Raw genomic sequence first — 72089 nt, 5'->3', positions numbered from 1 at the left:
GCCAGGCATGGTGGCACGTGTCTGTTGTCCTAGGTACCCAGGAGTCTGAGGCAGGAGAATTGCTTGAACCTGGCAGGCAGAGGTCACAGTGAGCTGAGATCATCCCATGCCACTGCAATCCAGGCTGGGCTACAAAGCAAGGTTCCATCCTTTAAAAAATAAATAAATAAATAAAATGGAAAAGACTAGTTTATGAAATATGTGTTAATTAATAATATTTGACTTCGAACAAATAACCTAAAGTGGTAAGTGGTTCAATGCTACAACAGTAACAACGATAAAATAACCACAGCAATCGTGCTGGGTAATAAAGTATTTACTTACAATTTTTCTAATTCTTCAAGATAAACTACACACAGTTGATATTAGTATTTCCCAGAGGAGGAAACTGAGGTCTGAGAAATCGAGTTGCTAAATAGTTTGTCTCAAGGCACATTACAAGTAAGTGCTGGTTTTTTAATATATCATAATAAATGATAGCACAACTGTGATCCTTAAAGTCCTGCTTGTGATTAGTCAACCATCTATTGTGTTTTTTTTGTCCTTTTTAAAAAAGCCACACTACCATGTTAGCATACTTAACATAAAACATGAAGAAACATCAAAAATAATTTTGTAATGTTTCATATGACCACGACAGATGAATGTTTTATGGAACAGGCAAAGACATTTTCATATCATAGACCTAGAAAGGAAGGACAAACTCTGAAGAGAAAAATAAGGCCAGGAGCGGTGGCTCATTACTGTAATTCCATAAATTTGGAAGGCTTAAGTGGGAGAATTGCTTGAAGCCAGGAGTTTGAGACCATCCTGGGCAACATAGGGACACCCTGTCTTGACAAATGAAAGTACAAATATTAGCTGGGCACTGCGGCACGTGAGTGTAGTCCTAGCGATTTTGGAGGCTGCGGTGGAAAGATTGATCAAGCCCAGGAGTTGGAGGCTGCACTGAGCTAAGATTGCACACTGAACTCCAGCTTGGGAGACAGTGTGAGAACCTGTCTCTTAAGAACAACAACAAAATAAGCTGGGGCGATGGGTAAGTTTAAAATATGCTGCCATTGGCCAACCAATCGAACTGTTGAAAACATGCTCTTACTCCCAAGCCAGACACTTTGATAATCCCTGGAGAGAAAGATGGAGCCATTTCTGGCTGTCCAATGACCTAACCCCTATCAATACATATAAGGTCAACCTGGGGATAGTCAATGTTTGGCTGAAAAAAATTACAATAGTCAAGATTTAGGAAGAAAGACACCTCTAAATGTCAAAAATATGAAAAAGAACAAATAAAGATGTGTTGATTATATACCTTACATATAGAGAGATTTACTGGGTTTTGTGTATACATACACAAAATATATTTAAAATAGGAAAAGGGCTAGAATTATACACACAAGAATATAACCATGATTTCATATTTTTCTGATGGAATTAGGCAGCTATTTACTTTCTGCTGTGGCTTTCTTGATCTTTACAGTTTCTAAAATAAACATTATTTTAAAATAAGAAACAAAAAGATACTGAAAATAAAGATATGCAAAAATTATATTACATTGTATGAGAGAATATTATATTTATCATTACTACATATATATTGAAATTTTCTATTGGCTTGCAAGAAATCATCTATGATATTTTTCCACAGTACAAAAAAAAAAGAAAAAGTGATACTATAACAGGGAATCATTTTTTCTTTTTCTACCTATAAAAACGTCTATCTGGTAACGCTAAGGATCAATAAATGCTCATTACAGAAACATTGGTTGATTATTCATAATTCTCAATAATATTGGAATGAGAAATAAAATGAATATAGTTATAACTTCATGAAAATGCATTTCTATAGACAAAATAAAAATTTCAGAACAAAACTGAACTTAGTCAGCTCTGGGGATTGGTTCCAGGACACTGACAGAGATCAAAATTTGTGCATACTCAAGTCCTGCAGAAAAGACATGTATACATGAAAAGTAGGCCCCCCCCTTCTGTGGAATTAACAAGCTGAATGTGAAAAAAACACTAAACAAATCAAATTGATCTATCAGAATAATAATCCAAATTTTAGTGTAAATTATTTAATATTTCATCTTTTCAAGTGATTTTCCGAATAATGTAAGTCCAGCATTCTCAGAGTCTGAAAAGACTTTCTGGATTACCTTGCTCTGCCTCAGTGAGGAAAGGTAGCTGCGGATGTGGAATGTGGAGCCACATCTGACCTCCCTTGTGTTAACTGGCCATAATATAACTCTCACCACATGCCTAATGCCCTTTGACAGCCTGGTCTTCATATTGTTAAGACAATGAAGTAGGCAATAATATAAAACAAAATATTTCTGAAAAACATGGCTAAGAGTCCCAATGGAACGTAACAGTTTTGCTTTATTTTGTTTTGTTTTTTAGAAAAACATTCATAATTTTCTTACTTTACACATTTTTCATTAGTTCTTTATTGGCCACATCTGAGGTTCTCAGATTCAAGCTCATGTAATGAGTATCATTCTGTGAAAAAAGTTCTAACATGTCAAAGCTAAAGGAAAAATAATTGTTGAGGTTTGTTCCATAGAAATAAATTGACTCACTTAAAAGCTTTTTCTTCTGGATTTATGTCCTTCCTACTTTGTGATATTTTTTTTAATTGTCAAATAAAAATCTGTAAATATCCAATAATCATATGATGCACAATGATAAACAATGCCATACGAAAGTGCTCAGCAAGCCTTCCATATTCGTGATTGTTTTTGAACTCAGGCAGGTGAAGTAGTAGGAGGTGCTCCTTACAATTTTTGTTTTGCAAACATTTATTTCTTCATTTAACCCACGACCACAACCTTCCTGATTCACCAAAAATTGAGTAAATAATACTTGTTTTTTTTTTGTTTGTTTTTTTTTTTTTTTTTGAGACAGTTTCGCTCTTGTTGCCCAGGCTGGAGTGCAATGGAGTGATCTTGGCTCACCACAACCTACACCTTCCAGGTTCAAGCAATTCTCCTGCCTCAGCCTCCCGAATAGCTGGGATTACAGGCATGTGCCACCATGCCCGGCTAATTTTATATTTTTAGTAGAGACAGGGTTTCTCCATGTTGGCCAGGCTGGTCTCAAACTCCTGACCTCAGGTGATCCACCCACCTCGGCCTCCCAAAGTGCTGGGATTACAGGCATAAGGCACCATGGTTGGCCAATCCTTGTTCTTATGAATCTTTTTTTTTAAAATTTTTTTAAAAGTACAAACAAAATGATGTATATCAAACATATTAGGATGGTTGCACATGGGAAGACGGAGAATAGAAATAGGGGGTGGGAATTAAAGAAAATAAATGAGAGAGGGACTTTGTATGGATCAATGATAACAACTCAATCTTCTATTTGACAAAGAAGAAGGAGAAGGAAGCGGAAGAGAAAGAAAGTGTGATAAAGGATCAGAAAGGGAGGAAAATATAAAAAATTAGAGTATGACTCCAGGTTAGACCTGTTTTGTTGTCGCTTGGTTGGTTGGTTGCTTTGTCTGTTGTATTTTTCATATGTTTCACCATGTTGGCCAGGCTGATCTCCAACTCCTAGCCTCAAGTGATCAACCTGCCTCAGCCTCCCAGAGTACCGGGACTACAGGCGTAAGCCACCATATGCAGCCCCCACATTGCTTCTGGCCTCTGTGGTAGACCTCCCAGACGGGTGGCCGGGCAGAGGCCCTCCCCACATCCCAGAAGGGGCGGCCAGGCAGAGGTGCTCCTCACTTCCCAGACGAGGCGGCTGGGCAGAGACCCTCCTCACTTCCTAGACGGGGTGGCGGCCGGGCAGAGGGGCTCCTCACTTCCCGGATGGGGCGGAGAGGCAGAGGCGCTCCTCACATCCCAGACGATGGGTGGCCGGGCAAAGGCGCTCCTCATTTCCCAGACAGGGCAGCCGGGCAGAGGCGCTCCTCACTTCCCAGACGGGGCAGCCAGGCAGAGGCACTCCTCACTTCCCAGAAGGGGCGGCCGTGCAGAAGCGCTCCTCACTTCCCAGACAGGGCGGCCGGGCAGAGGCGCTCCTCACTTCTTCCCAGAAGGGGCGGCTGGGCAGAGACGCTCCTCACTTCTTCTCAGACTGGGCGGCTGGGCAGAGGTGCTCCTCACTTCCCAGATGGGGCGGTCGGGCAGAGGCGCTCCTCACTTCCCAGACTATGGGTGGCCGGGCAGAGGTGCTCCTCACTTCCCAGACGGGGCAGCCGGGCAGAGGCACTCCTCACATCCCAGAAGGGGCGGCCAGACCGAGGCGCTCCTCACATCGCAGACGATGGGCGGTGGGGCAGAGGCGCTTCTCACTTCCGAGGTGGGGCGGCCAGGCAGAGGCACTCCTCACTTCCCAGACAGGGCGGCCAGGCATAGGCCCTCCTCACTTCCCAGACGGGGCGGCCGGGCAGAGGTGCTCCTCACTTCCCAGATGGGGCGGCTGGGCAGAGGCACTCCTCACTTCCCAGACGGGGTGGCCGGGCAGAGGCGCTCCTCACTTCCCAGATGGGGTGGCCGGGCAGAGGCGCTCCTCACTTCCCAGACTATGGGTGGCCGGGCAGAGGTGCTCCTCACTTCCCAGACGGGGCAGCCGGGCAGAGGCGCTCCTCACTTCCAAGGCGGGGTGGCCAGGCAGAGGCGCTCCTCACTTCTTCCCAGATGGGGCGGCCAGGCAGAGGCGCTCCTCACTTCTTCCCAGACGGGGCGGCTGAGCGGAGACACTCCTCACTTCTTCTCAGACGGGGCGGCCGGGCAGAGGCGCTCCTCACTTCCCAGATGGGGCGGCCGGGCAGAGGCGCTCCTCACTTCCCAGAGGATGGGCGGCTGGGCAGAGGCGCTCCTCACTTCCCAGACTATGGGTGGCCGGGCAGAGGCGCTCCTCACTTCTTCCCAGACGGGGCGGCTGGGCAGAGACGCTCCTCACTTCTTCCCAGACGGGGCGGCCGGGCAGAGGCGCTCCTCACTTCCCAGACAGGGTGGCGGCCAGGCAGAGGGGCTCCTCACTTCCCGGACAGGGTGGCCAGGCAGAGGCACTCCTCACATCCCGGACGATGGGTGGCCGGGCAGAGGCGCTCCTCATTTCCCAGACAGGGCAGCCGGGCAGAGGCGCTCCTCACTTCCCAGATGATGGGCGGCTGGGCAAAGGCGCTCCTCACGTCCCAGATGGAGCAGCCAGGCAGAGGCGCTCCTCACTTCTTCCCAGACGGGGTGGCTGAGCAGAGACCCTCCTCACTTCTTCTCAGACGGGGCGGCTGGGCAGAGGCGCTCCTCACTTCCCAGATGGGGCGGCTGGGCAGAGGCACTCCTCACTTCTTCCCAGACGGGGTGGCCGGGCAGAGGCGCTCCTCACATCCCAGATGGTGGGTGGCCGGGCAGAGGCGATCCTCACATCCCAGACGATAGTCAGCCGGGCAGAGGTGCTCCTCACTTCCCAGACGGGACAGCCGAGCAGAGGCGCTCCTCACTTCCCAGACGGGGCGGCCGGGCAGAGGCGCTCCTACTTCTTCCCAGACGGGGTGGCGGCCGGGCAGAGGGGCTCCTCACTTCCCGGACAGGGTAGCCAGGCAGAGGCGCTCCTCACTTCCCAGACGATGGGCGGCTGGGCAAAGGCGCTCCTCACTTCCCAGATGGAGCAGCCGGGCAGAGGCGCTCCTCACTTCTTCCCAGACGGGGTGGCTGAGCAGAGACCCTCCTCACTTCTTCCCAGACGGGGCAGCCGCACAGAGGCGCTCCTCACTTCGCAGACGGGGCGGCCGGGCAGAGGTGCTCCTCACTTCCCAGACGATGGTGGCTGGGCAGAGGCACTCCTCACATCCCAGGTGGGGCGGCCAGGCAGAGGGGCTTCTCACATCCCAGGCGGGGCGGCTGGGCAGAGGCGCTCCTCACTTCCCAGATGGGGTGGCGGCTTGGCAGAGGAGCTCCTCACATCCCAGACGATGGGCAGCCGGGCAGAGACATTCCTCACTTCCTAGATGGGGTAGCGGCTGGGCAGAGGAGCTCCTCATAACCCAGATGATGGGCGGCCAGGCAGAGACTCTCCCCACCTCCCAGACGGGGCGGCGGCCGGGCAGAGGCTGCAATCCCAGCACCCTGGGAGGCCAAGGCATGCGGCTGGGAGGCGGAGGCTGCAGCAAGCCAAGACCACGCCACCGCACTCCAGCCCGGGCAACACCGAGTGAGCGAGACTCCGTCTGCAGTTCCAGCACCTCGGGAGGCCGAGGCGGGCAGACAACTGGAGGTCAGGAGCTGGAGACCAGCCTGGCCTACATGGCGAAACCGCGCCTCCAGCCAAAGGAGAAAAACGAGGGAGGGGTGGTGGCGCGCGCCGGCAATCCCAGGCAGTCCGCAGGCCAGGGCAGGAGAACCACGGGAGCCGGACGCAGGAAGTCTGCAGCGAGCCAGGGAAAGAAAGAAAGAAAAGGAAGGGAGGGAGGGAGGGAGGGAGGGAGGAAGGAAGGAAGGAAGGAAGGCAGGCACTTTGTGATATTTTTAACAAAATCATTTTCTGTATGCAATACTAATATTTAAAAAGATAAGTTTGAAAAAAATAATTTGGAAAAATAAAGTTTACCATCTTTAAAAATAAAAAGTTGGCCCTCTACATACGTGGGGTTCTTTCCTTCAATACTGTATTTTATTATGTTTTCTTAAGACATGGAATTTTGCTCTTTTGCCAGGGTGGAGTGCAGTGGCTTGATCATACCTCACCACAGCCTCAAACTCCTGGGCGTAAGCAATTCTCCTTTCTCAGCTTCCTAAGTACTTGGGATTACAGTGAATAACACTGGATTTTCTACCTATCTTTGCTTGCTGATGTGAAATCTACAGATCGAAAGGGCTGACCGTATTTTTTTAAAAACACTGTGCTTTAGTAGACCTGTGCAATTCAAATCAGTGTTCTTCAAGTATGAAATGTGTATTTTAAATTCCTATAATATGCAAATGAAGAACAATAAAATACATAGCTACCACTTTTTTTAAATCTTATAAAATACTATTCTGCTAAAGCTTATGAAAGCACATAAACAGCTGCATGTGCCAATGGGATAAAAGATAGTGATTTTTATTTACATCGATAATAACTAACTGATAAACCCAGGTATACAAATATAGGCAAGACTTTCTTCACCTTAGGTCTCCTAGTAATCTGCTCACAGAAATAATATTAATATTAAATTAAAATAATCTAGTAATGTTTAGTAAGATGCCTGACAAATTATAAATATTTACCAAGTGATAACTATCAATATTCTAATTTTTAAAGCTAAACCTAGTAGGAACACAAAACATGGTGCTTATTTCAGTCTTTCTACAGTATCTGGATGCCTGCTATGAATCAAACACTCCCTGCTTTCACAGAACTTACAGTCCAAAAGGAGTGATGGGGTTGCTATTGCAATAAGAATGATTCGATCTAATTGAAAGTGTATCAACAAGCTCTGAGTAGATGAACAATGAGTCACTGAATTCAATATACCATTCTGTCACAATGTAATTAACTAATGAGAAACCATCATTACATTATGAAAGCATTAATTATTATATTCATTCATTTATCTCTTACTTTTTGTAATGTAGTTTTACTAACAGTTGGCATTTAGAACTGGCTGATCACCTCCTGTGAGCCAATTACTGTTTTGAATGTTTATACAATACAGGATTTTTAATCTTCAGAGCAATTCTGCAAGTTGGGCAGGCTAGTAGCCCCATTTCATAGATGAGATACTAAAGGATCAGGAGTTAAATAACTTACCTAAACTCACACTAGATAGTTTTAGAATGAAATGGGAGGTCTATATTGTTCTTTCAACTGCACCCTATTGACAAAGGAAAAATAGGAATAACTACAACCCCCATAATTTGGATATCAGCTCTAATCAACATTTATGAATTTAGCATCACGAACTCAGATTTTGAAATAGTATATAGTAAATGAAACACAGACTATCTGTTAGCAGCTCTCATAAACAGATGAGACGATCAAATAAAACATAATTTCAATACAATGCTATGGGTTTCTGAATCAAATTCACAATCCATTGCTACAAATACAAAAATTGATGTGGCTACACACATGTAAATGCACAAAGACACACACACACACACACACACACACACACTTCTCTTTCTCTGTATCCTATGTTAACACCCTGTATCCTTTGATACAGAGGAAAGAAGTCATACAAGAAAAGCAGGATGAAGACATGTCTCTTCCTTAGATTTCAAAGTTTTTGTTGAGAAATTCAACATTCAACTTAATTTACTTAGTGAGAAATTACTATTATTACGTGCAATGCACTGCTCAGGTGTTTCAGGAATTGTAAACATCTTATAGAGACACAGACTGGATCTTTACTATCATTTGGAGAAAATGAAACAAATATAGAAATACTCAAGGAAGAAAAAGCTGTGTGTCCTTAACAAACCATAATTCAAATGATGAGGCATTTTGTCAGGGAGAGAAAACATCATTTTTCTTTTAAAGATAGAAAATCAGCTTCATGGAATCTGCTTACATTTTCATTTTCATTGTTGACCTTTTACCCACATAAAAAAAATTGGAAAGAATTGTGAACAATAAGGAAATAATTCTCCCAATATTCCTCTGAAGATAATGCAGTGCTTATACTAACTGATTAACTCCCTTTAAGTTTTTCCTATATTTGTTGAATAAAATTAATCAACTTTAAATTCTTTCTGCTTACTTCATGTTTTGTTGTAAATGTCTTCTTATATTATATCTCTAATAATTTTTTTTCTTTTTTATGGGACGGAATCTTGCTCTGTCGTCCAGGCTGGCCACCTCCTGGGCTCAAGCGGTTCTCCTGCCTCAGTCTCCTGAGTAGCTGGGATTACAGGTGCCTGCCACAACACCTGGCTAGTTTTTTGTTTGTTTGTTTGTTTGTTTGTCTGTTTTTTTGTTTGTTTTTTAGTAGAGATGGGATTTCACCATGTTAGCCAGACTGGTTTCGAACTCCTGACCTCAGGATTTTTGTCTCACCCACCCAAATAGCTGGAATTACAGGTGTGAGTCACCACACCTGACTCTAATCACTGATTCTAATGATTATAAAATGTTCTCATTGGGGAATATCGACTTCTTTAGTAATTTCTCTTCTCTTAGGCAGGAGGTTACTTTGAAATACTTGCTATTATCATTTTAGAACTCAAGTCTTTTTCAAAGCAGTCTTTCTTTTCCAAATTTGATACTTTTTCTTAAGAAATAATTCAAGAAATGAAAATACTGTGACAAAATATGGAACTTTGTGACAGTTCTTGGACACTTTAGAAATATATAGCTATTACTTTCAAAAATATTAATATAATGCACGATATTATCAGAAATCCATGGAGAGCATATGCTTCAGTGTACCAGACAGAGCAATGGGCACAACGAAGGTGTCAATTGTTATGCTACTGTGAGCAGCAGAACAATAGCAAAAGGGTTCTATCTAATCATTTCAACATGAGAGCAAACTTTTTATTAGGATTTCTTGCTAATATCAAAATATTCAGCTAAAACAATTTTGTTTCCTGGGAAATGATATAAAATATCAGTAAGCATGATAAAATACACTATCACTATGAAATGCAATAATTACTGCGTGAGATAAACAGGGTTTCACAGAAAGATAAAGTCTTTGTTCACAAAGAGATTCTCAGATTATTTGAATGATATTTAATAAACTTAGAGTTGACCCTTGAACACCATGGTGGTTGGGGTGCCGAGATCCCATGTAGTCAGAAATCAGTGTGTAACGTTTGACTTCCTCAAAACTTAGCTGTCAATAGCCTACTGTCGACTAGAAGCCTTAATGATAATATTCACAGTTGATTAATGCATATTTTCTATGTTATATGTATACTCTATTTTTACAGTAAAGTTATCTAAAGGAAAGAAAATGTTATTAAGAAAATCAAAAGAAAAATATATTTAATATTCATTAATGGAATACTAAATCTAATTAGTGGAAGTGGATCATTATAAGAGTTTTCATCCTGATCATCTTCATGTTGAGTAATCAGAGAAGGAGGAGAAAGAGGAGGGGTTGGTCTTGCTGTCTCAGGGGTAGCAGAAGCGGAAGAAACTCCAATTATACGTGACTCACATAGCTCCAACCAGTGTTATTCAAGGGTCAACAGTATATATAGGTCAAAAGTTTTAAAACTATATTCTCTAATTTTCTAAATAAAATTAAACTACATTACATAAAAAAAATTAATAGAAAATTTCTTGGAATTTCAGGCAGGTAAATTGGGGCGGGGGGTGCTGGAAACTATATACTAGATAAACCATTGTACTATTGGATTTCCACTTAGTTCACATATGTGATTAACACACATATGATGAGAGAGGCAGTGCTTAGAGATGTAGCAGAAAAGGTAGCATAGGGTAGTTCAAGATGGGGCCTAGATGCATGGCTGAAGAATCTGTATGGATCATTTACTAATTCAAACATAAAATGAATACTATGAAGAGAAGAGATTAAAGGAAATTACATATACATTCTGAAAGAAGTAAAGATTTCCTGATGGAAAATAAAAACAAATAATATTAAAGACACTCCCAAGTACTAAGAAAGAAATTGGCTCTGTGTGAAAGAGAGAGATATCATCAGCTAAATTATTTATAAGTCATCTTGATGCTTTAAAAGTGATATCCTAAAGGATGTAACTTACGATACTTTTTTCTTCAAAATATCAAGTGCCTACTGTGTCTTAATAAGCATTCTAAGCCAATGCAGAAATGAACAAATGAGACAGATTTTCTTGCACCTAAAGAGCTAATGAGGTCGCAGGGTGAGAAACACAAGTCAGCAAGTCAAAATACAACATTGAAAAAGTGAAGCTGGCACAGTGGCTCTGGCCTGTAATATCAGCACTTCAGGATTCTGAAGCAGGAGGATCACTTGTGCTTAGCAGTTCAAGACCAGCCTCAGCAACAGAGAGCCCATCTCTAAGAAAAGAGAAACAAAATTAGCTGGGGTTGTGGCATGTTCCTGTATTCTCAGACACCGGCTTAGATGAGAGGATTGCTTGAAATTGGGAAGTCAAGGCTGCAGTGAGCTGATATGGCACCATGCTTAAGCCTGGATGACAGAGCAAGACCCGGTTTTGAAAAAAAAAAAAAATTGATAGAGAAACGCATTGTGATAAGTGCTTTAGAGAAAAACACAGCAGGAAAGGAAAATAAATAAAGTATCATAGACAAAATTGATTTTTGTTTTGTTTTGTTTTTGTTTTTGAGACAGAGTCTCGCTCTGTCACACAGGCTGGAGTGCAGTGTCGCGATCTCAGCTCACTGCAAGCTCGGCCTCCCGGGTTCACGCCATTCTCCTGCCTCAGCCTCTGGAGTTGCTGGGACTACAGGCGCCCGCCACCACGCCAGGCTATTTTTTTTATTATTATTAGTAGAGACGGGGCTTCACCGTGTTAGCCAGGATGGTCTCGATCTCCTGACCTCGTGATCCGCCCACCTCGGCCTCCCAAAGTGCTGAGATTACAGGCATGAGCCACTGCACCCCGCCCAAAATTGAATTTATAATATTATGATCAGAAAAGACCTAGTATAGAATATATTTTGGCAGACACCTAAAGGAGGCTAGAAATGAAGGCGCGTGTCTATTTCATGTATTTCAGCTTTTACCTAGCTTTTTAGGAAGTGACAACTACATTAAAAATATCTAAATGTAAACTGATTATTTCTCCACACCATATTTGCCCCCACTCTCTATTATGAAACTTCTGATATAGAGGAGAAGGAATGAGAATAGAGAAAACTGAAGCCAGATCTCAAGGTTGAGAGTAACTTACTTACGATCAGTAGAGTCTCATAATATATATAGCAATTTAAGCATGGTAGGTGAGTGTTATTCCGTGGGAAATGAATCAAAATCTTACTGGGAATACTGAAAGTAAATAGGTCAAGTGTATATGGAGACCAGAGACAAGTGCTCTGCTGCCTTTGGCCCAGAGCACAAGCAACATCTTAAAGCTTCATTACTTGTTTCTCAATATAAGAGGAGAAGGAGAATGTCTGCCTACTGACCTCAACAGCCTCCTCCTGCAACTAATATCCTTCATTCCCCTTGTCCCTGAATTCCCTTGACCCGCCCCTCCTTCATTTGATTGGCTCTGTGTACTTGTTAGAATCAGAAGATCTGGGGGAACTGTGGCTTCTGAACATGTACACTAGACTCTACCCATATCCAGCCCTGTGACCCTACAAACATGCTCAACTGAATTTTCCTCCCATAGAGGTACTCTTCCTGCTGAGTTTCTCTCCTCTGCTCCTAGAGCCAAATGGCATCTCCTGTCCTATCCCTGGATGGCTTAACCCAGGAAAATTCCTGGATCCAAGAGGAGTCAGAAAAAGGAACGGTGGCCTTGTGGGTGCTGAGATTCTCATAGAGATAAAGGGGATATCCTGAAATCTAGAGTTTCTTCCTTCCCTTTTCCCTCCCTTACAGCTTCTGCTGCTCCTGGGAGCTTTGCTCTATCTCTCATCCAGCTCAGACTGTTGCTGAGCCTGATAGTCTTTGCATAGCCAAGGTGGTTCTTGAAGAACTCTTGTCTGCACGAGGTCTGAGCTGCTTCTCCAGAATCTGCAGCACGGGTTTCCATAACTGCATGAAGATCTGGAGCCACCGGTAACTAGGCAGAGAGTGTTCTCATGTGTCTGAAATGGCATGTCACTCCTCTCCATGAGCGGTAGAATAAATGCATTCAGATGAAGCCCTGCCATCATTACTTTGTCAAGTAGAAATGCATTTCAATATATCTCAGAGCAACATGCCCTACACTACCGTGGCCCAGGGAGATCCCTGAGATGGAGCTTTGTAGACTTTCCCTCCTTTACCCATTGAGCTGGGATGAGCAATGGCAGGCATTATAGGAGGGAATCTTACATCCTGTGGTTGCTGAGAGGCCTTTGAAAGCCTTCATCTGGAGCATGAGGAGCAGGAGAAATGTCCCTTCTGGAGTGGAGGCCGACAGTGTTCTTAGATTAAATTCTTACATTACAATAAAAGTGAATCGCCTGGGCACGGTGGCTCATGACTGTAATCCCAGCACTTTACTAACCACTCTATTAAAATGCCAAAAAAAAAAAAAAATTAGCCAGCCATGGCAGTGGGCACCTGTAATCCCAGCTACTTGGGAGGCTGAGGCAGGAGAATTGCTTGAACCTGGGAGGCAGAGTTTGCAGTGAGCCGAGATCACTTCACTGCACTCCAGCCTAGGCAAGGCAATAGAGCAAGACTCCATCCAAAAAAAAAAAAACAAAAAAACTTCTGTTTTGAAAAGACTTAATCATCATCTATCTTAACACCCCCCTATGCCCCCTGAAATGCAGTCAGTTGAAAGAAAGGGGTTGGTCTTCAGAGATTTATATAAGGACACTTCAAGAGTCAAGCTCATTCTTCTCCAGAACCCACAGAGTGTCTTTGCAACTGGCCTTGGAGACTTCCAAAAGCTACCAGCACTGCATGGTGAGGCTCTGATCCCTGAACTGAATTCATCTTATTTGACAGCAGGCTTTGGTGAGAACATAGATATTTTTCTGAGGTAAGCACACGATTTCCAGAGTAGGAGCTACTATTAGGTTACAAACCAAAACAAACAAAATTTGGGGACTTTAATTTATCTGCAAAATTAGATTTTTTTAGATGAAATGATCTCATTTTCAGAGTTTTAAGAACGGCTCCATTTCTATTTTAAAATTATTCTCAACATAATCTGTAGGTTTACAAGCTCCATTTACTTAACCTATTTACAAATTAACATTTTCGTCATCTGTCTTGCTACATGTTCCTCAAATTAAGGTTATGATTAATTTTTTACTTAATGTATTTCTAAGTTATTTGTATAGATTGTAAGCGTTTTGCAACAGTTTCCAAATATCTAGTAGTTTTTTAATCTCTGTGGGTTCTATAAATGGCTTATGGGTGTTGTAATTTATGTGTATAAATGTGTTACATTCTACCGTACTAGTGGTAATGTGCCTGTGTTACAATGTATGGCTATATATAGGTAGAGAGTGTATTGGATGATTCGGGCAAACATTTTTTTTCTAAAAAATGGTAAAAGTCTCTTCACAAACTTCAGTCTGTCAAAGAAAGCAAGAAATGAGTATTTCTGCAGAAAAGTCTCACTGGCAATCATGCAGAAATGTCAGAAATAGAGGGATCATATATTTATACAGTGTAGAAACCAGGATTTAGGTTGTTCATTTCTTTGTTTCTTTGTTTGCTTTAGACAGGGCCACCCAGGCTGCAGTGCAGTGGTGGAAATAAGACTCACTATTGCCTCTACTTCTCACTTCAAGCAATCCTTCAGCCTCATCTCCCAAAGTAGCTGGGACTACAGGTATGGGCCGTCATGTTCGGCTGTTATACACACATATATATTTATAGAGATAGGCCGACCTAGACATTTTGCCATGTCGCCAGTCTAGAACTCCTGAGCTCAAAACACCCTGCCTGACTTGGCCTCCCAAAATACTGTGATTTACAGGCTTGAGCCACCTTGCCTGGCCTACGTTTATTTTTCCTCTTTTTTTTTTTTTCATAACATACATTTAAAATTCTGACTTACTGTCTAGTGCCTATTATTATTGCGTAATACTTACTCGTTTTCTGACTGCGTGAAAGAGTAATGATAATGCTTCCAAAGAGCTTAGAAAATATTTCTATCCTTTGTGTACTCTCCTACAGTTTATCAATCTTTTTGTAATTTTAATTACCTGTCTTTTAAAAATGTCATAATATTAACCAGTACATCCCCAAATTAACAGACAGTAAAGGAACAGTAAACACGCCAGAAAGTTTCTGTTGATTGAATTAACAGAGCAGCCTAGAAAAGCAATGATTGTTTGTTTTGCCTTGGAGAAGTGCCTTTACCTCGATTTGTCTGTTTTATCTTGGAGAGTAAAGGCTAGCTTTTTCTGATTTGACTCTAAGTATGAGTTCTGCTCTAACATTTTCAAGCAAGGTCCTTCTGGAAAAGTCACGATGGATGGTTGTTACAGTTAAATGAAAAAGTGACAGTAGAAGAGCTTAGTTCGCTTGCCTTCTCTAAACCAATCACTGGCAATTAAGAGTGTTACTGATTCTCAGACAATTCGAGACTCAACCCTTGAGTTTACAGGTTGATGAAACCTTTGAAGCCCAAGCAATTTTGTGGACACTAACCCCTCAAAAAATACGACATTCTTCTATGCAAGAAAATAGAGTTTGGAAAGCTGGCCCTGTGTTGATTGGAGAACAGTCACGTTTTCTTACAGAGGTCGATATCTCTTAGTGCCTTGGTTTTCTATTTTTCCTATCTCTGTTGTTGCAAATCAAAGCCTATTCTTCTCTAGAAAGAAAGGATATTATTCAATTGCAACCTGATTCAAACTTTGCTTGGACCTTTGTCTCTCCAGGGTAGAAGATTAAATTCTTGTGGTTTTCTTTCCTTAGGAAAATGGACTCAGACTTCTCACATGCCTTCCAGAAGGAACTCACCTGCGTCATCTGCCTGAACTACCTGGTAGACCCTGCCACTGTCTGCTGTGGGCACAGCTTCTGTAGGCCCTGTCTCTGCCTTTCCTGGGAAGAAGCCTGAAGTCCTGACAACTGCCCTGCGTGCAGGGAACCATCACTGAACAAGGACTTCAAAACCAAAATTCTTCTGAAGAACTTAGTGACCACTGCGAGAAAAGCCAGTCTCTGGCAATTCCTGAGCTCGGAGAAACAAACACGTGGGACCACACGGAAACAAAGAAGATGTTCTCTGACATGGACAAGAGTCTGCTCTGCTTGCTGTGCGCCACCTCTCAGGAGCACGGGGCTCACAAACACTATCCCACTGAAGAGGCAGCTGAGGAACACCAGGTAAGAGATAGTTCTGCGATCACCTGAAAGCTGGAAGGTGGCAGAGTTAAAGAGATTAGAAGGACGATGAGAATCATCATGGTGATTACTCCATTCTTTACTGAGTGCCAGGTGCTGTTCTAGGTACCAATGATGAAATTTTGAATAAAATGTGCAACTCTACCTTCCTTCATGAAGCTTGGACCCAAACAGAGAGTGAACAAGTAAATGTCATTATTATTGATTCTACAGTTCAATGCTAAAGGCATTGAAAAGCCACCAAAACTACTAGCGCAAAGAAACGTATTTTGGAAATATATTCAATATTATTGGACAAACGAGTATGGGACTAGCACACTACAAAATCTGGGGGCTAGCATAGTGGGTTCTGAAGCAGGATGCTAATGCCAAGTTACAGGAAATCTTCACTTTTCAGTTCCCTAATCTGTTCTGCCTTCCGAAACCTCAAACTGAAAAATATCCATTGAGGATGAGCAGTGAAAAATTTGTTTTTCTTTCCCCTTTCTAATGTATTTATGTATTATGTCCCTTGCTTGTGTATACCACTCAGAGTGTGGAATTTATGGTGTTTCATTTTCTGTTGTTCAACCTAGTAATTCTTTTGCAGGAGAAGTTCATAAAGCAAATGAGGATTTTATGGAAAAAGATTCAAGAAAATCAGAGAAATCTAAGTGAGGAGAGAAGAACAGCCTTCCTCTGGAGGGTAAGTATGACACCAGGAGTCCTCACGACCAGCTTGAGACAGGCATGCTGAGAGCATTTATATTAGCAACTTGAGTTGAAATTTTCATATACCAGATTTTGTCATGTGTTTATTCGTAGGCTGGAAAACAACCAGACTGTTCAATATAACAATTGTGCAGGTTTTCTGTAAATGCTTTTCAGATAAATAAAAATAGATATAAATTCTGAAGGACAAGTAGATGCTTAAAATTTGTAAGTATTTCAGGCAGAGATTTCTGTATAAACGAATTATGTAATATTGATTAAATAGTATATAATTGAGGAATAAAGGCATTTAATGGTGAATATGATGTTGTCCAGGGGTAAAAAAGCAGGTGGGATCAGTAATTTAAGAAATGTGCCTGTGCTGGTGAAATCTGACATCAAAGGACCCAGATGATGCCAGCTCAAGTAGGAGAAAATGTAACACGATGAAAAGCTGAGGAGAAGGGACAACAAATGACCGGGGGAGTGAGAGAATAAATATGTCAATATTGAGAGGAGAAACACAATGGAATGGAGATTCATGTTCTCAGAATGGCAGGGCAATTCAGAGCCTGTGGCTTTTGAAGGAAGAAAGATGGGAGACAGAAAATAAGTAGTCGGTTTGAGAGGTGGGGGTTAAATTTTTTACTAAGATCCTTTCCGTGTGATGGCTTCTGATCCTGATTATAATATACTAACAGCATCTCTACTTAGAGTGATTGTTTGCACTGTGAAGTACAAATGTTTGAGACTACAAACTAATTGAATAACAAAGATTATATATATTATTGATGACAATTTAACAATCAATCATAAATTTTAGTTGTTTTCTAATGGTATTTCAGATTTAAGAGGACATATATTTAAACATTTAAATCTAAAGGGCTTTTTCGCAGGTGTTCGAGAATTAATGAATTACATAAATTTTGAAGGAAGGTCTTGCTTAACTCATCATCCTGTTTGTAAAGGGTGGAAAATAAAAGAAGGAATGAGGAGGATGAATTTGTGTGTTCTGTGAGGTGGAAGTAGACCTAAGCATTTAGCCTACAAAGCCATGTCCCTACAGAGCGATGTGGTTTTTTGGGCACAGATGATCAGGAATAAGTATAGGAAGCTGCATCCAGCTCTCCATAAAGGAGAAAAGCAACATTTAGAGAGACTGAACGAGGAATACCAAGAGATTTTTCAGCAACTGCAGAGAAGCTGGATCAACATGGATCAAGAGTAAACACTTGAAAGAAATGTATCAGGAACTAATGGAAATGTGTCATAAACCAGATGTGGAACTGCTCCAGGTAAGGACTGAAAGAAAGCTTTATGGAATTGTGCAACTAGATTTCCATAGAACGTTTTCTACCACAAGCTTCCTCCTCCAGCACATTTCATTCAAACTCTGGAAGAAAAAAATTCATGTGAAAATTCTATTTTTGTTTCCATAGGATAATACAAAGAAATTAGGGAAAAGCTAACATTTCCTTCTTCCTCCTTTTGGGAAGTCGTAGGTTTGAAATGCTCTTGATTTGAGCCACATTACCCTTCGGGGACTAGCCCTGAAAAAGACCACATTGTAGACAGCTGCAGCAATGCGCAGTCACTACTCACACCTTTCTCTCTCACTCTAATTTAGGTTCCTGAATCTATCAGAAATAGATTATGTCAATAGGTCTTACCGGTATAATAAGTGTTAGAGATGAGAATACATTTTAAAACTGTTGCAGTGATAGTATGTGGTAATTCTAAAGTTTTCAAAACCTAAAGAGCAGATCCTCAGAATAGCAACTTGTTTGTTTGTTGGTTTGTTTGTTTGTTTGAGACAGAGTCTTCTGTCATCCAGGCTGAAGTCCAGTGGCCCAATCTCAGCTCACTGCAAGTTCTGCCTCCCTGGTTCAAGCAATTCTCCTACCTCAGCCTCCCTAGTATCTGGGAATAAAGGTACGCACCACCGCACACAGCTAATTTTTTTGTATTTTTAGTAGAGATTTGTTTTTGCCATGTTGTCCGAGCTAGTCTGGAACTCCTGACTTCATCTGATCTATCCACCTTGGCCTCCCAAAGTGCTAGGATTACAGGTGTGAGCCACCTCACCCAACAGGAATAACAACTTTCTAAAGAAGTCATTTTTTTTTCTGTCTCTCTCTACAGGATTTGGGAGACATGGTGGCAAGGTATGTTATTGGCCATCAGTGCAAGCTGGAGCACAAGGCATGGTATGAAAAACATCAAGCTGTTTCCAACAAAGTGAAAACATAATTTACTAACACCACAATGTGTCATTGTGATTGTGTGGGTGTGTGTGTGTACTCATGTGTTTGTGTTGTGTGTTGAATGTTACCTATGTCTTTTATCAGACATTAACCTTTTCTTACTTTTCCAAGTAACTCAGGCGGTTATGTTTTGAAGAGTTCAATGCAGAAGTTGCTAGAATACGATTGCCTCTTTTTAGGATTCAGAGTCATAATTAGAGATCAGCTATTTGGTGGCAGATAGGGAGAGAGGCATTTATCTTTCAGTGGCAGTAGGTTAGATATGGAGTGAAGAGTTAGAAAGATACCCTAAGAGCCAGAAACCCATCCTAGGATTGTGGAGGTACATTACAATATCAGAAGTGGGTTTGAATGAAGCATTTTCTGTTGGAATCTGTTTCTTAAACACAGACATCAGAAACCTAACCAACTCAACCTACTTCCTTGCAGGAGTGAGTCCGTGCTGCTGCACATGCCGCAGCCTGTGAATCCAGAGCTCACTACAGGGCCCATCACTGGGCTGGCGGATAGGTTCAACCGCTTTCTAGGTGAGTGTCACCCTCTTGGTGGGATCCACATGCAATGCCTTCAATTCTGGTTTTCTATGGGCAGCTTTCTCAGTGTAATGATCTTTCATCTAGAAGAAAATGGCCTGTGAATAGGTATTTATATTTATAGTTTCATTGTCATCAAACAGACAAAACTAAATAAAAGATGGTGGAACCAGCCATATAACAAATTTCTTAGGAAAGTAAAACATGCAGAAGGGCCCTTTAGGATGTAGAACCATTCTTGTATGGTTCAACCGTGATACAATTTCCTGTATACAATTATTACAGGAAGTATACAGACCTGAATTAATTCAGGACATTTCAATTTCAAATTCAGTGCAGGTAATGACTGATTTGAGTGACAGTGTTTTTTTAAATACATTTCAGGTGAAGTTTCATAGCATTTATAATTTTAATCGTGTGCAATTTAATCAACTAAAGCATACACGGGTAACTTATATAACAATGCAAAAACTGAGAATCTGTGAACGATAGGAACGTGATTTGTTGGTTGATGAGGCCTTAGATAGAACTCCAGGATAGATCATGATAAACCCAGCAGGTAAAAGATGTCTGTGCCTGAATCTGGAATGAAAGTCAGATAATTCTTGCAAGGAAGCTGCACTTTTCAGAAGGCAGAGTCAGATTTTCTCTTTAAGTATGAATTGACTAGTTTAAGTGGCAGATTATAATATTTCCGGCAAAGTGATAACTTTCTTATTTGGGTTTAAGGATGGCTTCCCACCTCATCTCCTGTCCCAAGCCTCCTGCTCTGCCCTGACAGAGAAGAGACAATGAATGTTAATTTTATTGCTATGGACTTGGCTTCAGTGCAAGAGCTTCCAGTTTTTCAGTTGTTATGAATGGTCGCTAACTAGACATAGACATGACCTTCCTCCCCTTTATACTTTTGGAGTTTATAGAAATTGCGATCATTGAAGTTTAGGCGTTTACTTGTGCAGATATCCTAACACTCTTTGATTCCAACATTTTTCCAGACAGAAGTTTCTTTCTAATCTTGACCTGTGTTTTCTAGTGAGAATCTCTTTCTTATCTGAACATAAGAATTTATAAACTGCTTTTCACTGGAACATTCTCTTTTTTCCACCGTGGAAAATTCCTTCACTTGGGAAGTAACCAATTACAATATCAGGCTGTTTGAGGATGTGAGAAGTTTGAGGTTTAGACCTGAATCTTTGCATTCTGACAGATCTGGCTATTTTGCTGCATGGGGAGCCTGGGTATTCTCCTCTGGCAAACACTACTGGGAGCTGGATGTGGACAACTCTTGGGACTAGGCTCTGAGAGTCTGTAAGGACTCCTCGATAAGGAAGAATAGCACAATGGTTAAATCTAAGGACGTATTTCTTCTTTTATGTGCCTGCTGTCCTGACCTATATTTCCAGGGATAACCTGGCATACGTAGACACTATGTAAAGCTCACATCCATTAGAAGTTTATAACACTATGTTTTCATGTGACTGTTTTCTTATTCCTGCAGTGCATATTTCCTGGGATAATAAAATAACCACTTGGTACATTCCCGTTGTTTGAATTTCTGAGACAGCTACTCTTTGGTTCTGATCATCTCAACATTGCCCCAACTCCAACAAAATCTAAGTGTTTTCCTGATGGCGAGCCCTGCCATTCACCCTTGGAAGATATTACTGAGAGGTGGATGTTGGGCAGTGTTGGCACTGGGCTGTTGGATTTTGCAATGATTCTTGCCCAATGAGAAATGACATGCTGGTTAACTTCAAGAAAATTTTTCTACTTTTTTGTGTCAAGAAGGCTACCGGTGTCATCTCAAGACCTCTTCCCCACTATTATTTCAGTATCCAGAAAGACATCTAGGCCAGATTGGGGTGTTTCTAGATGATGAATGTGGCATAGTAAGCTTTGTTAATGTGGCCAAGAGTTTTCTCATCTGTAGCCTCTCTGGTTCTTTCCCTTACCCTCTTACAACTGTGCTTTGCTTTGCTTTGCTTTGCTTTCTTGGATTTGCACTCAAAGAATCAGAGATAGGTCAGTAACATGACTAAAGGTATCAGAAACACCAACTTCTGAGAATGCTAACCTACTGAATACTTGACATTCTTTATCTTTTTCTATGAAACTTTGTACCATTTTTAAAAGTGTGGAGGTATACATTTGTTTTGATTTTCATTAAACTACTCTCTCTTAGAATACTGCGCATGTCTTTTCTTTTATGCTGTATCTTTTCTTTCCCTTGATTTCCAAGCCAGCCCAGGTAAATGAATACCCGAGTGTGTTTATCCAAACTGATGGGTTAATGCAAGAGCACAGGTTTCTTCCCCCTGAACTGGAATTTTCTTTTCTCTGTTCCACATCTGCAAGTCCCATTTCATCAAGTGTAAGTTCCAACATTTCTTCAGGGAATTCTTTCTTTAGCTCCTGGACTAGATTAGGCTATTTGTTTTAAAGACTCAGAAAACCTTACACTTTTCTTTGTAAAACTCACAGTGTAATAGTAGGCATCTTTTCTGCTTCTCAGGTTACAAGAAAAGGATTGTGTTTGTACTACACACAGGTATATTCCAAGAAAGTACACAATGCTTAAAATACAACTAACATTCATTAATTGTCAGTTTGAATAAAAGAATAAATGCACAAAATAATTGATAAAAACATATGATACAACTGTTTAAAAGGCTACCAAGTTTACCCCTGTATTCCTTTTGATTTTGACTACTGAATGTAACCAAAATCAACAGGGATACTGAGAAATATTATTTAATAAAGTTATAAATTGGACTGCTTATCCAATTGATAGGCTCAGTCAATTTTCTTTAGCTCAGGAACAAACTATTGATGGACACAGATCTTAAGAGAGTGACAATGATACAGATAAAAAGGCTGAAAACCTGTAAGATTTTAGTAATTTCATGGATGGCATCCTACAGACAGTTACCTGGGAACATGTCATTACCAGAATAGAAAGTAAGACCCACTTTTTGCTTCAGAAAATACAGAATACTCAGAAGCCTCATTACATTTTAAGAAAACTGCACATTTATTTAGGTGTTTGAAGTTTTTAAAATACATGTACAGTAAAATATCCTTATTATCAGAAATACCTATATTTTTATTGTGTTAATTTTGTATGAAGACTTTCCTAAAGTATCGACTGGAAATTGGATCCAGGACTCCCCACAGATACCAAAATCCTTAGATGCTAATAATCCTCAGATGTCCTTACAAAAGATGAGGAAGTATTTTCATGTAGCCTAAGCACATCCTCTAATGTACTTTAATAATCTCTAGATTACTTAAAATACTTAATGCAATGTAAATGCTATGTAAGTAGTTGTTACACTGTATTATTTAGGGAATAATGACGAGCAAAAAAAGTCTGCACATGTTCAGTGAAAAGGTAATCATTCCATTTCTTTCCTGAAATTTTTTAATCCATGATGAGTTGAATCCATGGGTGCCGAACCCATTCATAGGGAGGTCCAACTGTATATCAAATATCATATTTCATGGTGTATTTTCTAGCATTTAATCTAATTGCTGGCAATATGGCACACAACAAACATATCAAAAGTTTCTGATATGTGTTTTTTGAATTTATTTAAAGCAATCTAGGAATGCCTACTTTAATGAGGATTGCTGAGAACAAAGTCTAAAAAAGGCCAACTCCATTTATAAAGAGTAACTCTGATCCAAAAGTTTAATGACAGATGGGTTACGTAATGGGTTATTTCAAGGATAGGAGTAATGCAAACATACAATTCTGTAGTCATTTATGTTTTAATAGCATTATACTGTTTTAACCATCCTCATCTTGTATATAATCTCATTGTATATTAGAATATTACTATTAGAGCAATAAAGAAGAATGATTAAATACGGTCAGCTTTTTGCTTTTGTTTTGTTTTGTTTTGTTTTTGACACAGGCTCTCACTCTGTCGCCCAGGTTGGAGTGTACTGGTGAGATCACGGCTCGCTGCAGCCTCGACCTCCCCAGATCAAGCAATCCTCCGACCTCAGCCTCCCAAATAGCTGGACTATAGGCTGAACTGTCATGCCTGAGTAATTTTGTTCTTGCTGTTGCTAGAGAGAGAGGGTCTCACCTGGTTGCCCAGGCTTCTCTCAAGCTCCTGGCTCAAGTCATCCTCCCACCTCAGCCTCTAACAGTGCTGGGACTATAGGCATAAGCCACGAGGCGAGGCCTAAATACAGCCAATTCAACTGAAATTTAAATTATTTGTGTTACTCTCTCTTTCATTATAAGAATAATCTGTGTCTTAAAATGTGTTCTTGAACATGAATTACTTTATGATTGCCCCTTCATAAGAATAGTTCTTAATGTTTAAGAATAATTCACAAAAATATGAAAATTCCTTCATAAACAATGACTTGAATTAATAGAAGGAATACTAGATACAGGCAGTGGATAATCAAATTTTAAGTGAATTTTCTTATTCTGTCCTACAATTGTAAGAGAAAGTGATCCTCCCACCTCAGCCTCTCAAAGTACTGGGAATTATAGGCGTGAGCCACCATGCCTGGCATAAATATGGCCAATAATTTAAACTTCAGTTGAATTGGCTGTTCTTATAAGTTTATGAGAGAAATATGTTTCTCTTGTAGTTGTGAGGACTGGATGAGATAATGCACATACAACCTCCACTGATAGGGTAGAATCTCCACCCCGAACAGCAGGTCTAGCGTTGCTATGCCCAAGTTTCCCACTGGCTGTATCTTCCATCCCTCAAGGGATAAGACAAAACACCATCCCCCTACCTACTCCAGCACAGACTTGTAGAGCGTGTGTGAGTGCTAGAGAAGCCACTGTCAACTCCTTTGCAGTGATGCAGAGATTCATGTAGGAGGACTGACAGGCCGTAAAAACTGAGAGCTTTGCTCAATGCCTCTCATTAATGATTGATTTTGAATCAGTCATGAAAAGGTACATTCCCAAGGGCATCGTCAAAAACAATGGAGACCTCGGTTAGGAACATTAAAGAGGAGCTTGGAATCTTTAGCCTGCTTTGTACCAACGAACAAACTTCTGACAGCCAGCCAGAAGTTCACCAGAGAAAACCAGGCAAAGAGAAAGCCAAGAAAAAGTGTCTTTGGATCACTAATTTCTGGAGATCTGGAAGGCTGTGTATCTGTGCCAGCCTGCACCCACTCAAGAGCAATCAAGGTATAACGTGGACAAATTTGTAAGCACTCCCCAAGCTAACCACTGATTCATCAATAAAGAGCATTTAGCCCTACTGGCTGAAGAGCTAAAGCACAAATTCTGAGTGAACACTGGGTGAACAATAAATTCTTCTGTTCCAGGGAGTGATTCCTAGAAGCTAGACCTAAAAATAAAATCACAATCGTCTCCGGTGATCTGGAAGACTGACCATGCACTGTCGTAGCAGTAACCAGAGAGAGGATCTCTGAGCTGTTAGTCCGCTGAATGTGGGACATAATTGTCAACTTCCTGATCTGTGAAAGCAGTCTCCAAACCACACACACATTAAATGGTAAAGGATAAAAATCTAACTAACTAGGAAGGCTTAGCCACAACTTTTGAAATACAGATTTAGGTAGAAATAGAGGTAAATAGATACGAATATTGCTGAGTTTCACGTTTAGCTGAATTCATAGTAAATATTTATCATTGTGAATATGTTCATCTCAGAAGCCAAAAGCATACCTACTCTCAGATGAAGGTTGTATATATATATATATATACATTTATATGTGTGTGCATGTATATAATATATATATATTTCAAAGCAGTCATTCATATATATATATTTCAATTAGTAAGCTTATTTTCCAAGCACTATTTTTCATATATTTTATATATATATATAGTCCCAGCACTTTTAGAGTCTGAGGTGGGAGGATCACTTGAGCCAGGAGTTGGAGAGAAGCCTGGGCAACAAGGTGAGACCCTGTCTCTCCAACAATGGCAACAACAAAATTACTCAGCCATGTCAGCTCAGCCTGTATCCAGCTATTTGGGGGGCTGAGGTCGGAGGACTGCTTGATCTGGGGAGGTCGACACTGCAGTGAGGCGTGATCTTACCACTGCACTCCAACCTGGGCGACAGAGTGAGAACCTGTCTCAAAAACAAAACAAAACAAAACAAAAAGCTGACTGTATTTATCCATTCTTCCTTATTGCTCTAATAGCTGAATCCTAATATACAATGAGATTGTATACAAGGTGAGGATGGTTAAAAGAGTATAATGCTATTAAAATATAAATGACTATAGAATTGTATGTCTCCATTAACCTTGTCATTGGAATACGGATCCTGTCACCTTGGTAGTCAGCATAGTACCCAGTAGGTAGTTTTTAAATATTATATCATAATGATTTATTAATGTGGAGAAGATCAATCCAAAGACAGCTCCAATGTCCTTGTCACTCAGAGGCAGCAGTGGTCAGGAGTTCTGCTGACCAGGGCTTTAGGTGCCTGTTTAAAAGGAAGACATTCTGGAAAAAATTCAGGAAACTTCAGAAAATAAACAACAACAACGACAAACACCTTTCCTTCCAAAATAAGTATTTTCTGACACTCACACCTTCAGGCTGTTGCCCCTGTTGGAAGTGAGAGAATGACTAGTTTCTGGCAGTGTGACACCATGAGCATGCTCCTAGGCTAATGGAGCAGACGGAAGAGCTCCCTCCAAGAGAGGCTCCCTGCAGCCCTCCCCTTTTTTCTTCTGAAAATGTGGATCTTTCTTTTCAAGCCACGACTTCAAGTCTTATTTTGTTCCTACTCTTAGAAACAGTCAAAAATAGCCCCATACCGGCCATTTTAGGAATCAATGTAATTTTAAAGCAGAGGGATACTAAAGCATTATTTGTCTCTCTGGCCTGGGTTCCTTTTCCGCATACTGCAATCATTCAACTACATCTTACACTCTACCATGTCCACGACACTGCTTATGACTAGTGACTAGAAGACTGAACATCACTTGTGCCCACGTGCAGATAGAGAGAATGTTGTCTGGTCACATCACCACTTTAGTGGAAGGCACTCTTTTAAAATTCATCAGTCAGGTCTGCTATTATAAACAACTGTAGTTGACTTCAAAGTGTTCTCAGAAAGTCTGATAATACACTATTGAAAGACGGTTTTCCATCTGAAAACCTGACTGCTGGCAACTTTCAATTGGCCGCTGCATTTCCTCTGCGCTGAAGCAGCCAAGAGATGGAATCAGTTGCATGAGGAGTTCTTACTGCCACTACAGTTGTTAGAAAATTTGGAATGATCCCTCTGCCCTCCAGGTGATTGAAAGCTATGCAAAACAAGGTTGTTTCTTACTGAGAGCAAGGAAGCAACGGGTAAGAAAACTTTTCAGGCATAAATAATATAAAAGGGCACACATTTTAAGACACATTCACATGACATTATACTGCAAAAAAAAAAAAAATAAAGAATGATTTTCTCCGATTTGAATTAAGATCCTTCACACAGCTCACTCCCAGGCCTGTTTTGTGCAGTTGGTTACAGGCTTGAAGTCAGAAGATGACTGGTTGTTTGCACATCCTCCACTTTCCTGGGGACGCTGGAGGACCCCTGAGGGGCTGTCCAAAGGAATACCAGGCGGAGGCCATGTTGTCTTTTCAGCACCGTCCTCTGAGATAGGTGGCAAAATAAGAGGATACCAATGTAAATTGTTGCTGTCCGTTTCTGAATAGACACAGCTGTCTCCTCTGCTGAACTCTTCTGGATTTTCTGTGCGAACGCAGATGACATCGTTTCTATTATCCTGACAGCACTTTTTTCCTCCTCTGTAATAACACACTTTGTGGATGAACCAAAATCACCAAAAACTGCCACGGACACTGTTACAGGGCCACTCAAAATAATACCAACGCTATTTTTGGCAAGGGATTGGTAGAAACTCAAAAGAGAGGAGTTAAGAGAAAGAATTGTCAAAGTTCTCTGATGAATCTTTATATGTTCCATGTTTCTATCCTACTATTTTCCATTATGCAACCATGAGCTATGAGTGGTCACAGGTTTGGCAGAACAATGTAGTTCTACAGGTCCACCACGTTTCTGGACGGTAGAGAGTGGCTCAGAAGTAAAATCAGGTGCCAAGTCTGAACTCATGGAAGAGCAGAGAGTCATGACAGTAACATACAGCAATGTCCATATGGGCCCAAGATTCACATGCAGAGCGCCAGATTACAGAAGCAGGCAAGGCAGGCTTCCAGAGCAAAACCCAGGCCTTGATTCACTTTCCAAGGTACTACAATTCAGGGTAATCAGACGCATTCCTTAACCTTGGCTCCTTTCTGTTTACTAAAGACTTTGATCAGTCTTCATGCTGTCCACAGGGAGTCTCCAAAAGTCAGAGTAACAGTTGGCTTACATCTTCAGTGTTTCAAGTCTGCAAGGTGTATATGATTGTGCTTCGGGGGGGAAAGCAGAGAAGCCACTTTCTGTACTTACAATGGAGTTCACTTCAGTGTTATAAACATCACCGCAGTCCCGCTTGTAATAAAGTCCAGACTAGCAATCTGCCTTTGGGTTGAGCTGTTCTCCTACAAGATAAGCTGTTAAGTCATGTCTTGATTTTAGATCTCTCGGCCGGGCGGGCTAAGCATCCAGAGTCACTGTGGGGCCACCGGCTGGGAAAGCCCCCCTCAGATCCTTCCCTCCGACGCCCGCGGCGGCTACTACGATGGCGGCTGCTATGGTGGCGGCTATGGCGGCAGCGGCTGTGATCCGAAGGGGTCCCTCCACACACCACGCAGGGCAGAGGAGGGCGCGGTGTCTTGCAGGCCAGGATGCAGGCGCTGGGTAGGTCAGGCGGGCGCTGGGTCCTGGTTCTTCTGGCACCTTGACACTGGAGCCCGGCATCAGGGCTCAGTGTAGGGGACCTGGGGCGCGCCCCCGCGGCAGCGCTCCTCCAGGCGGAGGGGAGTGGACATGTAACACGGCGGGTTCAGGGCTGCCCAGAGCATGCCCTGTGAGAGACAAGAGAGTCCGGTTGTAGAGTCCGCCTCCAATAAGTAGTTTCTTAAGCCCATCCCTCTCCGTCCACTCACAAGTAGACCACAGAGTCTACTTTGCCCATACTGATGTCTCTCTGTATTCTATGCTTAGCTGCCAATTATAAGTGAGAACATACAGCATTTAATTTTCTGATCCCGCATTAATTTGCTTAGGATTACAACCTCCAGTGCCATTCCCATTGCTGTAAGAGAGTTGGTGTGCCCAGAGTAAAATCCTCCATTTAAGCTCCCATTCACAATTACACTGACCCCATTGAGAACCCTATGGTGAAGGTGGGAACAGCCACTGCTGAGACCGCCGTGGCTCAGTAAACCCCCATGAACACTTCCATTTATTTCATTTGCTCCTGAGAGAGTGGTGTATTATTACATCATCTGTCCATTAATATCTCATCCTTGATAGAGGTATCCTGGAGCATCATATTTCTGTATGATATTCTGCTGGCGATTCTTCCACAGGCACGATTCAATGAAAAACATAAGAATGAGGCCCAAGACACCCAGCATACAGCCAAGGATCAGATATAACATGTCACTGCTTCTGTCAGGGCTGGTTGCTGGCCTCGCATTTCCTTCACTTCCTGAGGAATTCAGAGGGGTACTCAAGCCTTTCGGATACTCAGAAGCTCCAGGAGCACATTTCACTTTAGTCTCGCAGATCATCACATTGCTAAACTCACTTTCTTCTTCACTGAAGCGCTGCATTTTAATGCCATAGGAAGTTTCTGACAGCAGATGGCCAATCATGTGCCACTCCTTTGAACCTTCTGTAACATCCCTCTTATAAACATTGGTGTTGTCATTATCTGTGGGTCAGTAATAGACACAAAAGAATGGAAGTGTTGTTGTTACTTCGTGGAATGCATGTCCACATTAGCACAATCTGAGTAACGCTGACAGCCTCTGTGTATACAATGTGAGGTCCGTTATTGCACAGTTGGAAAAAAGTCTGGGGAACCCAGTCACCGGATAAGGATGAGACGCTGATCTCTGAAAACTCTCTTCATAATGGTTGATAGCAGTGACCCAAAATTTGTATGTTGAACCTGGTTCTATACTACAAACTTGCACAGAAATTTTGGAAGGAAGGATATGTTCAGCTGCCACCAGCCAGTCACTGGTCCTCATCCATTTATATTTGACCTTGAAGGCAGCGATTGAAGAATTCCCAATTGCCCAAGGAAATCAAGTGACATAGACCAACGTCTCTGATGCAGTGGAGATAATCAGGTGATCTGGTGCCTCTGGAGCGCCACTGTGCCTAGATGAATCTGTAAGCACCACTCCAAAATTGTTGTTTGCAGCTTCTGAAACAACAGGATACTTGGGGGTGCCTACGAGTTGAGAGGACGTCTGGGTGTTTTTTGATGATGCTGTCTTTTCTTTGCTGGTTCAGAAGGTAAGCATGGCAGGTGGGTTTTCACTTGCATCACTTCTTGCAACCATCAAGAGTTCATAAAGACCAGATGGCTCCATTTCAGCTAAATGAAGCTCACTTTCACTTCCTGGGATTCAAACCCTGTGCCAACTTCCCATCACATTAACTTCATAGTCCAGATTCTGATACTTCACAAAATAGGCATTGATGGGCAGTCCACTTTCCTTGCCTGCCCTCCACACCAGGTTGTATGTACTGGTATGGGGGTCTGTAGGGCTTCCTTTTGGTGGGGACCTCAGGAACAGAGATACCACTAGCATTTTTCTCTGATGTTTCTAGAAACTGCACTGGGATGTACTTTCTCTGGAAATGAGCTGAATAATCCAGTTTCTGAACAATCTCTTATTTTTTTTCATTATTCTGGGTAGCAACATAAAGTGTGACTATTTCTCCTTTTGTTTGTTTCAAAAAGAACAACCATGAGAGGTGCTTCTGCCTGCATGGTACCATGTTCATCTGTAGCTTCACAGATGTTTTTCTCCACATGCTCCCGCATCACAGCCTGAGTATGGAGAGGGCTCAAGCCAGCTTGGGACATGATGAAGTAGACAGGCTCTAGCTCCAAGATTCCAGGTCTTGGTAAGTTTGACTTTTGGGATTTAGATCTAAGGACTTAAGAGAGATGGCTGGTTATCAATCCATGGCGGTCATACCAACAAATGACCGGACCCAACAGCCTCGTGGCACTGAAGGACAGAGTAACAAAGTCTCCATCTACCACTTTTGTGCTTGCTGGTGTCAAAATTATAACTTGCTTGAATCCATTGCCTTTTTCTATTTCAAGTCTTCCAGTAGACTGCATAAATCCAATCTCATTATCTGCTAAACACTGGTGTAGCCTAGTACCTTGCATAATAACCCCACTGAATTTCCATCAATTTCCTGCAGTTCAATGTCTTGAGGAAGGATGATTAGGCCACGCATTATGAAACCAGTTATACTTGGCAGCTGGGTTCCTACAAGCATCAGAGATAAAGTGTTCTGTGGAAAATAGAGACACTGTCTGATCCTGTAGTCCCTTAGAGCAGGAGCGTGTTCAAGTACATTAACCATGGATGCCACATATTTTACATCTCCAGAGTTGTTTCGCACCATGCAGGAATCGTTTCCAGAGTCCACTGGGTCAATGCTATCTATGGCAAGATGAGAACACAACCTTCTCCAGTTGCTTCCCGGGGCAATATCCTGCCTGTTCTTTAGCCAACACACTTGAGGAGCCAGGATGCCACTAAACACACACTCCAAAGGCACAGGGCTATGTGAATGAACAGCTAATACCTGTGAACGAGCAGGGGAAGAATGCCAAAATCATCTGAAGAAAGGTGACTCACAAGGAGCTTTTGGCCAATGGGTTCAACTTTTAATTCATGTGTGGCCGGATTATAAGCTGCACATTTATATGATCCCTTGTCCGCTAAGGATACATTCAAAATCTAAAGATGTTCTTGTGGAGGGCTTAAGTAATTCTTTGTGGAATGTTTCAGCCTCTTCCCCTGGATTTTAGCGCACTCCTCAGCTTTGGGGTTACTCTCTGGTACCCTGCAGCCAATGAAACCAGCACCTTTATTATTTTGCTGTAATAAAATGCTTTGCGGATGAATCAAAATCACCAAGACCTGCTGTGGATACTGCTCCAGGGCCACTTACAACAACATGGACCTGTTGTTGAAAATGCATTGGTAGTAACTCGAAAGGAAGGAGTTAAGAGAAAAAACTGTCAAAGTACCCTGATGAATCTTAATATATTCCATGTTTTTGTTCTATTTTTTCCATTATGCCACCTTGAGATGTGAGTGGTCACAGGTTTAGCAGAACAATATAGTTCTACAGGTCCACTACGTTTCTGGATGGCAGAGGGTAGCTTAGATGTGAAATAAGGTGCCGCGTCTGAACTCCCAAAAGAGCAGAGAATCGTAAGAGTAACAGACGGTGGTGTCCATAAAGGGCCAAGATCTGGATGCAGAGCGCGAGATTACAGAAGCAGGCAGGACAGGCTTCCAGAGCAAAACCCAAGGCTTGGTTCATTTTCCAAAATACTGTAGTCCAGGCTAAGCAAACACATTCTTTAACCTTGACTCCTTCCTGCTTACTAAAGACTTCCATCAGGGACAGTCTTCATGCTGTCCACAGGGTGTCTCCCAAAATGAGAGTAACAGCTGGCTTATATCTTCAGTGATTCAAGTCTGCAAGGTGAATACACTTGTGCTTGGGAGGGAAAGCAGAGAAGCCACTTACTCTTCTTAGCCTGGAACTCACTTCAGTGCTAAAAGCACATCATAGCAGTTCTGCTTGCAATAAAGTCCAAACTAACAATCTGCCTTTGGGTTGAGCTTTTCTCTTACAAAATAAGCTGTTAAGTCATGCCTTGATTTTAGGTCTCTCCACGGGGCGGGCTAAGCATCTAGCGCTCCACGGGGCGGGCTAAGCATCTAGCGCTCCCGTGTGGCAGCCAGCTGGGAAAGCCACCCCTGTGTCATGCCCTCCGGTGTGAGGCAGCGGCTGTGGTGGCGGCTGTGATCTGAAGGGGCCCCTTCAGGCCCCGCATGGGGCAGAGGAGGGTGTGGTGCCTCCCACGCCAGGGAAGAAGCGCTGGTGGGGAGAGCGGGCAGCGACGTCCCAGGTCTCCTTGCACTGAGTGACCTCAACAGGGAACCAGGGCTCAGGGGAAGGTAACTGGGTTGGGGGTGGGGTGCGGAGTGACAGGACCCATCCCTGTGGCAATGCGACTCTGAATGGAGGCCTGCCTACAGGTAACCAGGTGGTCACAAGGCCCAACAGGAGCAGGAGAGGAGCAGGAGGAGGAGCGATCCCAGAGAGAGACAGGCAAGGCAGGCTGCAGAGACCGCCCCCAGTCGGTATTTTTTTAACCCGTCCTTCTCCCGCCACCCTCAAGTAGTCCACAGAGTCTATTTTTCCCATATTGATGTCTATGTGTGTTCAATATTTAGCTCCCCCATGTAAGTGAGAACATACAGCATTTGGCTTTCTATCCTGCGTGAATTTGCTTAGAATTAAGGCCTCCAGCTCCATCCACATTGTTGTAAAGGTTGTGATTTCATTCTTTTTATGGCTGTATAGTATTCCATGGTGTATATGTACCATATTTTATTTATACAGTCTACCATTGATGGACTCCTGACTTGATTAGGTCTGTGCTATTTTGAATACTGCAGCCGTGAACATAGGAGGGTATGTGTCTTTTTGGTACAATGATGTATTTTCTTTTGAGTATATACTCAGTAATGAAATAATTGTATCAAAAGTAGCTCCGTGTTCAGTTCTTTGAGAGATCTCCAGACTGTTTTCCATAGTGGGTGCACTAATTTACATTTCTTGCTCTATGTTTAGTTCACAAAATTTCTACTAGACTCAGCTCAGGGCTGCGGCCCTGACTGCAGCAGGTGCTGGGGCTTCCCTAAGTCGATACTGTGCACAGGTAAAGAGAGTGCTCAGATCCCAGGGTTGTGAGAAGAGAAGCAGAGGAAGAAGTTAAGGAGAGGGCCACATTTGGATGCCCTGAGGAGGGATGACAGGCAGATGTAAGGAAGGTGGTACTGTGCTAGTCACTGGTGACATCCTCCTAGTTCCAAAATCTCCTGGAAGGCAGGAAGCCTCACAATTCCCAAGCATGCTGCAGTTCTGGAGGGCACAGGGCTACTATTCTTCCCAGCGTGACCCTCTTTTCTCCCAACAAACATGGGACTCTGAAGCCAGGAGTCAGAATGAATTATCTTCCACCCACACAACGCTTAAACCTTCGATTTATGATTGAGTTACACACACACACATGCGCAGGCACACACAGGCATCCGTCTCTGTAATAAAACGTTCTTAGCTAATGCTAGACAGATCTGTGATCTGTGATTATCTCTACCCTTTTGGGCAACAAGAATAGTGAATTGATTGACAAAATTGATTGACTCCTGGAAAGTAGTGTAAAAATGTAATATACATGTAACACACATGGTGTACTCCCCCTGTGACATTAGCAGCAACATTCTTCTAGAATATTACAGATAATATCAGAGGGGAGGTACAGCCATAACGTACATAGCTTGTAAAATTAGGAGCAGCATCTCCCTAAGATATTATGAATAATATCACAGAATGTGTACACACATGGCTTATACCCCATGTGATGTCAGGAGTTACATCCTTCTAGTATGTTAGGAATAATACCACAAAGGTGTTCACACATGGATAACAGCGTATGTAATATTAAGATTAACATGCCTCGAAAATATTACAAATAACGTCACAGGGGGTGTGCACACACAACGTACATGCCCTGTGACATTAGGAGTACATTTCCCTGACACATTACGAGTAATATCAGAGAGTGTACACCTTCTGTGACATTTGGAGTAATGTCCCCTGGATAGTACAAATAATATCACAGGGTGTACATCCCCTGTGACCTGAGGAGTAACATCTCTCTTGGATAATGCAAATAATATCACAAAATATACAGCGCCTGTGGCATTAGGAGTAACATCCACCTAGGATGTTAGGAATAACATCACAGGAAGTATACCCCGTGTGACAGTAGGAGTAACCTCCCCCAAGGATATAATGAACAAATACAGAGGATGTACACGTATTGTGACATTAGCAGTAACATCCATTAAGGATATTATGAAAATTGTCATATTGTGAACACCCCCTGTGATATTAGGAGTAACATCCCCCTACAGTATTGGGAACAATATCACACGGTGTACATTCCCTGTGACTTTCGAGGTAACATTTCTTTAGGATATTATGAATAATATTACAAGATGTACAGCCCCTGTGATATTAGGAGTAACATTTCCATAAAATATTATGAATAATATCCCTGTGTGTACACCACGGGTGACATTAGGAGTAACAGCCCCCAAAACTATTAGGAATAACTTCACAGGGTGTACACCCTCTGTGACATTAGGAGTATCATCTTTCTAAAATATTACGAATAATATCGCAAAAGGTACACCCCCTGTGACATTAGAAGTAACATCCACCTAGGATATTATGAATAATATCACAGGGAGCACACCCCCTGTGACATAAGAAGTAACATCACCCGAGGATATAAGAAATAATATCAGATTGTGTACACGCATGGTGACATCAGTAGTAACATCCTTTTAGGATATTACGAATATTATCAGAGTGTGAACACCTTCTGTGACATTAGGAGTAACATCACCCCACAGTATTGGGAATAATACCACACGGTATACACCGCCTGTGACATTAGTGGTAACATTTCTTTAGGACATTACAAATAATATGACAGAGTGTACAGCCCCTGTGATATTAGGAGTGACATACCCAAAAAACCTTACAAATAATATCACTGTTTGTACACCCCGTGTGACATTAGGAGTAACATCCCCCGAAACTATTATGAATAACTTCACAGATTGTACACCCTCTGTGATATTAGGAGTTAACCTCTTCCTAGAATGTGAACGATAACATCACAGGATGTACACCCCCTTGACATGAGGAGTAACATCACTCTAGGATATGACGAATAATATAACAAAGTGCACACAATCTGTATGGTAGGAGTAACATCCCCCTGGGATACTAGGAATCACAGCACAGAAAGCACAACCCCTGTGACAATAGGAGTAACATCCCCTTAGGATATTACAAATAATATCACAAGCTTTACAGGCATTGTGACATTAGTAACAATATCCGGCTAGTATATTGTGAATAATATCACAGGGTGTACACATTTGTGACGTTAGGAGTAACATCCCCCAAGAATATTACAAATAATATCACAGGGTGTACACATTTGTGACGTTAGGAGTAACATCCCCCAAGAATATTACAAATAATATCACAGGGTGTACACACCCTGCGACTTTAGGAAAATCATCCCCCTGGATTACCACGAATAATGTCACAGGATGTTAAACCCCTGTGCCAATAGGAGTAATATACTTGTAGGATATGATGAATAATATCACAGTGTGTACACCCACTGCGATATTAAGAGTCATTTTTCCTAAAATATTATGAATAGTATCACAGGGTGTACACACATAGAGAACACCTGCTGTGATATTAAGAGTTATACCTCCCTGGGATATTGTGAACAATATCACAGGGTGTACATCATGTGGGCACACCCACTGTGATTTTTAAAGCAATATCTCCTTAGGATATTACAAATAGTATCAATAGGGGTACACACCCTATGACATTAAGATAACGTCCCTTTAGGGTATTCCAAAGAATATCCCACGGTGTAGACCCCATGTGACATTAGGAGTAACATCTTCCTTGGATATTACGAATGAGATCACAGGGTTGACACCTCATGTGATTTTAAAAGTAAAATCCCCCAGGAATATTACTAATAATAACACAGGGTGTACACCCTTGATGTCAGGAGTAACGTCCTCCCAGGATATTACGAATAATATTCAGAAGGTGTACACACAGAAGGTGACATTAGTAGTAATATCCCACTAGTATAGTGTGAATAATATCACAGGGTATACACACCTGCGACATTAGGAGTAACATCCCCCTGGAATATTCTGAATAACATCGCTGTGTTTACACCTCCTGTGACTTTAGGGGTATCATCCCGCTAAAATATTACGTAAATAATTGTAAAATTATGAGCATCTCCCTAAGGTATTATGAATAATATCACAGGATGTGTACACACGTGGCATATACCCCACGTGATGTTAGGAGTTACATCCTTCTAGTATGTTAGGAATAATACCGCAAAGGTGTTCACACATAGTTAACAGCATATCTAATATTAGGATTAACATCCCTTGAGAATATTTCAAAGAACAGCACAGGGGCTGTGCACACATGATGTACATGCCCTTTGACATTACGAGTACATTTCCCTGACACATTTCAAGTAATATCACAGTGTTTACACCTTCTGTGACATTTGGAGTAACGTCCCCTATGATAGTACGAATAATATCACAGGGTGTACATCCCCTGTGACCTGAGGAATAATATCTTTCTAGAATACTACGAAGAATATCACAACGTGTACACCCCCTGTGTCATTAAAAGTAAAATTCTCCTAGGATATTATGAAAAATAACGCAAGAAGTACACCCCGTGTGACATTAGACATAATATCCCCTGAGGATAAAGCGAATAAAGTCAGAGAATGTACATGCGTTGGGACATCAGTAATAACATCCCTTTCAGATAATACGAATAATATCAAAGGGTGTACACGCATTGTGAAATTAGTAGTGAACTCCCGCTAGTATATTACGAATTTTATGACAGGGTGTATATGCCCTGTGACATTCATACTAACGTTTCACTAGAATATTACAAAGAATATTAAAGGGTGTACAGGACCTGTGATTTACGAGTAACATTTCCATAGAATATTACACTGTGTGTACGCCCCGTGTGACACTAGGAGTAACATCCCACAAAACTATAACGAATAATTTCACACGGTGTACACCCTCTGCGACATTAAAAGTAACATTTCCCTAGAGTATTATGATAATATCAACAGAGTGTACACCCCCTGTGATATAGGGAGTAACATAAAGATAATACGAGTAATTTGATAAGGTGGACGAACCCTGTGACATAAGGAGTAAAATCCCTCTAGGACATTACGAATATCAAAGGGAACACACGCCGTGTGACAATAAAAGTAACCTCCCCTTAGGATATTACGAATAATACCACAAGGTGTACACACACTGTGACATTATTATTAATGTCCCGCTAGGATATTGTGAATAATATCACAGTGTGTACAGTCCTGTGACATCAGGATGAACATTCCCCTACAATATTACGAATACTATAGCAGGGTGTACACCCCCTGTGATTTTGGTAGGGCCATCCTCCTAGAATATGGAAAATAATGTCCCAGGGTGTTAACCAAGTGTGGCAGTAGAGGTAAAATCCTAGTAGTGGAGTACTATCACTCCCCTCTCCCCGCCTGTATATTAGGATCCACATCGCAGGGGGGCGGGCGGCTCCCATGATGTAGGGAGTAACGTCACCCCGCCTCTCCCTCCCAGGATATTACGATCCACGGTGGACACACGGCGTGTTTACGTTATTGTGAGTAATACCTTCTGCGCCTCTGGAGACTACCAACTATATCATAGACGGGTGAGCATCCTCTGCACGATTTGCAGTATTAGCATCCTCTTCCCCCTGGATATTAACAACAGTATCACAGGAGTGTTTCTACCCACAGCGGCATTGGGTGTAGTATCATCCTCTCCCACGTTGAATTTAGGAACAATATCACTGGGGGCGTGGACACTCCCTGTGATATTGAAAGTAATATCATCCTCTTTTCTCCTGGATCATGGGACCAATATTAATGGGAGGTGTAGGCTTTCTGCAATATTGGGAGTAATGGCATCCTCTCCGCTTTGAATATTAAGGGCAATGTCACAGGGCGGGTGTACACTCTCTGCGATATTGGCAATAATATTATCTTCTCCCCAACCTGCATATTAGGAAAAATATCACAGAGTGGGTGTACACCTTCTGCGACGTGAGTAGTAATATCATCTTCTCCCCTTCTGGATATTGGGAACAATATCACTCGGGAGGGTACACTTTCTTCGAGACTGAGAGTAATATCATCCTCTCCGCCTTTGAATATTAAGAGAAATATCACAGGGGGGATGTACAGCCCCTGAGATATTGGGAGTAATATCGGGCTCTTTCCCTCCGTGGATATTAGGAACAATATCTCAAGGTGGGTTTACACCTCCTGCTACGTGGGGAGTCATATCCTCTCTTTTCCTGGATATTAGGGACAATATCACAGGGTGGGTATGCGCAGCCTGCGATATTGACTGTAATATCATCCTCTCGCCCTCTGGATATTAGGAACAATATCACAGAAGGGGCGTACACTCCCTGTGATATTGGGAGTAATATCATTTTCTCCTTCCATGAATATCAGGAGCAATATCCCCGGGTGGATGTACACCCACTGCTATGTTGGGAGTAATGTCATACTCTACCCCCTGGATATTAGGAGCAATATCACAGGGTGGGTGTACATCCATAGCGATATTGGCAGTTATTAATATCATGCTCCCCCTCCCTGGATATTAGGAACAATATCACGGGGGGGGGAAGTACACCCCGGCACTATTGGGAGTAATATCATTCTCTCTTATTCTGGATAGTAGGAGCAATATCACAGGTGGGGTGTACACCCTCTGTGATGTTGGGAGTAATATCATCCTCTCCCAACGTGGATATTAGGAACAATCTCACAAGGGGGGCTGTACAGGTCTTTGATATTGGTAGTAATATCATCCCCTCCCCCTTGCATATAAGAAACAGTATGACAGGCGGGGTGGACACCCCCCGCGATATGGGGAGTAATTCACCCTCCTCTTCCTCCCTGGATATCATGACCCACGGTGGGCACACAGCGTGTTTACCATATTGTGAGTAATATCATCCCCCCCCAGAAATTATGAACAATATCACAGATGGGTGTACACCATCTGCAATGTAGGGAGTGATAACATCCTCTCCACCCCTGAATATTAGGAACAATATCAAAGAAGTGTTTATACCACCTGCGATATTGGGAGTAATACCATCCTCTCCCACGTTGAAATTCAAAACAGTATCACTGGGGGCGTGTCCACCCCATGTAATACTGAAAGTCATATCATCCTCTTCTCTCCTGGATCGTGGGAACAGTATCACTGGGGTGGTGTACACTTTCTGCGATATTGGGAGTAACATCCACTCCACCTTGGAATATTAAGGACAACATCACAGGGGGGCTGTACACATCCTGCGCTATTAACAATAATGTTATCCTCTCCTGCCCTGCATATTAGGCAAAATATCACAGAGTGGGTGTATACCTCCTGCGACATGGGGAGTAATATCATCTTCTCTTCTTCCGGAAGTAGGAACAATATCACATGGGTTTGTACACTTTCTGTGATATTGGGAGTAATATCAGCTTCTCCGCCTTTGAATATTAAAAACAGCATCACAGAATGGATGTACACCCCCTGCGATATTGGGAGTAATATCAGCCTCTACCCTCCATGGATATTAGGAATAATATCCCAGGGTGGGTGTTCAGCTGCTGCTGTATGGGGAGTCATATCATCCTCTCCCTTCCTGGATATTATTAGTAACAACATCACAGGGTGGGTGTGCACAGCCTGCGATATTGGGAGTAATATCACCCTCTCCCCCTCCGGATATTAGGAACGATATCACAGAAGGGGCGTACACTCCCTGCGATACTGGAAGTAATATCATTCTCTTCTTCCGTGAATATTAGGAGCAATATCACCGGGTGGATGTACACCCACTGCTATATTGGGAGTAACGTCATACTCCACCCCCTGGATATTTGGATCAATATCACCGGGTGGGTGTACACCTACTGCGATATTGAAAGTAATACCATGCTCTCTCCCTCCCTGGACGTTAGGAACAATATCATATAGGTGGGTGTACACCCACTGCGGTATTAGGAGTAATATGATTGTTAATTATTACTTATTTATTATTAACATTAATATTAATTACCAATATCAATATTGAGAAGTAATTGCTAATAAAAAGTTTTCATATTATTATTAATATTAATTATTGGTACCCAATATTATTGTTTTCTAATTAATAAGATCACTATCAATGGTTAATATCAGTCATTATTAATAATTAATATTAATAATTCTATTGTTATCATTAATATAACTATTTAATAATTATTATCATTATTATCGGTATTGATTTTAAATCACTCACTTAACGAAAACTCAGGCTACATACAACTACGCAAAGGGCCTAATATTGTAAGCCCTTAGGGACTGCTTCAACCATTCGCTGACACAATAACACTTTTCAGCAAAGAACCCCTATGGCCCTCAACATCTACTATTGCCCTTTATGTTATTGCTCCAACCCTGTCCCTTTCTATCGCTCTCCTATTGTGAACCCCCCTCCCTATAGCAGATCGTCGAATTAATTTTAATATAGGCCTCCTATTTTTACTAACCATATCAAGCCTAGCCGTCTATTCCATTCTATGATCAGGATGAGCAATTAAATTCAAATTATGCACTAACTGGCGCATTACAAGTTGTAGCCCAAACAATTTCATAAGAAGTAACCCTAGTGGTTATCTTGCTATCAATTCTACTGATAAGTGGCTCGTTTAACTTATATGCACTCATCACAATGCAAGAAATCCTCTGACTGCTCCTATCATCATGGCCCCTAGATATGATATGACTTGTCTTCACACTAGCAGAAACTAATCGAGCCCCTATATTATATATATGTAATTTCTTATATTATATATAAAATATATTATATAAAATATAAATATATAAATATTATTTATATTTTATAATATAATATTTATATTTAATAATTATATTTATATTCTATTTATAATATAAAATATATAATATAACATGTAAATAAAAATGTATTTTATATAAAATATAAATGTATATTTACCTATAATATATAGTACGTAATATATATAATATATAATTATATATAATTTTTATACCCTCTGTAGAGGGAATTATCTTTGTTTCTATATCCGTCCGTAATAAAATACTATGTCTGTGTCCATAATAAAAATACTAGTGAAAAATAGGAACTATAGTCACGTAAGAGATAAAAGAAAGTCTGTTAGTATCAATATATCGATGCATATAAATGGTGTTTGTTTTTACAGGGTTTAGTAAAATGCATTCTAGTTTTCTAAACAATTTCCACATTACAGTATGTGTATTTTTCTCTCTTTCATGATTGGAAAGGGTGCAACAATACGCATCCTTATACAATCATCCTTGATTACATCTAAGGGACTTTCTCCAGTAATAAAATTACAGGGTTAATATATTCATATAGGTATTACAAGGTAACCAAACAACATTCCGAATTCTTTCATCAGCAAAGCCCAATGTAATCCTAATCCAGGTAGCCACTCTAATTGATGCAATTAACTCAGATACATAAATATTTACATATATATGTATATCTCTGCATGTGTGGACGCACTTAAATGGTTTTAAATACCATCGACTTTTCCTCTCAAACAGTATTTGTGTTGAGAATGAGGTATATTCACTAGTTCATCAAAAATATTTTTAAAATTCTTAGATGATTAAGTTTGTTACAGTGACCTGCTGGATTAGAATTAGATCGGATTTAAAACAATGAAAGAATCTGGGAGAGGGGGCGGAGTGTTGGTTGTTAATTAGCATATGGATCGAAGGAGATTACTGATGTGTTTAGAAGCCACAACATTGAGAGAATAAGTCCAGAACTAACAATCCAACTGTAGATCTCTTTACTGTGGTATTTTCTGCCATCTCTGCTCCATAAGACACACCTTAACCACTTTGTGGTGGTATCTGCAGTATTCCATTTTAGTCTAAATAGCATTTTCTCTCAAATACATTCTGTTTCTCTCTCCTTCATCTTCCCTCCCTTCTTCCTTCCAGTTGTATTTTCTCCCTAGAGAACACTAGTAGAATGTTCTCCCAAATTTCAGATTTCAGATACGCATCTGTAAAATAATCTTATGGAGACACATTTTAGTTGCTACTGAATACTTGGTTGTTTGCATAAGTTCACAGCATTACTACTGTCCTCCAAAAAATGGTTTCCCACTTCCACAGCAAATCTCATCATTGACTCTGCCATCCAAGTTTATTCTATGCCAATCTGGAAGAATCTGGAAAAATACTTAAAATACATTTTAAGTATTCATCATGCACATGTATTGTATTTTATTTCATATATGTTCGGGTGAATATCTTTCTCCACTAATGGTTTGCGTTTCAATTCTTGTATCATGTTTTTTGAAACACAGAAGTCATCATTAATATAAACCATCTAATTTTTTTATTTGTTAATTTTTGTCCTGGTTAAGAAAGGCTTATGAGAATACTGTATCATGTTCCCCTTACCTTCAGGACTTGAATCTATTTGGAAATGACTGTGTGTGTTTTGAAGTAGGAGTCAATATTTAGTTACTTTTTAAAAAAAAATTCAATGAATCCAGCATTGTTCTGATCACCTTGTGTATTTCAATGTAGAAGAGCGCACTAATAATGCAGGATTATTTATATATGTGGTGAGAATTCCAAAATGAAGCCCAGCATGGAAGGTCAAATGATATTAACTCAAGGGATAGATTAGTACAATGAAACATGATGGATAAGTGCGATATAGTTAGATAAAGAGAAAGAAAAACATTTCGCAGTTATCATTGAGACTTCACTCCAAGTTTTTGCATGAAGCGAAAGATCCCGACTGCCTTCCACTGATTTTAACTTCATTCGGACATGTCTGTCATCTATTATTTCACTCAGTGGCAGTCAGAAGTGAAGAAAAGAGAAAACAGAGAATATATTTTGTGCCAAGATCATGAATAATGATTTTTCAGAAATTTATTAATAAAGAACCAACACATATACTTTTAGTGTTTTTACCGCATTTAATAGTAACACAATAAATGAGTGTTAATAACATTAGGATGCAATTCAAGACATAGAACAGAACCTATTTTTCCTGTTTGATAAGGCACAAGGAAGAGGGCTTTCTGGGATAAAGGGGTTCCCACAGCAGGTGAACACATTTCTGATTTGTCTCTGGTCAGAGGTGAATACAGCAAAAGACAGGCCTGAGAGGAGGTGAGAAGGAGCAATTAGGGATGGTGTATATAGGGGAGCTTTGATTAACATCAACAAAGCTCACAGTTCTAGCTTCACAATCCAGGAATAATCCTACATGGCTGGTAGGTCTTGGGACATATTGCAGTGTAATTGGGGAGGTGGTAAAGAGACTGCACTGAATGTCGTTCTTAACACACCCAAGACTAAAGAGTCCCTCCTCTCCATATATATTGCCATTCTGATTCTTCCCTTGCCAATACTTATTACAGACACCAAAAGCCCAATTCCAAGAGTCCCCCACATGGACCTCCCAGTAATATTTGCCGGAGGTGAAAGTCTGAGCACCCCATGCAAGGAAACTTGTAGGTGTTGCAGTGATATGGGGTGCATTTTGACGGTCACATCCAATACAAATGCTTCTGAAATCTCCACATCGAAAGATATGACTGTTGGCTTCATTATGATGCAGAGTAATATCCACTGCAAAATAAATAAATAAATAAATAAATACAAAGAAAGAAAGAAAGAAAGAAAGAAAGAAAGAAAGAAAGAAAGAAAACATGCATAGACATGTGTAAATAAGCAAAAATTGTTCTATCAAGAAATTAATTTACCAGGAAAACGTGAAGTCACAAGGACACTTTTGCTTGTAACTTCTAATAAAGTATAGAGGTGATTAATATTATCTACAAGACAAACAAAACGCTAACCACAGATATTAAAAGCGTTTTGGAAACTTACACACTGAGGGCCAAATGTAAGATCAACTTCTTTCAATCCAATTTTCAAAGCAAAATTTGCACATTATATGCCCTAAATGCTATGCTGTTATCAAAATCATTATTTAGAAATGTTTCTTATGCTTAAAAACTAGTGCTATCATTTTGGAAAGAATGTGATGATTTTCAGTTACTCAAGAGCTGCTCTAGATAACTGGATAAAAATCCGTAAGTACATGTCATAAGTGATAATTTAAAGCAGATTTCTGCAAAATCTTGTACCAGTCTCTCTGTGGCCCTCCATGCTAGCTTGGGGCTGAAGCTAGATTTTAGACTTAACATGTAGCTTTTGATATTGCAATTAAACTGAACTTCTTTTTGTTTGTAATTTTACTTGTATTCACAAAATGATTTCTTCTTTTTATTTTTACCCATTAACTAATTTTCTTGGAAATACATAAAATATATCCATTTAAAAGATTTAAAAACCCCAAGAATCTCCAGTAAACTATATTCCCCAAAAGAACAGTTCTTAGCTGTTCAAATGAATACACTAAAGAAATGTAAAATTTTGTATTTAACATTAAATAACTCACCTTCATTCTGAGCATTGTTCCATTTGCTCCTTTTTTAAATTTGCTACACTGTTCCTTTTTCCCGTTACATTACTCAGTACATATGAGGCCATAATGTATTTGTTTTTCACTATCTTTCAAACTTAATGCTATAAATCTGACTATACAGACACAGATACAAAAGGGTTGCATGATTATATTGTTCACTTATGTCTATAAAGAAGTAAAATATTTGATAAAGGGTGAAATATTACCTATGTGATCCTAACAATAATAATATTTAGATAGTGGGAGTGCTGCCTGTGGGTGGAGACTTACCTCGGAATTGGTTGAGCCTGTCCCTCAGTCCAGTGATGGGCCCCGCCCTGAGCTCTGGATTCAGAGGCTGGGGCATGTGCAGCAGCACGCACTCACTCCTGCAAGGAAAAACCTGCGGTTACAACATCTACAGCCATAAAATAAATAAAAGTCACTATTTGCATTTAAAAGACATTTCATGAGAATCCTTTGAACCCACAAATTTGATAATTCAAAAATTACTTCCTTTTTGAAATTAATTCCTATTTACAGCTTCCAAATTTTAAAGCAAAGTGGGAGAGTCTGAGTCAGAATTCAGTCTGATCTTTCTTCTTTTTTGCCCCAAATGTGTAAGGTTCCTTAGCCTTATGGCCTTGAGAATATTCAGAGACGAAATTCTGAGTTCCACTTCTTGGTAGACTCCCCTGACATCTTTGTCTGAAATAGCGGGGTTCTGGGGAGACTGCTGCATCTGCTGCTTCCTTTTCAAGATAAAGAATGTGAAACTTGTTCTAGGCAGCTAGACCTGCCTTTTAGAAACAAGCTTTCCTAGAGGCTTATACAGTTCTAACACTCCACAGTTTTTTCAATCTATTTTTCAGAACTGTTAACTGATATGTATATAGGTATGAACAACAAATCATCAACTTTTTCGCTGCTAAAATACTTCCCCCACTTCTCTCCTGCTTCCTCTGGTGACTTTCTCACCATCCACAAAACAAAACTTCATCTTTCACCTATGCAGGCTTTTAAGCAATAAAACAAAATCACGAATAAACATGTTTTTTTTTAAATTTTATTTCACTATTTATGTATGCATTTATTTACTTAGTGGTCTTGTCTTTTCTGGTGTGGGAACGAAAGTAGACGCGAAAAAAGAATAAAGTAGTATCAATCAATATCTTAATCATTTATGCCATGACTTTGGTAGAGCCTGCTTTGATATTCGTGGAAACTGAAAGAACATACTCTAAAATCCAGGTACACACTCACCTGTATAATATGTCTCCAAAAGCCTGTAAAAAAAAAAAAAAAAAAAAAAAAAAAGGAAAGATTGAGTGCAGTTCAAAAGATGCATCTTTCACTAAGTTCAGTGTGAAATTTGGAGTCAGTTCCTCAAGATATTATTTCCCTACCATCTTCTCTTCTGCAAAGCGTTTTCTATTTCTTCTGTAATGGAAAACCCAGTCAGTCGTACTGTCGCTAATTAATGTCCTGGGAAGGTCTGAGCCTTGAAGACATTCTCTAAAGAAGCGAAGGGAGAAGAGGCCCAGAGAGTCTGTGCTCCACGGTAACCTCGAATAACCTACTCAGTCATCTTTCCCAGAACCTATTACCCAAATGAGTGGATCTCAAAATAATATTAATGTGAGCCTAGATTCCCAAAACTTCTGATCTTGCCGTGTCCTCAAATTAACCTAAATGTAAATGAATCACTCACTATTTTATACATGTTTGACAACCCAAAATGTGTTAGTGACTTAGTTGGGGGACAGTTATTGGGGCTGTTACCTTGACCATTCCATAAAGTTTTGTGGCTGGTGGATAGAGTAGGAGGGACCTTTGGCATGGTAGAATCCCTTGGCGGGGCTATACTCTCCCAATAAAGTAGCATTAGTTATGCGAATGTGTTTTTGGAAACACATCATGGAAATAAAGGTAGGGAGATGGATTTCAGCCACAAGGAAAATACTTATACATGTGAATAGTCAAAAACCTGAAACCACAGTGTGAGTTTTTACCTGAAGTAGCTCCACATCTGGTTTATGGCACATTTTCATCAGCTCCTCATACGTTCCTCTTAAAATCTCCCTCCTATGAGCCATTTTGGCTTTGCTTAAATGCAGTTGATGAAAAATATCTCTCCCCTTCTTTTTCAGCATCTCCAAATTCTGTTTTTCTTCCTCATGATGAAGTGCAGGCATCTTCTGATACTCAGCTCTAATAGCTTCTAGCCTTACATTCACATAATCCTGCAGTGATAATGGGTTAGTCAAAAGAGAAATGTATTTATCCATCTCCTATTAAATCTCACTGATTCGCTTTGTCTCTCGAACACCCAATAGTTTAAACCTCAGTCTTGCCCGTTCTTAGAATCCACAAATTTTTTTCCTTTCCTTTCTTTCTGCATAAAGATCAACATAGATGTATCTGACCAATTACATTAAATTTATTCAAGATAATGGGTGTTCTAAGACAGCTGGAAATAAAAAAAACACAATTTGACTTTCTCTATTCCAACCCATATTTATGGAAAAGTAAGAACAGTTCATGCTTAAGAGTTGGAGTATAGAGCTATAGTTACTAGAAAGGAAATAATTATTTCTATTTCTGAGATATGCAACAAGTTGCTTAAACTCATTATATGTGAAATGACCTTAGACTACCATGTCCAGCTAAATGCATTTTGCCCAGCAAAACCTATCCTAATAAGGCTGCATTTATGATTTGGCCGTCTTTGCCTCCCTGAGTTCATTTCCTTCCATTCTTTTTCTAAGTCATCCCAATCTGAAACATAGACTTCTTTGTGGTTCCCCGGGCCTCCAAATATACACAAACTCAAAATTACTGCATATGCTGTTCTCTCCAACTAGAATTTTACACACACACACACACACACATATACGTATATACACACTCATGGTCCGCATATATATCCATACACACTTTCGTGCTCCCCTTCCTCTTCAAAACTTTGTTCAATTTGAATTTTTCAGTGAGTCTTTTTTCTGACCACCCTATTTAAAACTCAGACACTAATCTCCAGTTTCTGGCCTCTGTTGTCCTTTTCTACTTCCCTGCTTGATTACCCTCCAACAAAGAATCTACCACACTGGAACACATCGTGTATTGCACATACTGGCATGTTGACCATTTTTGCCTCTGTCATTTGGATTGTACGATTTGTGAGGACAAAGATGCTTTCTTTCTTCTCTACTAGCAGATTTTCTAATTTAATATTCAACATAGACTAGGTTCTTATGAAATACTTTTCAACACACTAATATTAGCTATCATACCCTCCGAGTATACATCCACAAAGAGAAAATCATTTTTAATATTTCTCTGCCTGAAGTCCTCAGAGTTCTCCTTATATTTAGATACTAGTTCCCATATTTCGGGCATGTTTGCATGTCTCCCTCAAGACACAAATCTGTATTTCTCACCACTTTTCTCATCATATGTTGTGGATTATTCAATATTGACTAGTTTAGATTCTTAATTTCATGGTTGCCCTAGATTTCCCCTGTCACTCTTTCTGCCCCAAATTTTCCATGCAATTCCAAATACTACTTGTCCACCAGCATTCAGATTAATGCTGACCCGGGCTCAGAAGGTTCACTTGAGCTTTCCATGCCTGTCAAATAACTCTTATGCCCAGCATATCCAACCAGCACATATAGAACGCTGTGAGATGGCCCAGTTTCTTGTATCTGTTGGTGTATAGCTACAGGTTTGTATGAAAACAAACCAGCATGCTTTGTGTAACATCAATGGTTTTGTTAGAAATCCCATCTAACAGTCATACTATTCTACATAAGAAATGAGGCCAGTTTTTCTCAATGTATTCTTTTTTTTTTTAATGGACTCCCAGAAACATTATGGTTTGATATCAAGTTCCTATTTTAAGAGTCACCCATTTGCCCTCTGTAAGTTCCTGGAGAAGGTAGCGTAGTACAGGACTAACCTTCCAGTGGCTGATTCTGGTGGTTTCCACGTTCAGGTTTCTCTGATTTTCACGAGCTTTTCCCCATAAAGACTGCATTTTCTTTAAAAGCTTCTCCTGCAAAAGAGCCACAGATTGAAGCACCAGTGAAGACAGTAAAGTAACATGCAGGCCGTTTCATAGGGAGGGGGCCCAGAATGAGGGACAAGTAAGTCCCTAGGAAATGGCATTTCTTCTATTTCCCTTCATCTTCATCAAATCTCAGAGGTTTGAAGCTAAGAAAGCCCAAAAGAGAGTTGCTTAAAGGGACTCAGGGTTGGCTTTACCCAATCTCCAAGAAAATAGGCCCACAGGAATTTCATGTGTCCTTAATAGAAATAGATATTCAGAGGCATCACTTACCCGGTGTTCCTCAGCAGCCCACTCAACGGGACAGTGTCTGTGATCCCGGTGCTCCTGAGAGCTGGAGCATAGCGAACAGAGCAGGCTCTTGTCCACTTCACAGAACATCTTCTTTGTCTCCCTGTGAGTGCCACACATTTGCTCCTCAGAGCTCAGGAATAGCCAGAGACTGGCTTTCCTGGCAAGGGAAGCCATCTTCTTCAAACGAATGTTAGTTTTGAGGTTTCTCTGCTGTGTTGACTTTATGCATTCAAAGCACTGAGTAAGAATTGGGATGTCTTCCCAGTTGAGGTAGAAACAGGGCCTGCAAAAGCTGTGCCCACAGCCCATGGTGACCGGGTCTATGAAGTAGTTCATGCAGATGGGGCAGGTGACTTCCCTCTGGAAGACTTGCGAGATTCCAGAATTCATGTTTCTGAGGAAGAAAGAGCAACATGTCATTTTGGGGTCTGGGTTGATGAAAAGCTTCCGAACACGTGGAGATAAGTGATAGCTCTAGTTTCTTCTCTTGCCAGTGTTCATTAAAGCACAGCAAACTATTTCTTCTGTAACAAAAATACAAATCTCACACAGAGAGAGTCTCCCGGCTTTATAGTAGATATTGCTGACTAGATGACTCACAACCGCTTCTACTCCTAGTTCCTGTCTGTAACATAATACTAATCTCTTCAATTTCCCATTTTCTGAATGTGGATCTGGAAATTGGGTTTGATTCTAAGTGGCCTAGAATAAATTGTAGTTTTTCCTATTCTTCTTTCACATAACTGCTGAATGAGTATGAAAGAGTGGGAAAAACTGCCTTGGCCAAAGAAATACGAGAAGATGGCCAGAGGGTCCTGTGATATGTTTTTAGAGAGAGACACAACAGTGGGGCAGCAAACCACCATGGCACATGTTTACCTGTATAACAAGCCTGCACGTCCTGCACATTTATCTCAGGACTTAAAATAATATAAAATTAAAGTAAAATAAAAAACCAAAACCAAAAGAAAATAGAAAAACCAGTCAACCAACCAAATCAACAAATAAAAAACAGCAATTAAACCAATTTAGGTTGAATAGAAGAGAAAAAGTAATTAAAGGTATTGGGCCTTTTTATTTTCTCGTGGATTAAATTAACTTCTCCTAGGGATACCCAAACTCTGAACTAACATATAGTAGGATTTTTGTGAATCTTAAAGAGGTGTAATTATATTTCTATGGTGTGATGGTGAATTTTAGGTATCAGTCTGACTGGATTAACCAACACCTAGGGAACTGGTGCAGCATTGTTTCTGGGTGAGTCTGTGAAGGTGTTTCCAGAGGAGAGAGACATGTGAGTTGGTGAGCTGAGTGGGACCATCATCCCTCAATGTGAGTGGGCACCATTCAATCAGCTGGTAGCTCAGATAAAAGGAAAAGGCCAGAGAAAAGGCAATTTCCTCTTTCTTTCTCCTGAAGCTGGTTCTGAGGCCTTCAGCCTTGAGCTCAGTCAAGATAACGGCATCCTCAGGACATCAGCTTAAAGACAGCCTGTATTTGGAACTGCTCAGACTCCATAATCAAGCAAACGAATTATCCTGAGGAATTCCCTCTCGTGTAGAATCATGTGTAGCTTGAGGACAGATACATGTTCTGAGAAATGTGTAAGGAGGTTTTATTTATTTACTTTTTGAGATGGAGACTCACTCTGTCACCCAGGCTGGAGTGCAGTGGTGCAATCTCGGCTCACTGCAACCTCCGCCTCCTGGGTCAAGCGAGTCTCCTGCCTTAGCCTCCTGAGTACCTGGTATTACAGGAACATGCCACTACACCCGGCAAATTTTTTCTTTTCTTTTTTTTTTTTTTTTTTTTTTTTTCCAGTAGAGATGAGGTTTTGCCCCGTTGGCCAGGCTGGACTTGAACTCCTGGCCTCAAGTGATCTGCATGCCACAGCTTCCAAAAGTGCTGAGACTACAGGCATGAGCCACTGCACCTAGCCAGGCGGTTTTATTGTTTTGACATGATAGAATATACTTATACAAACCTAGGTGGTATAGCCTGCTACACACCTATGATATACAGTACAGCCTACTGCTCCCAGACTACAAAACTGTACAGCATGTTCTGTACTGTATACTGTAGGCAATTGTAACACAGTGGTAATTATTTAGTATGTAAACATATTTAAATACAGAAAAGGTACAGTAAACATACTGGTATTATAATCTTATGTGAGCGCCATGTGTGGTTTGTGGTTGGCTGAAATGGCTCATGAATGTATCTCTACATGTATACATACACATCCTATGATTCTGCCTGTCTGGAGAGCCCTGACTAATACATAAACTATGGTCTCTGGCAATTTTAAGTCCTTTTCTTTACTCTCCTTTCTTTGATAACGCTGCTGAATTTTAGTGAAAGAAATGAAAAATCTTAGAATTGTGAATATTCTCCAGAGGTCATCTAAGTCATTTTAAGGAGTTTTTCATCGTTTAATAAGATTAAGACTCAAGCGAGATGGCAACCACCATCACGTATCAAATTATATCTTCTATATTTATTTGGTCAAAAAATTGTGTTTTGATTTCCAAACTAGGATGTTTTGGGGAGCTTTCTCATTTTTTTCAGTTTCACTATTTTGCGACTCTCATCATTACCTTACTAATTTAAAGTTATGTCTAAATGCTGAATGAATGAATTAACATTCATTAACGTCTTCTCAATTCAATTAGATAATATTAATACACTCATTACACATATATTTACACACACCTATGTGTACATACATGTATAAATATCAACTCCATATATTCATTATGCATACATATCGGTTGCAGCAAACACCAGATATTTCAAATTTTTCAAAACTATATTGAAGAATGATAGAAAACGCAAAATAACAACAATTAGTATCCTCATAATTCATAAAACCTATAGTAAGAATATGAATTACAAACGGTGTCATTGTGTAGATTTAAGATAATGAGATATTTTTAACACTCTAATTTATTATTTTGTAAAGGAAAGAAGATATAATTTTATCAATATAGGTTTCACTCACCGCTGGGTTCTTTGAATGGTTCCCACGATGATTCTTCCGGAAATAATTCTGTTAAGTACTCCTCAAGGTCAGGAGCTCATTCACCGCAGTACTGAATTTCAGAGGTCACCAAAATACAGCTCCCTCTAAGCGCGCTCCTTCTCCTTTGGAGAAAACTGAGCTCATCTCTTCTATGTCCTTTTATAAGAATCTGTGAAGACCACACCCACCTCTTTAAGTGGGTGGAGTATTGAGAAAGGTTGAGAATAAGATGATTAGGTTTATGCAGTATGTAGATCACACCTTTGCACCACTGATTAAATTATCATCACTCCTTAAAAAACCATGACTGAACTGAATCATATGTAACGTAAATCATATCAGATTAGACACACACTGGAAATATTGGTTTTCCAAAGTTGTTAACCATTCATCTGCTTCAAATAGAATATTTTCAAATTGCAAATTTTATTAGGAACCAATTTTTACACCACTTTCCGGGAGTCAATCAATTGACTCAAGCAAGAAAATTGCATCAAGGAAGAAAATAACCAAGAATCTCAGTCACAGGAGAGCTTCTGTGTATAGATGTCTGTTTGTGGCAGGGGGTCAGGGTATTCATGCTGCAGAAGACAAGCTGGAATCGCCCTCCACCCACATTTCGACTCAGCCAAGGGCTCTGGTTCCTTTCCTAAACCTGCCTCTAGTCTTCCCCACCTTTCTCTGTTCCTATCCCCTCTCTAATTGCTGGATGAGGCTGTGCTGCTGCACCTGACTGTCTAGCTCCTGAGCATTACATCCCCATACTCCAGGCCTTTATTCATCACCAAAACAGCATGGTACTCGTAAAAAAATAGGCACATAGACCAGTGGAATAGAATAGAGAACCCAGAAATAAACCCAAATATTTATAACCAACTGATCTTCGACAAAGCAAACAAAAACATAAAGTGTAGAGAGGACACCCTATTCAACAAATGGTGGTGGGATAATTGGCAGGCCTCATGTAGGAGAATGAAACTGGACTTTGTGGCATAGACAAACTTTCTTATTATTATTCAATGAAACACTCACGTAGGACCTACTGGGAAGGTGTTTTGCAGATGTAACCAAAGGCCCTTCTCTTGTAACTAGCAAGTGTACCCAGGTAAGCCTGACTTCATCAGTGAAACTCCCTTAAAGAAAGACATAGGCATTCCTTGAACAACATTTAAAATAGCAAATGGGACTCTAATCTTCCAATTGCCCCCTACTGACTTTGGACCAAAGCTTTGAATCATGACTATTGGGATCCAGCCAGCTGAGGATTTTTCTTCCTAACTGACTTTAACAGGGATCTCATACTTGCTCAGGCAGCCCATCAACTGTGGAAATCAGTTCCTTGCACTTAATTCATATGTGGATCTCCCTAATTATACATATATATTATGGGTTCTGCTTTGATTTTTGAACCTTGACAGACTTTTTGAACCTTGACAGACATAGGGCTGATGGATTTGTCTTCACTGTTCTGACACTCTTGAATATAACTCTTGTGCGGGCTATTGGCAAAGAATTCCTCTGTCAGAAAATATTTGAGTAGCGGGGCGTGGTGGCTCAGGCTTGTAATCCCAGCACTTTGGGAGGCCGAGGCGGGTGGATCACGAGGTCAAGAGATCGAGACCATGGTTAAACCCCGTCTCTACTAAAAATACAAAAAATTAGCCGGGCGTGGTGGCGGGCGCCTGTAGTCCCAGCCACTCGGAGAGGCTGAGGCAGGAGAATGGCATGAACCCGGGAGGCGGAGCTTGCAGTGAGCCGAGATTGCGCCACTGCACTCCAGCCTGGGAGACAGAGGGAGATTCCTTCTCAAAAAAAAAAAAAAAGAAAGAAAATATTTGAGTAGTAGCCGCTTCTGAAATCTCTTTTCTTTTTTAATTTGTCACATGACAACAAAAATATTTGTTATTGAAAGAAAAATACAGTCCATCCCTATCGTTTGGATTCTGTATTTGTGAATCAGCCTACATCCTAAAACTCGTTTTTAATCCCCAAATTAATTATTATATTGCACTTTTAGTCATGGTAGAACATCATGCACCTTGTGGAGAAAAGCATTAAAATAAGAATTCATATTTCACCCATGAGATTTACAACGTTTTGTAAATTCTACGAGAGACCTCAAAATAGTAGTTATTTGGTTAGTCAGTGATTTCTCTTGGTGTGGTAGAAAAAAAAAAGTTTTATCTTCCTGTTGGACTTCTCTTCGAATATCCAGTAAATGTACTAAAGCAGCATTTAAGGCTGGACGAGGTGGTTTATGCCTGCACTCCCAAGCACTTCGGAAGTCCAAGACCAGAGGATCACTTGAAGACAGGAGTTGTAGAACAGCCTGGGCTGCAGAGCCATACCCTGACTCTTTGAAAAGTTTTAAAAAACATTAGCGAGGTGGGATGGTGTGCGACTGTAGTCCTAGCTACTTGAGAGGCTGAAGCAGGAGGATCCCTTGAGCATTGGAATTCAAGGCTGCAGTGAGATATGATTGTACCACTGCACTCCACAAGGAGACAGTTTCTCTAGAATAAATACATGCGCCTTTAAAGGAATGCCTGTATCTTGGATGAAACTCAATAAACAGTATAGAATGCAACTTAGTTGATTTCCAGTGTGTGTCTAATCTGATAGGATTTACGTTACATATGATTCAGTTCAGTCATGGTTTTTTAAGGAGTGATGATAATTTAATCAGCGGTGCAAAGGTGTGATCTACATACTGCATAAACCTAATCATCTTATTCTCAACCTTTCTCAATACTCCACCCACTTAAAGAGGTGGGTGTGGTCTTCACAGATTCTTATAAAAGGACATAGAAGAGATGAGCTCAGTTTTCTCCAAAGGAGAAGGAGCGCGCTTAGAGGGAGCTGTATTTTGGTGACCTCTGAAATTCAGTACTGCGGTGAATGAGCTCCTGACCTTGAGGAGTACTTAACAGAATTATTTCCGGAAGAATCATCGTGGGAACCATTCAAAGAACCCAGCGGTGAGTGAAACCTATATTGATAAAATTATATCTTCTTTCCTTTACAAAATAATAAATTAGAGTGTTAAAAATATCTCATTATCTTAAATCTACACAATGACACCGTTTGTAATTCATATTCTTACTATAGGTTTTATGAATTATGAGGATACTAATTGTTGTTATTTTGCGTTTTCTATCATTCTTCAATATAGTTTTGAAAAATTTGAAATATCTGGTGTTTGCTGCAACCGATATGTATGCATAATGAATATATGGAGTTGATATTTATACATGTATGTACACATAGGTGTGTGTAAATATATGTGTAATGAGTGTATTAATATTATCTAATTGAATTGAGAAGACGTTAATGAATGTTAATTCATTCATTCAGCATTTAGACATAACTTTAAATTAGTAAGGTAATGATGAGAGTCGCAAAATAGTGAAACTGAAAAAAATGAGAAAGCTCCCCAAAACATCCTAGTTTGGAAATCAAAACACAATTTTTTGACCAAATAAATATAGAAGATATAATTTGATACGTGATGGTGGTTGCCATCTCGCTTGAGTCTTAATCTTATTAAACGATGAAAAACTCCTTAAAATGACTTAGATGACCTCTGGAGAATATTCACAATTCTAAGATTTTTCATTTCTTTCACTAAAATTCAGCAGCGTTATCAAAGAAAGGAGAGTAAAGAAAAGGACTTAAAATTGCCAGAGACCATAGTTTATGTATTAGTCAGGGCTCTCCAGACAGGCAGAATCATAGGATGTGTATGTATACATGTAGAGATACATTCATGAGCCATTTCAGCCAACCACAAACCACACATGGCGCTCACATAAGATTATAATACCAGTATGTTTACTGTACCTTTTCTGTATTTAAATATGTTTACATACTAAATAATTACCACTGTGTTACAATTGCCTACAGTATACAGTACAGAACATGCTGTACAGTTTTGTAGTCTGGGAGCAGTAGGCTGTACTGTATATCATAGGTGTGTAGCAGGCTATACCACCTAGGTTTGTATAAGTATATTCTATCATGTCAAAACAATAAAACCGCCTGGCTAGGTGCAGTGGCTCATGCCTGTAGTCTCAGCACTTTTGGAAGCTGTGGCATGCAGATCACTTGAGGCCAGGAGTTCAAGTCCAGCCTGGCCAACGGGGCAAAACCTCATCTCTACTGGAAAAAAAAAAAAAAAAAAAAAAAAAAGAAAAGAAAAAATTTGCCGGGTGTAGTGGCATGTTCCTGTAATACCAGGTACTCAGGAGGCTAAGGCAGGAGACTCGCTTGACCCAGGAGGCGGAGGTTGCAGTGAGCCGAGATTGCACCACTGCACTCCAGCCTGGGTGACAGAGTGAGTCTCCATCTCAAAAAGTAAATAAATAAAACCTCCTTACACATTTCTCAGAACATGTATCTGTCCTCAAGCTACACATGATTCTACACGAGAGGGAATTCCTCAGGATAATTCGTTTGCTTGATTATGGAGTCTGAGCAGTTCCAAATACAGGCTGTCTTTAAGCTGATGTCCTGAGGATGCCGTTATCTTGACTGAGCTCAAGGCTGAAGGCCTCAGAACCAGCTTCAGGAGAAAGAAAGAGGAAATTGCCTTTTCTCTGGCCTTTTCCTTTTATCTGAGCTACCAGCTGATTGAATGGTGCCCACTCACATTGAGGGATGATGGTCCCACTCAGCTCACCAACTCACATGTCTCTCTCCTCTGGAAACACCTTCACAGACTCACCCAGAAACAATGCTGCACCAGTTCCCTAGGTGTTGGTTAATCCAGTCAGACTGATACCTAAAATTCACCATCACACCATAGAAATATAATTACACCTCTTTAAGATTCACAAAAATCCTACTATATGTTAGTTCAGAGTTTGGGTATCCCTAGGAGAAGTTAATTTAATCCACGAGAAAATAAAAAGGCCCAATACCTTTAATTACTTTTTCTCTTCTATTCAACCTAAATTGGTTTAATTGCTGTTTTTTATTTGTTGATTTGGTTGGTTGACTGGTTTTTCTATTTTCTTTTGGTTTTGGTTTTTTATTTTACTTTAATTTTATATTATTTTAAGTCCTGAGATAAATGTGCAGGACGTGCAGGCTTGTTATACAGGTAAACATGTGCCATGGTGGTTTGCTGCCCCACTGTTGTGTCTCTCTCTAAAAACATATCACAGGACCCTCTGGCCATCTTCTCGTATTTCTTTGGCCAAGGCAGTTTTTCCCACTCTTTCATACTCATTCAGCAGTTATGTGAAAGAAGAATAGGAAAAACTACAATTTATTCTAGGCCACTTAGAATCAAACCCAATTTCCAGATCCACATTCAGAAAATGGGAAATTGAAGAGATTAGTATTATGTTACAGACAGGAACTAGGAGTAGAAGCGGTTGTGAGTCATCTAGTCAGCAATATCTACTATAAAGCCGGGAGACTCTCTCTGTGTGAGATTTGTATTTTTGTTACAGAAGAAATAGTTTGCTGTGCTTTAATGAACACTGGCAAGAGAAGAAACTAGAGCTATCACTTATCTCCACGTGTTCGGAAGCTTTTCATCAACCCAGACCCCAAAATGACATGTTGCTCTTTCTTCCTCAGAAACATGAATTCTGGAATCTCGCAAGTCTTCCAGAGGGAAGTCACCTGCCCCATCTGCATGAACTACTTCATAGACCCGGTCACCATGGGCTGTGGGCACAGCTTTTGCAGGCCCTGTTTCTACCTCAACTGGGAAGACATCCCAATTCTTACTCAGTGCTTTGAATGCATAAAGTCAACACAGCAGAGAAACCTCAAAACTAACATTCGTTTGAAGAAGATGGCTTCCCTTGCCAGGAAAGCCAGTCTCTGGCTATTCCTGAGCTCTGAGGAGCAAATGTGTGGCACTCACAGGGAGACAAAGAAGATGTTCTGTGAAGTGGACAAGAGCCTGCTCTGTTCGCTATGCTCCAGCTCTCAGGAGCACCGGGATCACAGACACTGTCCCGTTGAGTGGGCTGCTGAGGAACACCGGGTAAGTGATGCCTCTGAAGATCTATTTCTATTAAGGACACATGAAATTCCTGTGGGCCTATTTTCTTGGAGATTGGGTAAAGCCAACCCTGAGTCCCTTTAAGCAACTCTCTTTTGGGCTTTCTTAGCTTCAAACCTCTGAGATTTGATGAAGATGAAGGGAAATAGAAGAAATGCCATTTCCTAGGGACTTACTTGTCCCTCATTCTGGGCCCCCTCCCTATGAAACGGCCTGCATGTTACTTTACTGTCTTCACTGGTGCTTCAATCTGTGGCTCTTTTGCAGGAGAAGCTTTTAAAGAAAATGCAGTCTTTATGGGGAAAAGCTCGTGAAAATCAGAGAAACCTGAACGTGGAAACCACCAGAATCAGCCACTGGAAGGTTAGTCCTGTACTACGCTACCTTCTCCAGGAACTTACAGAGGGCAAATGGGTGACTCTTAAAATAGGAACTTGATATCAAACCATAATGTTTCTGGGAGTCCATTAAAAAAAAAAAGAATACATTGAGAAAAACTGGCCTCATTTCTTATGTAGAATAGTATGACTGTTAGATGGGATTTCTAACAAAACCATTGATGTTACACAAAGCATGCTGGTTTGTTTTCATACAAACCTGTAGCTATACACCAACAGATACAAGAAACTGGGCCATCTCACAGCGTTCTATATGTGCTGGTTGGATATGCTGGGCATAAGAGTTATTTGACAGGCATGGAAAGCTCAAGTGAACCTTCTGAGCCCGGGTCAGCATTAATCTGAATGCTGGTGGACAAGTAGTATTTGGAATTGCATGGAAAATTTGGGGCAGAAAGAGTGACAGGGGAAATCTAGGGCAACCATGAAATTAAGAATCTAAACTAGTCAATATTGAATAATCCACAACATATGATGAGAAAAGTGGTGAGAAATACAGATTTGTGTCTTGAGGGAGACATGCAAACATGCCCGAAATATGGGAACTAGTATCTAAATATAAGGAGAACTCTGAGGACTTCAGGCAGAGAAATATTAAAAATGATTTTCTCTTTGTGGATGTATACTCGGAGGGTATGATAGCTAATATTAGTGTGTTGAAAAGTATTTCATAAGAACCTAGTCTATGTTGAATATTAAATTAGAAAATCTGCTAGTAGAGAAGAAAGAAAGCATCTTTGTCCTCACAAATCGTACAATCCAAATGACAGAGGCAAAAATGGTCAACATGCCAGTATGTGCAATACACGATGTGTTCCAGTGTGGTAGATTCTTTGTTGGAGGGTAATCAAGCAGGGAAGTAGAAAAGGACAACAGAGGCCAGAAACTGGAGATTAGTGTCTGAGTTTTAAATAGGGTGGTCAGAAAAAAGACTCACTGAAAAATTCAAATTGAACAAAGTTTTGAAGAGGAAGGGGAGCACGAAAGTGTGTATGGATATATATGCGGACCATGAGTGTGTATATACGTATATGTGTGTGTGTGTGTGTGTGTAAAATTCTAGTTGGAGAGAACAGCATATGCAGTAATTTTGAGTTTGTGTATATTTGGAGGCCCGGGGAACCACAAAGAAGTCTATGTTTCAGATTGGGATGACTTAGAAAAAGAATGGAAGGAAATGAACTCAGGGAGGCAAAGACGGCCAAATCATAAATGCAGCCTTATTAGGATAGGTTTTGCTGGGCAAAATGCATTTAGCTGGACATGGTAGTCTAAGGTCATTTCACATATAATGAGTTTAAGCAACTTGTTGCATATCTCAGAAATAGAAATAATTATTTCCTTTCTAGTAACTATAGCTCTATACTCCAACTCTTAAGCATGAACTGTTCTTACTTTTCCATAAATATGGGTTGGAATAGAGAAAGTCAAATTGTGTTTTTTTTATTTCCAGCTGTCTTAGAACACCCATTATCTTGAATAAATTTAATGTAATTGGTCAGATACATCTATGTTGATCTTTATGCAGAAAGAAAGGAAAGGAAAAAAATTTGTGGATTCTAAGAACGGGCAAGACTGAGGTTTAAACTATTGGGTGTTCGAGAGACAAAGCGAATCAGTGAGATTTAATAGGAGATGGATAAATACATTTCTCTTTTGACTAACCCATTATCACTGCAGGATTATGTGAATGTAAGGCTAGAAGCTATTAGAGCTGAGTATCAGAAGATGCCTGCACTTCATCATGAGGAAGAAAAACAGAATTTGGAGATGCTGAAAAAGAAGGGGAGAGATATTTTTCATCAACTGCATTTAAGCAAAGCCAAAATGGCTCATAGGAGGGAGATTTTAAGAGGAACGTATGAGGAGCTGATGAAAATGTGCCATAAACCAGATGTGGAGCTACTTCAGGTAAAAACTCACACTGTGGTTTCAGGTTTTTGACTATTCACATGTATAAGTATTTTCCTTGTGGCTGAAATCCATCTCCCTACCTTTATTTCCATGATGTGTTTCCAAAAACACATTCGCATAACTAATGCTACTTTATTGGGAGAGTATAGCCCCGCCAAGGGATTCTACCATGCCAAAGGTCCCTCCTACTCTATCCACCAGCCACAAAACTTTATGGAATGGTCAAGGTAACAGCCCCAATAACTGTCCCCCAACTAAGTCACTAACACATTTTGGGTTGTCAAACATGTATAAAATAGTGAGTGATTCATTTACATTTAGGTTAATTTGAGGACACGGCAAGATCAGAAGTTTTGGGAATCTAGGCTCACATTAATATTATTTTGAGATCCACTCATTTGGGTAATAGGTTCTGGGAAAGATGACTGAGTAGGTTATTCGAGGTTACCGTGGAGCACAGACTCTCTGGGCCTCTTCTCCCTTCGCTTCTTTAGAGAATGTCTTCAAGGCTCAGACCTTCCCAGGACATTAATTAGCGACAGTACGACTGACTGGGTTTTCCATTACAGAAGAAATAGAAAACGCTTTGCAGAAGAGAAGATGGTAGGGAAATAATATCTTGAGGAACTGACTCCAAATTTCACACTGAACTTAGTGAAAGATGCATCTTTTGAACTGCACTCAATCTTTCCTTTTTTTTTTTTTTTTTTTTTTTTTTTACAGGCTTTTGGAGACATATTATACAGGTGAGTGTGTACCTGGATTTTAGAGTATGTTCTTTCAGTTTCCACGAATATCAAAGCAGGCTCTACCAAAGTCATGGCATAAATGATTAAGATATTGATTGATACTACTTTATTCTTTTTTCGCGTCTACTTTCGTTCCCACACCAGAAAAGACAAGACCACTAAGTAAATAAATGCATACATAAATAGTGAAATAAAATTTAAAAAAAAACATGTTTATTCGTGATTTTGTTTTATTGCTTAAAAGCCTGCATAGGTGAAAGATGAAGTTTTGTTTTGTGGATGGTGAGAAAGTCACCAGAGGAAGCAGGAGAGAAGTGGGGGAAGTATTTTAGCAGCGAAAAAGTTGATGATTTGTTGTTCATACCTATATACATATCAGTTAACAGTTCTGAAAAATAGATTGAAAAAACTGTGGAGTGTTAGAACTGTATAAGCCTCTAGGAAAGCTTGTTTCTAAAAGGCAGGTCTAGCTGCCTAGAACAAGTTTCACATTCTTTATCTTGAAAAGGAAGCAGCAGATGCAGCAGTCTCCCCAGAACCCCGCTATTTCAGACAAAGATGTCAGGGGAGTCTACCAAGAAGTGGAACTCAGAATTTCGTCTCTGAATATTCTCAAGGCCATAAGGCTAAGGAACCTTACACATTTGGGGCAAAAAAGAAGAAAGATCAGACTGAATTCTGACTCAGACTCTCCCACTTTGCTTTAAAATTTGGAAGCTGTAAATAGGAATTAATTTCAAAAAGGAAGTAATTTTTGAATTATCAAATTTGTGGGTTCAAAGGATTCTCATGAAATGTCTTTTAAATGCAAATAGTGACTTTTATTTATTTTATGGCTGTAGATGTTGTAACCGCAGGTTTTTCCTTGCAGGAGTGAGTGCGTGCTGCTGCACATGCCCCAGCCTCTGAATCCAGAGCTCAGGGCGGGGCCCATCACTGGACTGAGGGACAGGCTCAACCAATTCCGAGGTAAGTCTCCACCCACAGGCAGCACTCCCACTATCTAAATATTATTATTGTTAGGATCACATAGGTAATATTTCACCCTTTATCAAATATTTTACTTCTTTATAGACATAAGTGAACAATATAATCATGCAACCCTTTTGTATCTGTGTCTGTATAGTCAGATTTATAGCATTAAGTTTGAAAGATAGTGAAAAACAAATACATTATGGCCTCATATGTACTGAGTAATGTAACGGGAAAAAGGAACAGTGTAGCAAATTTAAAAAAGGAGCAAATGGAACAATGCTCAGAATGAAGGTGAGTTATTTAATGTTAAATACAAAATTTTACATTTCTTTAGTGTATTCATTTGAACAGCTAAGAACTGTTCTTTTGGGGAATATAGTTTACTGGAGATTCTTGGGGTTTTTAAATCTTTTAAATGGATATATTTTATGTATTTCCAAGAAAATTAGTTAATGGGTAAAAATAAAAAGAAGAAATCATTTTGTGAATACAAGTAAAATTACAAACAAAAAGAAGTTCAGTTTAATTGCAATATCAAAAGCTACATGTTAAGTCTAAAATCTAGCTTCAGCCCCAAGCTAGCATGGAGGGCCACAGAGAGACTGGTACAAGATTTTGCAGAAATCTGCTTTAAATTATCACTTATGACATGTACTTACGGATTTTTATCCAGTTATCTAGAGCAGCTCTTGAGTAACTGAAAATCATCACATTCTTTCCAAAATGATAGCACTAGTTTTTAAGCATAAGAAACATTTCTAAATAATGATTTTGATAACAGCATAGCATTTAGGGCATATAATGTGCAAATTTTGCTTTGAAAATTGGATTGAAAGAAGTTGATCTTACATTTGGCCCTCAGTGTGTAAGTTTCCAAAACGCTTTTAATATCTGTGGTTAGCGTTTTGTTTGTCTTGTAGATAATATTAATCACCTCTATACTTTATTAGAAGTTACAAGCAAAAGTGTCCTTGTGACTTCACGTTTTCCTGGTAAATTAATTTCTTGATAGAACAATTTTTGCTTATTTACACATGTCTATGCATGTTTTCTTTCTTTCTTTCTTTCTTTCTTTCTTTCTTTCTTTCTTTCTTTGTATTTATTTATTTATTTATTTATTTTGCAGTGGATATTACTCTGCATCATAATGAAGCCAACAGTCATATCTTTCGATGTGGAGATTTCAGAAGCATTTGTATTGGATGTGACCGTCAAAATGCACCCCATATCACTGCAACACCTACAAGTTTCCTTGCATGGGGTGCTCAGACTTTCACCTCCGGCAAATATTACTGGGAGGTCCATGTGGGGGACTCTTGGAATTGGGCTTTTGGTGTCTGTAATAAGTATTGGCAAGGGAAGAATCAGAATGGCAATATATATGGAGAGGAGGGACTCTTTAGTCTTGGGTGTGTTAAGAACGACATTCAGTGCAGTCTCTTTACCACCTCCCCAATTACACTGCAATATGTCCCAAGACCTACCAGCCATGTAGGATTATTCCTGGATTGTGAAGCTAGAACTGTGAGCTTTGTTGATGTTAATCAAAGCTCCCCTATATACACCATCCCTAATTGCTCCTTCTCACCTCCTCTCAGGCCTGTCTTTTGCTGTATTCACCTCTGACCAGAGACAAATCAGAAATGTGTTCACCTGCTGTGGGAACCCCTTTATCCCAGAAAGCCCTCTTCCTTGTGCCTTATCAAACAGGAAAAATAGGTTCTGTTCTATGTCTTGAATTGCATCCTAATGTTATTAACACTCATTTATTGTGTTACTATTAAATGCGGTAAAAACACTAAAAGTATATGTGTTGGTTCTTTATTAATAAATTTCTGAAAAATCATTATTCATGATCTTGGCACAAAATATATTCTCTGTTTTCTCTTTTCTTCACTTCTGACTGCCACTGAGTGAAATAATAGATGACAGACATGTCCGAATGAAGTTAAAATCAGTGGAAGGCAGTCGGGATCTTTCGCTTCATGCAAAAACTTGGAGTGAAGTCTCAATGATAACTGCGAAATGTTTTTCTTTCTCTTTATCTAACTATATCGCACTTATCCATCATGTTTCATTGTACTAATCTATCCCTTGAGTTAATATCATTTGACCTTCCATGCTGGGCTTCATTTTGGAATTCTCACCACATATATAAATAATCCTGCATTATTAGTGCGCTCTTCTACATTGAAATACACAAGGTGATCAGAACAATGCTGGATTCATTGAATTTTTTTTTAAAAAGTAACTAAATATTGACTCCTACTTCAAAACACACACAGTCATTTCCAAATAGATTCAAGTCCTGAAGGTAAGGGGAACATGATACAGTATTCTCATAAGCCTTTCTTAACCAGGACAAAAATTAACAAATAAAAAAATTAGATGGTTTATATTAATGATGACTTCTGTGTTTCAAAAAACATGATACAAGAATTGAAACGCAAACCATTAGTGGAGAAAGATATTCACCCGAACATATATGAAATAAAATACAATACATGTGCATGATGAATACTTAAAATGTATTTTAAGTATTTTTCCAGATTCTTCCAGATTGGCATAGAATAAACTTGGATGGCAGAGTCAATGATGAGATTTGCTGTGGAAGTGGGAAACCATTTTTTGGAGGACAGTAGTAATGCTGTGAACTTATGCAAACAACCAAGTATTCAGTAGCAACTAAAATGTGTCTCCATAAGATTATTTTACAGATGCGTATCTGAAATCTGAAATTTGGGAGAACATTCTACTAGTGTTCTCTAGGGAGAAAATACAACTGGAAGGAAGAAGGGAGGGAAGATGAAGGAGAGAGAAACAGAATGTATTTGAGAGAAAATGCTATTTAGACTAAAATGGAATACTGCAGATACCACCACAAAGTGGTTAAGGTGTGTCTTATGGAGCAGAGATGGCAGAAAATACCACAGTAAAGAGATCTACAGTTGGATTGTTAGTTCTGGACTTATTCTCTCAATGTTGTGGCTTCTAAACACATCAGTAATCTCCTTCGATCCATATGCTAATTAACAACCAACACTCCGCCCCCTCTCCCAGATTCTTTCATTGTTTTAAATCCGATCTAATTCTAATCCAGCAGGTCACTGTAACAAACTTAATCATCTAAGAATTTTAAAAATATTTTTGATGAACTAGTGAATATACCTCATTCTCAACACAAATACTGTTTGAGAGGAAAAGTCGATGGTATTTAAAACCATTTAAGTGCGTCCACACATGCAGAGATATACATATATATGTAAATATTTATGTATCTGAGTTAATTGCATCAATTAGAGTGGCTACCTGGATTAGGATTACATTGGGCTTTGCTGATGAAAGAATTCGGAATGTTGTTTGGTTACCTTGTAATACCTATATGAATATATTAACCCTGTAATTTTATTACTGGAGAAAGTCCCTTAGATGTAATCAAGGATGATTGTATAAGGATGCGTATTGTTGCACCCTTTCCAATCATGAAAGAGAGAAAAATACACATACTGTAATGTGGAAATTGTTTAGAAAACTAGAATGCATTTTACTAAACCCTGTAAAAACAAACACCATTTATATGCATCGATATATTGATACTAACAGACTTTCTTTTATCTCTTACGTGACTATAGTTCCTATTTTTCACTAGTATTTTTATTATGGACACAGACATAGTATTTTATTACGGACGGATATAGAAACAAAGATAATTCCCTCTACAGAGGGTATAAAAATTATATATAATTATATATTATATATATTACGTACTATATATTATAGGTAAATATACATTTATATTTTATATAAAATACATTTTTATTTACATGTTATATTATATATTTTATATTATAAATAGAATATAAATATAATTATTAAATATAAATATTATATTATAAAATATAAATAATATTTATATATTTATATTTTATATAATATATTTTATATATAATATAAGAAATTACATATATATAATATAGGGGCTCGATTAGTTTCTGCTAGTGTGAAGACAAGTCATATCATATCTAGGGGCCATGATGATAGGAGCAGTCAGAGGATTTCTTGCATTGTGATGAGTGCATATAAGTTAAACGAGCCACTTATCAGTAGAATTGATAGCAAGATAACCACTAGGGTTACTTCTTATGAAATTGTTTGGGCTACAACTTGTAATGCGCCAGTTAGTGCATAATTTGAATTTAATTGCTCATCCTGATCATAGAATGGAATAGACGGCTAGGCTTGATATGGTTAGTAAAAATAGGAGGCCTATATTAAAATTAATTCGACGATCTGCTATAGGGAGGGGGGTTCACAATAGGAGAGCGATAGAAAGGGACAGGGTTGGAGCAATAACATAAAGGGCAATAGTAGATGTTGAGGGCCATAGGGGTTCTTTGCTGAAAAGTGTTATTGTGTCAGCGAATGGTTGAAGCAGTCCCTAAGGGCTTACAATATTAGGCCCTTTGCGTAGTTGTATGTAGCCTGAGTTTTCGTTAAGTGAGTGATTTAAAATCAATACCGATAATAATGATAATAATTATTAAATAGTTATATTAATGATAACAATAGAATTATTAATATTAATTATTAATAATGACTGATATTAACCATTGATAGTGATCTTATTAATTAGAAAACAATAATATTGGGTACCAATAATTAATATTAATAATAATATGAAAACTTTTTATTAGCAATTACTTCTCAATATTGATATTGGTAATTAATATTAATGTTAATAATAAATAAGTAATAATTAACAATCATATTACTCCTAATACCGCAGTGGGTGTACACCCACCTATATGATATTGTTCCTAACGTCCAGGGAGGGAGAGAGCATGGTATTACTTTCAATATCGCAGTAGGTGTACACCCACCCGGTGATATTGATCCAAATATCCAGGGGGTGGAGTATGACGTTACTCCCAATATAGCAGTGGGTGTACATCCACCCGGTGATATTGCTCCTAATATTCACGGAAGAAGAGAATGATATTACTTCCAGTATCGCAGGGAGTGTACGCCCCTTCTGTGATATCGTTCCTAATATCCGGAGGGGGAGAGGGTGATATTACTCCCAATATCGCAGGCTGTGCACACCCACCCTGTGATGTTGTTACTAATAATATCCAGGAAGGGAGAGGATGATATGACTCCCCATACAGCAGCAGCTGAACACCCACCCTGGGATATTATTCCTAATATCCATGGAGGGTAGAGGCTGATATTACTCCCAATATCGCAGGGGGTGTACATCCATTCTGTGATGCTGTTTTTAATATTCAAAGGCGGAGAAGCTGATATTACTCCCAATATCACAGAAAGTGTACAAACCCATGTGATATTGTTCCTACTTCCGGAAGAAGAGAAGATGATATTACTCCCCATGTCGCAGGAGGTATACACCCACTCTGTGATATTTTGCCTAATATGCAGGGCAGGAGAGGATAACATTATTGTTAATAGCGCAGGATGTGTACAGCCCCCCTGTGATGTTGTCCTTAATATTCCAAGGTGGAGTGGATGTTACTCCCAATATCGCAGAAAGTGTACACCACCCCAGTGATACTGTTCCCACGATCCAGGAGAGAAGAGGATGATATGACTTTCAGTATTACATGGGGTGGACACGCCCCCAGTGATACTGTTTTGAATTTCAACGTGGGAGAGGATGGTATTACTCCCAATATCGCAGGTGGTATAAACACTTCTTTGATATTGTTCCTAATATTCAGGGGTGGAGAGGATGTTATCACTCCCTACATTGCAGATGGTGTACACCCATCTGTGATATTGTTCATAATTTCTGGGGGGGGATGATATTACTCACAATATGGTAAACACGCTGTGTGCCCACCGTGGGTCATGATATCCAGGGAGGAAGAGGAGGGTGAATTACTCCCCATATCGCGGGGGGTGTCCACCCCGCCTGTCATACTGTTTCTTATATGCAAGGGGGAGGGGATGATATTACTACCAATATCAAAGACCTGTACAGCCCCCCTTGTGAGATTGTTCCTAATATCCACGTTGGGAGAGGATGATATTACTCCCAACATCACAGAGGGTGTACACCCCACCTGTGATATTGCTCCTACTATCCAGAATAAGAGAGAATGATATTACTCCCAATAGTGCCGGGGTGTACTTCCCCCCCCCGTGATATTGTTCCTAATATCCAGGGAGGGGGAGCATGATATTAATAACTGCCAATATCGCTATGGATGTACACCCACCCTGTGATATTGCTCCTAATATCCAGGGGGTAGAGTATGACATTACTCCCAACATAGCAGTGGGTGTACATCCACCCGGGGATATTGCTCCTGATATTCATGGAAGGAGAAAATGATATTACTCCCAATATCACAGGGAGTGTACGCCCCTTCTGTGATATTGTTCCTAATATCCAGAGGGCGAGAGGATGATATTACAGTCAATATCGCAGGCTGCGCATACCCACCCTGTGATATTGTCCCTAATATCCAGGAAAAGAGAGGATATGACTCCCCACGTAGCAGGAGGTGTAAACCCACCTTGAGATATTGTTCCTAATATCCACGGAGGGAAAGAGCCCGATATTACTCCCAATATCTCAGGGGCTGTACATCCCCCCTGTGATATTTCTCTTAATATTCAAAGGCGGAGAGGATGATATTACTCTCAGTCTCGAAGAAAGTGTACCCTCCCGAGTGATATTGTTCCCAATATCCAGAAGGGGAGAAGATGATATTACTACTCACGTCGCAGAAGGTGTACACCCACTCTGTGATATTTTTCCTAATATGCAGGTTGGGGAGAAGATAATATTATTGCCAATATCGCAGAGAGTGTACACCCGCCCTGTGACATTGCCCTTAATATTCAAAGCGGAGAGGATGCCATTACTCCCAATATTGCAGAAAGCCTACACCTCCCATTAATATTGGTCCCATGATCCAGGAGAAAAGAGGATGATATTACTTTCAATATCACAGGGAGTGTCCACGCCCCCAGTGATATTGTTCCTAAATTCAACGTGGGAGAGGATGATACTACACCCAATGCCGCTGTGGGTAGAAACACTCCTGTGATACTGTTGTTAATATCCAGGGGGAAGAGGATGCTAATACTGCAAATCGTGCAGAGGATGCTCACCCGTCTATGATATAGTTGGTAGTCTCCAGAGGCGCAGAAGGTATTACTCACAATAACGTAAACACGCCGTGTGTCCACCGTGGATCGTAATATCCTGGGAGGGAGAGGCGGGGTGACGTTACTCCCTACATCATGGGAGCCGCCCGCCCCCCTGCGATGTGGATCCTAATATACAGGCGGGGAGAGGGGAGTGATAGTACTCCACTACTAGGATTTTACCTCTACTGCCACACTTGGTTAACACCCTGGGACATTATTTTCCATATTCTAGGAGGATGGCCCTACCAAAATCACAGGGGGTGTACACCCTGCTATAGTATTCGTAATATTGTAGGGGAATGTTCATCCTGATGTCACAGGACTGTACACACTGTGATATTATTCACAATATCCTAGCGGGACATTAATAATAATGTCACAGTGTGTGTACACCTTGTGGTATTATTCGTAATATCCTAAGGGGAGGTTACTTTTATTGTCACACGGCGTGTGTTCCCTTTGATATTCGTAATGTCCTAGAGGGATTTTACTCCTTATGTCACAGGGTTCGTCCACCTTATCAAATTACTCGTATTATCTTTATGTTACTCCCTATATCACAGGGGGTGTACACTCTGTTGATATTATCATAATACTCTAGGGAAATGTTACTTTTAATGTCGCAGAGGGTGTACACCGTGTGAAATTATTCGTTATAGTTTTGTGGGATGTTACTCCTAGTGTCACACGGGGCGTACACACAGTGTAATATTCTATGGAAATGTTACTCGTAAATCACAGGTCCTGTACACCCTTTAATATTCTTTGTAATATTCTAGTGAAACGTTAGTATGAATGTCACAGGGCATATACACCCTGTCATAAAATTCGTAATATACTAGCGGGAGTTCACTACTAATTTCACAATGCGTGTACACCCTTTGATATTATTCGTATTATCTGAAAGGGATGTTATTACTGATGTCCCAACGCATGTACATTCTCTGACTTTATTCGCTTTATCCTCAGGGGATATTATGTCTAATGTCACACGGGGTGTACTTCTTGCGTTATTTTTCATAATATCCTAGGAGAATTTTACTTTTAATGACACAGGGGGTGTACACGTTGTGATATTCTTCGTAGTATTCTAGAAAGATATTATTCCTCAGGTCACAGGGGATGTACACCCTGTGATATTATTCGTACTATCATAGGGGACGTTACTCCAAATGTCACAGAAGGTGTAAACACTGTGATATTACTTGAAATGTGTCAGGGAAATGTACTCGTAATGTCAAAGGGCATGTACATCATGTGTGCACAGCCCCTGTGCTGTTCTTTGAAATATTCTCAAGGGATGTTAATCCTAATATTAGATATGCTGTTAACTATGTGTGAACACCTTTGCGGTATTATTCCTAACATACTAGAAGGATGTAACTCCTAACATCACGTGGGGTATATGCCACGTGTGTACACATCCTGTGATATTATTCATAATACCTTAGGGAGATGCTCATAATTTTACAATTATTTACGTAATATTTTAGCGGGATGATACCCCTAAAGTCACAGGAGGTGTAAACACAGCGATGTTATTCAGAATATTCCAGGGGGATGTTACTCCTAATGTCGCAGGTGTGTATACCCTGTGATATTATTCACACTATACTAGTGGGATATTACTACTAATGTCACCTTCTGTGTGTACACCTTCTGAATATTATTCGTAATATCCTGGGAGGACGTTACTCCTGACATCAAGGGTGTACACCCTGTGTTATTATTAGTAATATTCCTGGGGGATTTTACTTTTAAAATCACATGAGGTGTCAACCCTGTGATCTCATTCGTAATATCCAAGGAAGATGTTACTCCTAATGTCACATGGGGTCTACACCGTGGGATATTCTTTGGAATACCCTAAAGGGACGTTATCTTAATGTCATAGGGTGTGTACCCCTATTGATACTATTTGTAATATCCTAAGGAGATATTGCTTTAAAAATCACAGTGGGTGTGCCCACATGATGTACACCCTGTGATATTGTTCACAATATCCCAGGGAGGTATAACTCTTAATATCACAGCAGGTGTTCTCTATGTGTGTACACCCTGTGATACTATTCATAATATTTTAGGAAAAATGACTCTTAATATCGCAGTGGGTGTACACACTGTGATATTATTCATCATATCCTACAAGTATATTACTCCTATTGGCACAGGGGTTTAACATCCTGTGACATTATTCGTGGTAATCCAGGGGGATGATTTTCCTAAAGTCGCAGGGTGTGTACACCCTGTGATATTATTTGTAATATTCTTGGGGGATGTTACTCCTAACGTCACAAATGTGTACACCCTGTGATATTATTTGTAATATTCTTGGGGGATGTTACTCCTAACGTCACAAATGTGTACACCCTGTGATATTATTCACAATATACTAGCCGGATATTGTTACTAATGTCACAATGCCTGTAAAGCTTGTGATATTATTTGTAATATCCTAAGGGGATGTTACTCCTATTGTCACAGGGGTTGTGCTTTCTGTGCTGTGATTCCTAGTATCCCAGGGGGATGTTACTCCTACCATACAGATTGTGTGCACTTTGTTATATTATTCGTCATATCCTAGAGTGATGTTACTCCTCATGTCAAGGGGGTGTACATCCTGTGATGTTATCGTTCACATTCTAGGAAGAGGTTAACTCCTAATATCACAGA

At 40.2% G+C, this 72089-nt stretch overlaps 2 protein-coding genes and 2 pseudogenes across 6 annotated transcripts; 2 read left to right on the top strand and 2 right to left on the bottom strand.

Moving 5' to 3' along the window:
- The first annotated feature begins 15455 nt into the window (after nt 1–15455).
- Nucleotides 15456–21400, top strand: LOC129485389 (tripartite motif-containing protein 43-like; annotated as a pseudogene).
- Nucleotides 21401–28221: 6821 nt separating this feature from the next.
- LOC129485388 (cell adhesion molecule-related/down-regulated by oncogenes-like) lies at nt 28222–31781 on the bottom strand (annotated as a pseudogene).
- Nucleotides 31782–43416: 11635 nt separating this feature from the next.
- On the bottom strand, nt 43417–52239 carry LOC129483984 (tripartite motif-containing protein 49D-like). 3 transcript variants are annotated; one of them, XM_055281394.2, is made up of 7 exons: nt 52162–52239; nt 49140–49554; nt 48759–48854; nt 46813–47043; nt 46064–46086; nt 45092–45189; nt 43417–43959 (listed from the first exon to the last, which is right to left on the bottom strand). In XM_055281394.2, exons 2-7 carry the CDS (start codon nt 49548–49550, stop codon nt 43460–43462), a joined length of 1359 nt encoding a protein of 452 aa, XP_055137369.1. In that variant the 5' UTR covers nt 49551–49554; nt 52162–52239; the 3' UTR covers nt 43417–43459. The 3 variants fall into 3 exon arrangements, with proteins under 3 accessions (XP_055137369.1, XP_063497878.1, XP_063497879.1); XM_063641808.1 differs by lacking the exon at nt 52162–52239 and having other exon boundaries at nt 49140–49613; XM_063641809.1 differs by lacking the exons at nt 46813–47043; nt 52162–52239 and having other exon boundaries at nt 49140–49613.
- A 2843-nt stretch (nt 52240–55082) lies between these two features.
- Nucleotides 55083–63906, top strand: LOC129483983 (tripartite motif-containing protein 49D-like). 3 transcript variants are annotated; one of them, XM_055281393.2, is made up of 7 exons: nt 55083–55160; nt 57769–58183; nt 58469–58564; nt 60280–60510; nt 61237–61259; nt 62134–62231; nt 63364–63906. In XM_055281393.2, exons 2-7 carry the CDS (start codon nt 57773–57775, stop codon nt 63861–63863), a joined length of 1359 nt encoding a protein of 452 aa, XP_055137368.1. In that variant the 5' UTR covers nt 55083–55160; nt 57769–57772; the 3' UTR covers nt 63864–63906. The 3 variants fall into 3 exon arrangements, with proteins under 3 accessions (XP_055137368.1, XP_063497876.1, XP_063497877.1); XM_063641806.1 differs by lacking the exon at nt 55083–55160 and having other exon boundaries at nt 57657–58183; XM_063641807.1 differs by lacking the exons at nt 55083–55160; nt 60280–60510 and having other exon boundaries at nt 57657–58183.
- The last annotated feature ends 8183 nt before the right edge of the window (nt 63907–72089 follow it).

This window comes from Symphalangus syndactylus, chromosome 6 (genome assembly GCF_028878055.3).
Source record: "Symphalangus syndactylus isolate Jambi chromosome 6, NHGRI_mSymSyn1-v2.1_pri, whole genome shotgun sequence".
NCBI classification, from domain to species: Eukaryota; Metazoa; Chordata; class Mammalia; order Primates; family Hylobatidae; genus Symphalangus; species Symphalangus syndactylus.
This window is presented reverse-complemented; position numbering and strand designations above follow the sequence as displayed.

Bases quoted from the DNA above. Each gene is read 5' to 3' on its own strand.
- LOC129483983 (XM_063641806.1), top strand. From the start codon at position 57,743: ATGACATGTTGCTCTTTCTTCCTCAGAAACATGAATTCTGGAATCTCG. The intron at 58,565-60,279 runs GTTAGTCCTGTA...TTATCACTGCAG, and splicing joins CCAGAATCAGCCACTGGAAG to GATTATGTGAATGTAAGGCT. The intron at 60,511-61,236 runs GTAAAAACTCAC...TTTTTTTTACAG, and splicing joins CAGATGTGGAGCTACTTCAG to GCTTTTGGAGACATATTATA.
- LOC129483984 (XM_063641808.1), bottom strand. From the start codon at position 49,580: ATGACATGTTGCTCTTTCTTCCTCAGAAACATGAATTCTGGAATCTCG. The intron at 45,190-46,063 runs GTGAGTGTGTAC...TTTTCCTTGCAG, and splicing joins TTTGGAGACATATTATACAG to GAGTGAGTGCGTGCTGCTGC. The intron at 43,960-45,091 runs GTAAGTCTCCAC...TTTATTTTGCAG, and splicing joins CAGGCTCAACCAATTCCGAG to TGGATATTACTCTGCATCAT.